Source organism: Chanodichthys erythropterus, chromosome 10 (genome assembly GCF_024489055.1).
Source record: "Chanodichthys erythropterus isolate Z2021 chromosome 10, ASM2448905v1, whole genome shotgun sequence".
NCBI lineage: Eukaryota > Metazoa > Chordata > Actinopteri > Cypriniformes > Xenocyprididae > Chanodichthys > Chanodichthys erythropterus.
The window spans coordinates 19612090-19676827 of NC_090230.1; the positions used below are offsets into that span (position 1 = coordinate 19612090).

At 41.1% G+C, this 64738-nt stretch overlaps 1 protein-coding gene across 3 annotated transcripts; it reads right to left on the minus strand.

Moving 5' to 3' along the window:
* Positions 1 to 15057: 15057 nt before the first annotated feature.
* bcor (BCL6 corepressor) lies at positions 15058 to 59621 on the minus strand. 3 transcript variants are annotated; one of them, XM_067396414.1, is made up of 14 exons: positions 58591 to 59621; positions 50650 to 50728; positions 46820 to 49843; positions 45524 to 45580; positions 44928 to 45135; positions 42768 to 43055; positions 41354 to 41743; positions 37111 to 37415; positions 33866 to 34144; positions 24930 to 25096; positions 23123 to 23268; positions 19710 to 19787; positions 18682 to 18832; positions 15058 to 16442 (listed from the first exon to the last, which is right to left on the minus strand). In XM_067396414.1, the coding sequence occupies exons 2-14, from the start codon at positions 50650 to 50652 to the stop codon at positions 16148 to 16150; spliced, it is 5391 nt and encodes a 1796-aa protein (XP_067252515.1). In that variant the 5' UTR covers positions 50653 to 50728; positions 58591 to 59621; the 3' UTR covers positions 15058 to 16147. The 3 variants fall into 3 exon arrangements, with proteins under 3 accessions (XP_067252515.1, XP_067252514.1, XP_067252516.1); XM_067396413.1 differs by lacking the exon at positions 50650 to 50728; XM_067396415.1 differs by lacking the exons at positions 45524 to 45580; positions 50650 to 50728.
* Positions 59622 to 64738: the final 5117 nt, after the last annotated feature.

Below are 64738 nucleotides of genomic sequence, written 5' to 3' on the forward strand. Positions count from 1 at the left end.
ATTTTAAGAACTAATTTCAATAACAGTATAAACCAGTCATATTTGTAATAGCATATAAACTCAATATAAATCTTAAAGAAACAGTTCATCCAAAAATGAATACGTATTTAATCACCATATGACCTATCTTCTGTAGAACACAAAAGATGTTTAGCAGAATGTCTGAGCTGCTCAAAAATGGCAAAATAAACATCATAAAGGTGTTTCATATAACTCATGCACTACATTCCAAGTCTTTTATAGTCATATTACAGCTTTGCATGAACAACAGTCCAAAATTTCAGATGCAGTTTCACTGAAAAACCTCTCCTCGCCCTTATGTCATGTGCGCTTCCGCATATTCATGACGTCAATGATGTCATCACGTATCTTGTGACTGATGTGTTTAAATACTGTTGCGATGACACCTGAGAGCCATTCCTTTACAATATATCAGCCCTGATGTGTTTCAAAAACTTACACAGTTATTGGAAGGTCTAATTGTGTTGAAAAAGGTGGAGGTCAGAGGTCGCCGACCTTTAGAGACACGTCTGACGTAGGCCGTCGTGTTTCAAAGCATCGGACCATAATGAGTTCTTCCTCCCTGTCAATCAAGAGTGTAACACTAGTACACGGCACGCATCATTACACACACACACACACACAGGCTGCTTGTGTGTTTCAGCGTGAGCGTGCAGGGGACGTTTTTCACGCAGTTATAAGGAGCGTCTCTCGTGTGCGGAATAATCGAATCGCGCTGTCATACGGAAAGAATTATTCCCCTCGTATCGCCGTGCGGGCAGTAATTGGATACAATTTAACATTTGCAGCTGCTTGCCTGTCTGTTCCCCTCACACACACACACACACACACTGTCGTGCGTGGAGCATCGCACAGGGAAAAGGAGAGGAATAATTTTTCAGCTCTCAGGAAGCACGCTCACCGTGACAAACGGATTAACGTGAGCGCTCCATGTTTGTGTGTGCGTGTGGCAGACAGATAGAGAGCTATATAAATTATTATTTCTATAAATGTTTAAAAATGTCACCAGAATTTAGCTAAAAAAGAAAAGCTCATTTTGGGGACATCCTCAAAAGGAAAAAAGGTTAATAAATAACTGAATTTAAATAAATTACTAACAAGTTTTAATATATATTTTTGTATTAGCCTAATAAAATAACATCTAGGCCTATGTATAATATATATTATATATATATATATATAACATGGAAATATCAGGGAATTTTAATATGAAAAAAAAATGTCTAAAGCATGGAAAATAATCTAGGTACTTTGATATACTTATCCCTTAAAAATACTAAAATATAGCCTAAAATACCAGGGTAGTACAATGGTAGCATGGTAATACTGTGATTTTTATTTATTTATTTTTGGACATTACCATTTAATTTCTGTGAAATTTCTTACATTTTCATTTCTTTGATGTAGATTGAAATAAATAACATGGTATGAATACGATACCAATCAGAAACATAATATACAAAAGTTAAAAAATACCACATTATTACCATGAATTTAAGACCATTTTTCATATTTTTGGACATAACCACGTTTGTGCTACTCCATGTGTCTCAAGTTGCTATAGATACACCAGTATCTGCAGTGTACGTGCTGTATTCTCTCTCACCTCAGGTTTGAAAACATTTGGCCGCCAAAGGCAGCGGCGAGTTACAGCGCTGAAGAAAGGAAAGAGAGAGAGAGCGTGAGCGAGCGTGAGGGGGAAATTGAAAGCAGCAGCTGGCGGTGGGAGTGAGATCAGCCCGGGCAGGAAGCATTAAATCTGAGTCTTTAGGGGTTCTGCAGTCTGTGTGCCGCTCGCGTATATGCGTGTGAGTGGGACGATAAAGGAGCCTCGTAAACCGGCGCTTTAACGACACGCTGCGCTCGTTAAACCCCACAGCAAACCAGAGCGACAAACTGCAATCAGCTCACGTGCGCGCTCTAGAATCAAAATAGAACACGTTCTAGAACTCTGTTATTAAATTCTACTTTAAATCCATCCACCTTGTTTTACCTGTTTTTAAACATGTACCATAGTATTACCATGTTTTGGGGCTGTGACTACAGTACCCTTTACAAACAGTGATATATGATGTACCATTTACATGGTAGCCCAAGACACAGATAGATGCCTCATTAGCGTCTATTTCTATGGATAGCTGTATGTAGGCCATATTTAAACGGTGAAAAACACTCGAGAGCAAGTTGGCCGCGCGTATGCAACCATAGTTGTACGCATGTATGCATATTTTATCTATATTTTCAATGGACTTAAGCAGATGAAAGACGAAGTCATTAGCGAACACTACATTAAAAAGTCACCACTGTTTAATAAAATGTAATATTGAGGTAATGCATATAAAAACGCAAACCAACACATTCTCACCTGTGAAAGGTTATCCCATTTTTTACGGGAATTTAAATCTCGGCTGTTTTTACAACCAGTGTCATCTCTTGGAAACCGCATTGAGTTTTATTGTGAGTGACGACAGCAGCTGATTCTGAAATGTTGACCGTTCCAAGATGGCGGACGAATCAGAGATTCATTTTTCTTTTTCTTTTTTTTAATGCAAAAAATATGCAAAGATTTGTATATGCATATACAACTCACAACAATTATAAAACAAATAACATACATAAAATATGTAAAGTAAAATAGGTCATGCCAGGGGTAAAATTACCACAATTTAAAGTAACAAAAAGCTTCATAGGGCAAGTCAGCGGTTCTGATGGAGCGGTTGAATGTGGCATCTATTATGTATACATATACTTCTAAGAATATTACATTTAAAAAACTACGTAGTACCATAATACTTTGGTATGCGTTATTGCCATGGTAAAACCTTGGTATTTACATTTATTACAGTATAAACACTGTCATTCAAAAGTTTGGGGTCAAAAGGATTTTTAATTTTTTTTTTAAAGAAGTCTCTTGTGCTCTTCAAGACTGCATTTATTCGATCAAAAAATACAGTAAAATCAGTAATACTGTTAAATATTATTGCTATTTAAAATAATTGTTTTTGTAGAGGATTACAAATAGAAAGTTCAAACGAACCACATTTATTTGAAACAAATATTTTTAATTATCTTTAATGTCACTTTTGAACAATTTAATGTCTATCCTTGTTTAATAAAAGTATTAATTTCTTCTTCTTTTTTTAACTGACCACATACTTTTGAACATGTGTTTATATATACACTGTATAAATACAAATAGGCCTCATATATTTTTTGACATTTACTATGGTAATGCTATGATATTCTTTAGCTTACCTTGGAGTACCATATTAAAATACCATGGGTTTACTATCTGACACTATAACTGTTAACTGTACCATAATAAAATTATTATTATTATATTTTTTTTTTGTAAAAGGTAGACTTTAGAAAAGGTTAGCTCTTAGGTCTCATTATTGTCACCAGAAGTTCGTTTAGGTCAGAAAGACACAAACGCAGTGAAGTAGACTCTTATTGTTTATGGGTTTTGAGAAAAGCACAGATTTTTAGAGGCGCAGGCGATGCATGCGTGTGTGTGCGTGTGTGCAATAACACAGAGAGGCCTCTAATGCCGTCACAGGGGAGTTTCCAGAGGGACCGGCCCCTCACAAAATTCATGTCAGTGCTCGAATTTACTGCCAAGCACGCGGTCCACCCCCTCCTCCTCCTCCTCCTCTTCATCCCCCCGAGCGCTTTTCTTCTTCTCTTTGCTCTCGCCGCTCAAGTAGCCTGTAACGCAAACATGCTGTGGGCAAGAGGCGTCAGAGATTTCGAAACGGTTGGGAAAAGCTCTGGTACCAGTTTTGTGCACACAATGTCAAGGCAATTAACAATTAATGGGCCTCGGTTATGAACCAGGTGTCACTGGATACAACACTGGCTTCCCTGTGAAATATTGTGATGACAGGTTATAATGACATGCCATTAACAAACACTTTTTCAATCTGAACCCATCAGTACTTGATATACATTCAAATATGAATATTTATGAATCAAAGTGTTGTGATGTTTCAGCCAATTTAAATAAACCAAAGTGGCTTCTGATTGGTCAGTAGTACATTCCAGCTGTGTAAAACTTTACATTTCATATTGTGTCTGAAATCATATACATTCAGAGCACAAAAACAGCATTTTTGCAGACCTTAGGGCCCTTTTACACTGAACACGATTTTCAAAGTCGTCAGATCACACTGCACGAATATCTGGGATAGCATTCAGTCGCTGCTGTGTGCACATTGATTGACATGCTAAATATCTCACAGACATCGGCGACACATCGGCGATTCTCTCGGATCGCGTCTTTGATAATTCACACCGCATGATTGTCACTTGCGTGAACAAGCACCGATTTGCCTCAGATTTCAGACATTTGTCAGCGATTTCGCAAAATCTGTCGGCAAGTGAAAATCGGGCCTTATAAACATTGAGACTGGCTTTCTTGCAAGAGTCAAACCACTAGGACAGCAATTGAACTGAAAGAGAAAACTGACTGTAAATACAGACATTTACAGTAATGACTGCTAGAGTTCCCTACATGGCCAGTGTTGGGGGTAATGCATTGCAAGTAACTCGAGTTACGTAATCAGATTACTTTTTTCAGAGTTACTTTTTCAAATAAGTTACGCAAGTTACTTTTTTTTCTAAGAATTGACAGACACCTCTTTGGTTTCCTCGCTTGTTAAGAGAAATCAGGAGCGCAGAGGTGTTTTGTGTGCTGTGTAAACATGATGGTTATTGTAATTCTAGGCTAAATGTGAACATTTACTCATCTTACTTGCTCAAAAACAAATTCAGTATTCCTAGAAATTAATAAAAATGAAATGCATACTCAGAATATTCCGCAAACATGCAATAATTAAATGTTAAATAACACAAATATACTTTATGTATTTAATCTCACTTTATGTCTCTAATGCTGACCTTTGATGATCCATTCAACCTCATGAATAAGCAAAAATTACTTTAAACATCACATTTTCATTTCGTTTTTTGTTGTTGTTATTTTCGTTTTCACTGCTGAATTAAGAATGTTTGTGTTATTAAATGTACTTTTTATTAGCAAGCCCAGCTCAGGTGAGAAAAAGTAACATAACACATTACTTTCCATAAAAAGTAACAAACTAACGCAATTAGTTACTTTATACTGTATTATAATGCATTTTTTGCCAACACTGTTCATGGCAATAACGAAAATGCTATGCACACATTAAAAAGAACTGCATCAGGTACATTTCAGAAGGAAACAACTCAAGCTTGTGTAGCTAGAAGCTATAATCCAAAGAACCTTTTCCACTATAAAGAACCTTTTGTGAAATGGAAAGATGATAATAAAGAACCTTTATTTTTAAGAGTGTAGGCATGATGTTCAGCCTATATTCACTATATAGCACAGCGTCTTGTACACTGTGTCATGTAGAATTAGACCATTCAGACCAAATCCATCCATTTTTTATATATACAGCACATTTGTGGCACATCTGCACAGTTGCTGCTTACAATGCATGGTTTGAATGCACACTTGGTAACCATCCCTCATTGAAAAACCTGAACTCCACATCGAGGCATACACACCGCAGGGAGAAACCTTGTGCTGTTGACTCTGCAGCCACAGAACGGCGTGTTTGCTCGCTGGGTAGGGGTGGAGTGATGAATGTGTATGCGCACAGGGCCCTAGTCAGGCTGCGCTACTCGGGCAAGACCAAGAAAAATAGTCTCCTGGGAGCACAGAGTGAGAGAGAGAAAAGCAGGAAAGCAGAAAAATGGTTTATGAATTGAGGGAATCTTTCTAACAGCTGGACCTTTAACATCGGCCACGTGTTTTGAAGCTCCGGATGCCCCGCAAACGCCCCAGGTTCTGTGTTTTTGAAGCTTCAAACGATAATGCATCAGGTCCGCCTATAATCCTACGTAAACCTCTGGAAAAGCACTGGAAATCTTTCCAGAAATGGCCCTCTAAGGTTGCTGATGCAGATAAAGAGTATAGAACAATGAACCTGGGCCTAAAAAGAGTTTAAATGTAAGAAAAAAGTGTTATTTCAAATGTCATTCAGGTTTTAAATCCCTTCTTTAGAGTAAGGGAACACCCCGCGGAGAGCTAAACACGATGGAGCTTTTTGGAACCCGGAGGCCCTGACAGGTCAAAGTGTCAGCCTGTGTTCAGCATTTAAACAAAGACAGCTTTTATTCATCTTTCCTCGTGGATAGCAGCCCTGAGGCTGTTGGGTTAAAGCTGGGATTAGGGTTATGGGCACGATAGTGTTCAGAATGTTTACAAGCACCGCAATGACTATTAAGCATGATAAACAGGCCCAGTGCTTTTAAAAATAAAGGTTCTTTGGAGCATTAGAACTGTAAAGGCTGAAAGAACCTAGATTGAAGAGGTTTTCAAAGACAGAGTAAATACAAAGTTCTCTGAGGAATCTCTGAAAAAGTTCTCCTATGACATCACGCAGTAAAACCCTTTAGAATCTCAGTTGCTGAATAAAATTTGAGAGTTAGAAGGTGGTGGTTGTTAGGATGTTCTGAATGGTTACTAGGGCACTGTTAGGTGGTTTCTAGCGTTTTCTGGGTTGTTTCTAGTGTCTTGCTAACCTGGTTGTTGGGGTGTTCTGGGTGGTTCCAAGGATGTTGCTATGTGGTTATGATGTTCTTAATGGTTTCTAGGGCATTGCTATGTTCTTAATGTGTTCTGGTTGGTTTCTATGGTGTTACCATGTGGTTGTTAGGGTGTTATGGGATGTTTCTAGGTGGTTGTTATGATATTCTGAATGGTTTCTAGGGCATTTCTGGGTGGTAGGATGTTACTAAGTGGTTGTTATGACATTCTGCATGGTTTATATGATATTGCTAGATATTTTGGTGCATTTTGGGATGCTTCTAGTGTGTTACAAGGTTGTTGTTTGGCTGGTCTAAATAGTTTCTAGGGCATTGGTAGGTGGTTTTGGGTGGTTTCTAGAATGTTACCAAGTGGTTGTTATGATGTTCTGAATGGTTTATAGGGCATTTCTATGTGGCTCCTAATGTTTTGGGGTGGTTTCTTTTGATTGGTGTATGAAAAGGTGTTCCTGATAGTTTCTAGGGCATTATTTCTAGAGTGGTTGTTAGGGTGTTTTGAGTGGCTTTCTAGGATGTTGGCTTAAGTCAAAAGTGCCCACCTCCTAATCTATGTGATATTCTGGTCTCTATAGTGTTCATGGAATTTTGTCACCTCTTGAAAATTGGTGAAAATTATGAACACTTAAAAAATTAACATGACACCACTCCTCAACAAGCCTCACAATTGACCCATTGCCGGGTTTGATTGACAAGCGATCTAACCAATCATAACGGCGAAGCCGCCATTTTCTACGACAAAGCAGTCAGGAGGTAGAAGATTAACCTCGGTGGACTTAAACTTAAAAAATGGTGTGTACTGACATCTCTCCGTGTTTGAAACAACATTCCTTCTCATGTTCACTCATGTTTATTTGATGCTATAAATGAACTAGTAGGAAGAGATGATCAGTTCACGAGCCGCTTGAGCTGAGGCGCTACAGCAATCTGTCATGACAACTAAAGAGCCACAAAATAGTTTTTATTGTTCTAATTTCTTAAAAAGTTACACAGTTTGAAAGCTGGGACTTTGTTTAATTTAATAAGTAACCTGCTCTGTCTTGTCTGTCGACGTGTTGTCAGTGTCCTCTTTGCTCCGCGATGTATTTTTCACTCTGTGTTGCGTGACAGTGCCATGGCTTGTCAGACAAAGCAAGAGTAACTAAGTGGGGCGGGTTTTTGCGAAGGGTCAATTAGTGGTATATTTTTTAATATGAATACTCAGGGTAATGGAAAAACAACAACCCAAAGTAAGAAAAGTAATAGTGATGCTGCCTTAGCAAACACCACTAAACAATACAGTTCTGAAGAGCATTTTCATGTTTGATGCAACTGCATGAGCTGTTGTAGCAGAGAAGCATGGTTTGAACACAACAACTTTGAGTTCAAAGTTCTCATTACACTCTAACGTGCCAATACAAGGCAAGCAAGGCCGGAGAGATGAGAGGTTGTTGTGATAGCAAGAGGACGACAGAATACACATCTGCTACCTCCCTCCCCCTTCCTGGCTTGTATTCATCTGAGAGCAGCTGAGATTGCACCAGTGGCTTCTTCAGGCGGCCCACATGACCGTGTTTATAGACGCGGTCTCAAGGTTGCTGCCCCTGACGCACATTCACACACATACTAATCGTAAACGCGCCTGTGCACACACAAACCACTCGGGGAGCGAGAATAAAACTGCATGGGCAAAAACAGAAACGAGATTTTCTTTGCCTCGTGGGATGAAAGTAAGGACGACACAAATCTTTTGAAACCGACGCAGTCCAGAAGGGTCGGGTAACATTCCAGTGGGGTAATTAGATGGCGTGTGCGCGCGCAGGAGCATGAAATTGGAGGGTGTGCTCAGATCTGTCGATAGCCAAATGTGCTTGGACGCCAGAAGACATGTGACTGGAATCAAAATCAAATACTTTTTAAAGCCTGGTCTTATAAACGATTCACAGGTTTACGTTATTTACAAATAAAATAAAAAAGTCTACACCTGAAAAATATATTCCTGGAAAATTAAGCCCAATGTATTGATGACATCATCCTGCACTACACAGGTTTTTATCCAATCAAGCACTCTCTTGAATGAGAATGTCCAAACTAGAACAAACTATCAAATATAATAAAATAATAATTCATGCTTCATGGCTGCGATGCAACTAATGTCTACTGTTTATTTAAAGGAAATAGTCATGAGCGTTCAGATATGCCCCGCCCAAACTTCCTGTTTCAACAGGAAGTACATTAACACAGGACATAAAACCGTGCTAGTCAAGCATTTCCATGCGGCCTCTATTTAAAAGGTCATATTAGCGCAGTGAATGTCTTTATCCATATGTGTATGGAAATTGTTGTGAGTGATCTATAATGACGTACAGGTGGATCTCGCAGAGTATGCTTGTGTGTTTATGGCTAGGCCTGATTTATAACTGCTGCTGGAGGCGTCGCAGCGTACAGAGAGTTTCCTGCAACCTGAGACTTGAATAGCGTGTGTTCTCTTTCTCTCTGTCCCTCTCTCTCGCGCGCGCTTTGGCCGTCTGCCCGCGTCCTTGTTCCAGCTCGCCACTGCTCACGCCTTCAAGCCACGGCCGCTGCCAGCGTCTGACTGCACAGACAGATGGCAAGATCACAGTAACCTACTGGAGAGCGCTACACGATCGAAAATTTCATTGACATGCAACTTGACCAGCCTGACAACATCAGATCAACCAATGGTGTGAGTTTAGGTCAGGACTATTGTTTATCAGATGTACTTGACAGTCAGTATTAAGTTTTTTTTATTATCATTTACACAATCCATCTTTAAATACACATAACATAGTTTTTGTTTCGACAAGTAATAGGATTCGTGATTCCTAAAAAGAACCGGTTCATAAGAGTCATTTGTGACCTCACTGGTCACGCAGCAAAGATAATGCAATAGTAAGGTGTATTGTCTATTTATTGTATTTCTCTTATCACATTCAATTCAGACTGAGAGCTAAAACAGTATTTTATTTGCTGTAGCACTGGGAAAAACGTAGGCGTTCAAGAGCCATTAACAGAACCGAATGTCATGAAAATCCTTCGTTTCCAGTGTATTTTCTCCAATTCAGATTCCCAGCCCTACTCACACTACAAAACAAATCCAAAAATGTCAACCGTATCTCATTCTTTGCGTATTCTCTTATCCTCATATGCGTATCCTTTGTGTATTCCCTAAAAATATCGTCATACACGCTCACCAGCCCCCACTTGCCGGCACGCACACACACTCGAGGGCAGCAATATCCTAGCAGAGATCGCGCTGAGCTATTAGAGCGCGCCGCCGAGGCCCCGAGAGACCGGCGCTCTCTGATTTCCTTTCGCAGCGCAGAATAATGCAATCCTTTCAGCCTGCCTCCCTCGCCCGCTCTCTCGCTCGCACACTCCCTCTCTCTCTCTCTCTGAGAGCTGCATGCGGCGCTCTGAAAGGCCCTTCGCAGAATTAATTAGTGTAGAGGTTACCTAATCCGCCAGAGAGCGTTTTTGCTGCCTGCCCTCAAACCAGAAATGTGCGTGTCCACGCCAAACCCCTCTCAGAGATGGGCACAGCATTGACCCTTGGAACACACACACACAGAACCTTCCGACAGCTGCAATAAAGTAGATGCCCAGTCTGCCCCTGAATTTAAACACACCCTTCCCAGCTCTCTGCTTGAGGGTGACACCGGTTACATTGCGCTGATTATGCCTACTTCTCTACGGTATAGCGTGCAAAAAAAAAGCAGTACAATTAATATTAATGGGTTGTACCCAGATGACTTCAGTTCAGAGTGACATACCCAGATGACCTCAGATTCTGAAGTGTGCATACCAGTGGACACTTTACTATCTTACGAAGCCATGGGAGAGGAGCCATCATATTTATAAATGGCAGGGAACATACTTCTCAACCAGGGGGCCAGGGCCCACTAGGGGGCCTCAGCTTCAAGATGACTTAAAATTATTTAAAATATGCAAAAGCATTAAAATAGGCTAAAACAACTAAAAATCTATACATCAAGACTTTATAAATCTTTCTAGTTTGTTGTGGAGGGGGTTTTAAAGTCAAAAAGGTTGAGATCCACTGCACTAGACACATGCAGTGTATACTTTATAAATGGCCAAGAAGCAAGTATATGTAGTATGGGTGACTTTGGACACTTAAACATTGAATTTGCAATTTTCAGTGGCAACGAGTGTTGAAAATGATGCAACAAATTTGCCAAGCTCATAACTGCAATTGAGAATATATTTGCAAATAAGAATATTCTTTAATCATGGACCAAACATGTCAGCTCAAAGCTAGGCTTCAGCAAAAGTAAAATGAAAACAAAAAAGTGCAATGTACTTCATTTTCTTCATAAATCCACTGGTGTAAAATTTTACAAGGAATAAAAAAATTACTTATGTATAGTTGCTGTATGAATTGTAAATTAAAGGGTTAGTTCACCCAAAAATGAAATTTCTGTCATTTATTACTCACCCTCATGTCGTTCCAAACCCGTAAGACCTTTGTTCATCTTCAGAACACAAATTAAGATATTTATTGATGAAACCCAAGAGGTTTTTTTTTTTTATCCCCCATAGAAAGCAATGTAATTAGCATCATTCAAAGTCCAGAAAAGTAGTAAATACATCTTTAAAATAGTCAACGTGACTACAGTGCTTCAACCGTAATATTGTCGCTTCATGACATGAACGTTTAACCACTGTAGTCACATGGAGTATTTTAATGATGTCTTTAATACCTTTCTGGACCTTGAATAACAGTAATTACGTTGCTTTCTATGGGGGATTTTACTTTATTTTGGAAGGTTTTACTGGTTTGGAGTGACATAAGGGTGAGTATGACAGAAATTTCATTTTTGGGTGAACTAACCCTTTAATGTTAGTATTTATTACAATGTTATTACATGGTTGCATCATTACGCAATTCAACCTACGCATTTCCACAAGACAACAGCGTAAATGACAGTCAGTTTTCTCTTTCATGTTCACTACTATCAGGGCAGATCAACATTTTGAAGAGAATCTGGCTGAACGAGTTAAGTTTAAGTTTAAAAAAAAAAGTCGATATTTTTAATATAATTTTATATTAACTAGCTGAGTTTTGTTGCAAATTCAGACTAAATATATAGAATAAAATGTATTAATCTAATATTTGCTATTAAACTCATAACATCAAACACAATATTTGTGAATTAAATCATTTTAGATCAGAAAATAAGAAATAAGCCAAATAAAGTAGGCTGTTGACAAGGTGTGTGAGGCGGACGCATCTGTCTCTCTCCGCGCGCTATGATAGTCGAGTTCCGTCAATGTCACAGCTCTGACTAATAGATAAAGAGCGGATTAACCGTCGTAACACGGAACCCGGGGAAGGGGGAGGGTGTAATTACCAAGCCTAATGTAATTTAATTGTTTTTTAATTAGATGGCCACATTTCTTCCCTGCAGTCCAGCTTCCACAGCGCTCAGCCGTATGTGGCTCTGTCCGCAGTCCTCAAATTATGTTACACGCAACATTTGAGCTACATTTGACACCCCAGAGAGCTAGAAATGGCCAATAAGTCACTGACATGTTCATCTGAGCCATTTCTATTTTCCTGTTTATTTACAAGCAAAACGTTTATCAGTTTTCTTGAGTCAATTATAAAGTCCTGCAGCCAGTTTGTGTGTGTGATGATCCTAATATTAGGTTTTGCTGTTTTTAATACGTAAATATTACTGTTTGTCACTGCCCCATTATGGTAAAATCACTGCACACTGCTTTGGCTAGTGTGTTATAGCCTACACAGATTTCCAGCTCTTAACCACAACAAATAAACAGGTCCAGTGTAAACATGTTGACCATGTTTTTAATCGCTTAATCAGATTGTGTAACAAAAAAATGTAAAAAAATATCGTGACCACTCAGAAAGTAAAAATAAAGTCCTCTGTGTGTAATTAACTAGAGTAATTAACACCTCTTCAGTTCAACGGATCCCATCCGAAAATAGACCAACCAGTACATTACTGTCCTCTGCCTCAAATACAACAATAATTCACTCAAACATGAGCGTTTTGTCATTGTTTTCTCACTCATGTCTTTGGAAAACAAAGACTTTCCATACAATGACAATTCACAGTCACCAGTCTTCTTCTAACGTTGATTTATAACCATATTAGTTTGTAAGAGAGAATATGCCGGAAATTCTGAAACATTTGTCAAGATTCTTTAAAAATATGTTGTGAATATAGAAGAAACAACATTCAGGGAGTGAATGAGAGTGTTTTCACTTTTGGCCAGCGAGGAGGCTAAAGGAATATTGTTCTAATAACCAAACCCAACATGATTGATTTTCATATATTCGTCGATAATTATGATGATATCCGCGGACCACAACACTTGTCATTTTAAACCAACAGAACTAACTGCGCACATCATATGACCATAAACATACATGAGTGGAGAGCCCAATTCCACCTAACATATACATACCTCAGCGCATATCTTTAATTTGGATTTCATCTTACATTATATTGTCCACTTTTTTCTTCACCCGCTGTCTACAAGCAGACTTGGTGACGTATTAAAGTGATAAGAGTAATTAAAGTGATACTGAAAGCTGACTGGCTTGGTTACCTCTGATAGTGATCGGTTAGCTTGTATACGCGGGAAAAGGCAAATAACCGCCCTTTGGCCATTGTCACTGTCCCAAATGCGGGTCTTGTGGACTTGCAATGGCCGCCGTGTCAGCGTGTCCGTACACCGTAAGGTGTCCCATATGTCATTTTAGGTTTCAGAAGGGTGCTCGTGAATCTCAGCGAATGTGGATTTGGAGGAAGATTGCGATGTGACGTAATTTAAATATCCATTTTGATTGGTCAGATTAGTACCGAGAAGACTTTCTGCTGTTATAAATGCTAAAAAAATGCTTTTTAATTGTTTATTAATAGACCATTTTAAATAGTTTTCTTAGTCTGTTTATTTGTTTGGACATTTGCATCACTTGACATTTTGGGGGTTAGTTCACCCAAAAATGAAAATAATGTAATTTATTACTCACCCTGTTGTCGTTCTACATCCGTAAGTCCTTCGTTCGGAATACAAATTAACCTCTCAAGAACCATAAAGCTACTAAAAACATATTTAAAACAGTTCATGTGAGTTGAGTGGTTCTACCTTAATGTTATAAAGTGATGAGAATACTTTTTGTGTGCCAAGAAAACAAAATAACGACTTTTCAACAATATCTAGTGATGGGCCGATTTCAAAACACTGCTTCTGAGCTTTACAAATATTTTGTTTCGAATTAGTGATTCGGATCTCCTATCAAACTGCTGAAATCACATGACTTTGGCGCTTCGGTTGACTGATTCAATTCGTAAAGCTTCATGAAGCAGTGTTTTGAAATCGGCCATCACTAGATATTGTTAAATTCTTTTTTTTTTCTTTTTTTTTTTTTTGGGTGCACAAAAAGTATTTTTGTCACTAAAAACATATTTAAAACAGTTCATGTGAGTTCAGTGGTTATACTGTAATATTAATTAAGGTTGAACCACTGAACTCACATGAACTGTTTTAAATATGTTTTTAGTACCTTTATGGACCTTGAGAGGTTCAGTGGCTTTGCTCTCAATAGAGGCCTCACTGAGCCATCAGATTTCATCAAAAGAGGTCTTAGGGTTGTAGAACGACATGAGGGTGAGTAATTAATGATAGAATTTTCATTTTTGGGTGAACAAACCCTTTAAGATAACAAAACATAAATAATGTGTTATTTAAATGTACTAAAAATGAATTCAAACTAGGTTTTATAGAAACAAATGATAAAAGTCATGAATTTTTCAAATACGTTTTTGCTGAAAAGGAAATGTGTATATATGAAGACTTCAGATCCTCTGCTTTTGGAAAACCATTCCTTTTACAAACAAGCAGGAGCTTCAAGTTTATAGTGGGTTAGTAGAAAGAAGTGTGACAAGTGCATTAAAGTTAAGGAACGTTAACCAAGCCCATAATGTCCGTATTGCCATCAGACCAACAAAAGCCTCCCTCACTCCTGCCTAAGGCCTCTAATTTCCGGCGACTCTTCATTTCCTGTTTTGTCCAACAGCACAGGATGTGGCCGTCTCTCTCCCAGTTGTACAGAGCTGATCTGATGGCAGAAAAGTCACTATGGAATGTAGGCCTTAATCCCTGATTATAGTGATAAACATGGAGGTTTAATAATCTGTTTGTGGATGAATTAATCAGAGCAGCCCTATAATCTCATGCTCAGTTCAGTCCAACAACATGAAATGGCATTCCCATTTTTACTTCTGTGATGTGACATATTTCAAAGTAAAACTAAATTAACTAAAGTTTTATTCATGATTTTCCCCCCTTTGAAATAACGTGCACTAATAAATCAGCCACAATAAGACCAGAAAGTAAATAAGGCCAACTTTTATGTCATATTAACTAAAAAAGCATAAGACCACAAGATGTACACAATCTTTTATTGCCATTTATTTAAAGGAACTTTTTTTTGGTAAAATATAAATACAAATGATAGCGTATATAATTACAAAGTCCGAACACTTCTCCAAAAAAAACAAAACAAAACAAAAAAACAATAATAACACACGTCAGAAACAAGTTACTGAAATAGTCAACCCATTATTTACAAGTTCAAGCATGACTTTGCCTAACAAAGCATCAGATTAGTATTTTACAATTACTTTAATATTTTACAAAGAAAAGCCACATTAAAATATCTTAATTTCTACTCATAAATAAGTGACTTAGTCAAAGCAACAGCTTGCGTACAGGGTACGAAACAGCTTTGTAGATTAGAGTTTAACACGGGAGACCAAAAAAATCCCACACTGGTTACTGGTCAACACTATAAAAACGTCTACTCCAGTCGAGGAAAATCGCTGACGAAGTGCGCTAATTAACTCTTGACGAACCGAAGGGGCTTCCGGCCTCTGTAAACCCTCTTAACGTTGACATCACGATTAAAACCCCAATCTAAGCAGATTAGGTATTTACAACATCGTAACTCCAATTATAAAATAAAGACCTGACTAAACAAGACAAAAAAGGCAGCGCATATATATATATATATATATTTATTTATATTTATATATATATTTATATCTATATATAATACACACAAATAAAATACAGTGACTGTATATATACTTATATTCCTATTTAGAAAACATCTCTTTTAAACGAAAGAGTTTCTCGTTGCGAGAATGGCTTCATATCTCAGTTAGCCAGAGATAGTGGTCCAAATCTCAAGTCCGTTCTCTTTCCATATCTGCAGAATGTACACTATGTACAGGTTTGCATCGTCACCAGGAAAATTAGTATGCGGGCAGAGCGCAAGAGATGTCGAGAAGTTCCAAAACCTTCCTGTAGCCAAACAGAAAGATCAGCTGCACGGGGACTGAATTTTGCCTTTGGCTACCAGTCCAGAAGTTCCTTGAAATGTCAAGAACTGCCTCAAAATATCCTTTTCCTTTGCTTCTAGTTCTCCATAGGTCTCTAAGGGTCTGTCTGAGAGTCAGTACGAGTGCATGTGCAGAGAGGCTCACGAGCGAGGTCTGGATGCTGGCTCCCAGCGGTCGTCCAGGCATTCGAGTGACGACCCCAGCAGCGCCACCAGCTCGGCGCTGATTTCCACCAGATCCAAGAGTTCCTTGCTGTCGGGCATGAATCCCTCGAGCTCTTCGGGACAGGAGAACAGCTGACTCAGGGACGCCTGCTTGTAGAATTCCGCCTCGGCTATCGTCACCACCTCAATGTGTGTGAACGTGGCGCGAAACGTTCTGGCAGACATCTTCAGGCGCTTGAGGACGTCTGAGAGCAGCAACCAATTTCTGGGCCTGAGAAAAGGAACGAGAGAAAGATTAATTAGCTGAAAAAGAGAGCAAGGTCTTCAACCACAATGGTGGCTAGGTTGCGCCACTTCAGAGAAAGGAAAAATCGTTTTTTCTTTTATGTTTTGGCCTTTTTATTCATTTATAGCTTACAAAAAAGAGATTATTTTCATGCTAACATTGTGGCGGCTAGTTTGTGCCACTTCAGAGAACAGAAAAAAAATCTAATTTTTAAAATTTTATTTTATGTTTTGGCCTTTTTTATTGACAGCATACTAAAAAGAAGTGATTAAATGATGTATAAATTAAGTGTAAACTTGCGGTGTCAAGTTGTTCATGCTAGCATTGTGTCGGCTATTTTTGCGCCACTTCAGTGAAAGAAAAAAAATAGGCTATAGATAAAATAAAAACCTATTAAAAACAAATGAAATCATGTGCAAAGTATGTTCAAACTTGCAATGTCAAAGTTCACACTGTAGCATCGTGGTTAGCGCTCTTTTCGTTCAGACAACGGAAAGAAATCAGGTTTTATTTTATATTTTATTTTATTTTATTATGTTTTGGCCTTTTCATTCAATGCATAATAAAAAAAGAAGAGATTAAATGATACACAAAATAGGTGCGAACTTGCAGTGTCATGGTTTTCATGCTAGCATTGTGACGCTAGTTTGCGCCACTTCAGAGAATGGGACAAAAAATTCAGGCTTTATTTTATTTTATTTTATGTTTTGGTCTTTTTTATTGAAAGCATACTAAAAAAAGAAGAGATTAAATTATGCACAAATTAAGTGTAAATTTGCAGTGTCAAGGTTTTTCATGCTAGCACTGTGTCGGCTAGTTAACGCTCTTTCCGTTCAGAGAACAAAAATAAATCCGATTTTATTTTATGTTTTGGCTTTTTTTGTATTCAAAGCATACTAAAAAGAAGAGATTAAATGATGCTCAAATTAAGTGTAAACTTGCAGTGTCAAGGTTTTTCATGCTAGCATCGTGGCGTTTTTTTGCGCCACTTTTGAGAGAAGGGGGGGGGGGGTCGGGGGTCAGGTTTTGTTTTATGTTTTGGTCTATTTTAATTCAAAGCATACTAAAAAGAAGAGATTAAATTATGCGCAAAGTAGGCACGAACTTGCAGTGTCCACGTGAGCGCCAAGGCTGAATGCTCAAAACACGTGCAAAGTTAGAAACGCCAAACGAAAGACAAAACAAAAAAAAGTATGCGCACATAAACCTTGTCAAGCGCTCGCCCCTGCACAGACACACATTCAGATAATTAGACAAAATTACACAAAGATTCTCAAGGCCTTTGCTCGCCCAGAAACACAATGGGCTACACACATACACACACAAAGACCATAGACCGAGCCTGTCAGACGCGCGCACACACATACGCAGCGGGGAAAGCAGTAACAGGCAGCGCTCAATCGATGGCACTTGAGGCGGTCTGTGGCTCTTGCGGAGCGCGGAACGCTGAATGGAGTGGGAGAGGGAAGAGAGAGGGAGAGAAGGAGAGAGGGGGGAGGAAATGTGAGGAGAGCAGAAAGCCATTAATACTGCATCAGCCAGCCGCGCCGAGCGAAAGAGAGCGAGAGGGAGAGCGAGCGAACGAGGGCGAATGAGAATGGGGGAGGGGAAGGCCAGAGACAAGCGCAGACTGAAGATTATACACAACAGTGAGCGCGGCAGCTGAGCCTGGGAGCGAGACAGCGAGCGGGCGAGCGAGGGAGGGGTGGCGAGAGAGCGGAGCGCGGTAACGGCAGAGCGAGAGCCTGTGTGGGAGGTAATTAGCTGTGTCTGTTTAGCAGCGTGTCACTAGACTGTCTCTCTCTCGTGCGCGCTTTTGCTGTCCTCGCTCTGTTTAAGTGCGACGGGCCTCACGTCTCCACTAACGCTAAACTAACGCTGTCACTGGCTGTCAGTCTCCGCGGTAGTGCGGTTTTAAGGGAAACGCCTGTCATCTACGTCAAAGCTAACTCAAGATCAACTATTACGCAAAATCAGATTTTGACAAAACATCTCTTTTTGATGAATTGCATTCAGTGATCAAATAATGCAGTGTTGCCCGACCATGTTCCTGGAATCTCTATGACAGAATTCCACATTTCAGGCTAGTACCGTGGCCGATTTGGATCAATTCTCACCTGATCAATGATGTTCACTTTCCCACAATCTCTACTAATAAAAGAACAGTTTTTTGCGCTAAATAAAAGTAGTTACGGACGAAAAAAAAAAAGTTTTAGCCTCTTACCCCTGTGAGAGAGACACCTGGATGTTGTAGCACGGCAACAGCGGTCGATCGGAGAACTCGAATTCGAAAACTTCTCTCTGTTCGTCCTCGTCTTCGCCGGGTCCAGGGGGGTTGGCCAGGATATCGTAACCAGACGAGTCGTCAGCAGGCTCTGTATGTAAGAGAGAAGGATATCATTTAGAAATTAAAGACAGGGTGTGAATTATGGAACGACGCACACTCAGCGAGTGTTTCCGAGAGCTACCAACGGATTACGCTCTCATGATATCCCTTTAAAATTCCCTTCCCTCTCCCTGTCGGATTCACGCCGAGACATGCTTTTGTGGCTCTGCTCTCACGTCGCTCTCTTCTATTTGCACTCTTCCATTAAGCGGCACTGCGGGAAGAGCTGTGTGTGAAGCCACTTCACTCGTTTGTGCGCGCTAGTGGCACAGCGTACGCCTCGGAGCGAAACAGGCGCCTCTACCTCTTTCTGTTGTGCTTTGGGTTTTTCCGAGGCGGCGCAAAGCTCCCAAAAATAGCCGCGCAGCTCCCTTCCACACCTCCCCTCTTCTCTCCCGGCTTTGTTATTCCAGGAATCCAAGGGAAAATGTGCAGTAGCAGTGGGTTTGTTTTTGGCCAGCTGGAGATGGGCCCGCTCACACACATGCACACACCGAGCGATCTGCTGATATATGGCAGCCAGGGGAACTCTCGCTACGCAGCTAGAATTCATTTAAAAAAAGAGCAATAAAAAACGCTGCCATCCATTTTTGCGCCCATGGTGCCGACCCCACCACCCAGCGGATGGGGATTTTTATATAAATTCTTTCAAGTGAACATCAGAGAGGGAGAAGCTATTTTTTCAATTTTAGATCAATGACTGTCTACAAACATTGATGATTCACACAGAGATTCACCTTCAGGTGTTTACCCGTCTCTCTCTGTCTGTCTGTCTGCATGATTCTTTTCTCTTTTCCATTGTTTCTTGCATCCGTTAGTGTGGGAGTGTGCAAATGTGCGTGTTCGAGTGTGAAAATGGTACTCACCGCACACTGCGCTGCCGTAAAACTCCCAGTACACACCGGGGTCATCGTCCACTCTGCCCTGCAGGTCGGCAAAGTAATCTAGAGTGAGGAAGAGAGAGAGATGAGACCATTAGTGATGTAAACAGGAAGCAGCTAGGGATGGACCAATACAGAAATCTTGGCAGATACACTGACAGCTGTATTTTTTTATTTGTTTTTCCTGCATAATAACGGAAAACTATTATGCTCGCTGATATGCCAAGTAGTATAGATTTATAATATTAGCATCGAAAAGAAAAAATCCAAAATTCAAGCTAATATTAGCATAAGTGGATACTTATGATTTAAAAAAAAATGAAAATATGAATTTAATAATAATAAAAATGGCATGCTTAGCCTACAAATGAAATACGAAATTAAAGAAAATAAATAAATATGATTACAATAAATTAAAATTAATTTAAAAAAAAATGCGAATACAACTGACAAATAAATAAATACTGTTTAAATATTGTAAAAGGAAAAGAAAATGCAGATAATTTAACCCTCTGGTGCTGTTCTCATGTGTCGGTCAACTTTTTATTATTTCAATCAAATAATTGTAGTATATTTTAGCTTGATCATGTTTTTTTATTTAATATTTTGTATTTTTAAGGGTTTTTATGGTACTAAATTATATTTTTGCAGTAGTTATAATCTGTTTATTCACTTTTTGAGCATGTACCTGAAAATTAAATTTTCAACTTAAACTCTCATAAATCTTGAAAGCTTTGGAGCACAGACTGAAGTTTGGTCTCTTTTCAAAGATGACAGCTGGGAGATTATTGCTGAAGTGAAAAACTTTTTTTTTTTTTTTTTTTTTAAAGTGAACTTGAATAAGTTATAAAATTTACATAATGAAAAATGCACAGAAATACCATTTTCAATTTTTATAAGAAATATACATTTTCTCTAAACACATTTTACTCTAAAACTGTAAGAAAATCAAAGCCATTAATCAAAACAAGCTTTGTTCTGAATTTGAGGCTGATATCTCAAAAAATGAACTTTCAGTAAGAATTTGTTTGGGCGCAGTACCACATGTTTCCACTAGATGAAATTTGCCGCCCATTTATTTCCAATGCGGACATTTTTGATAATACAAGTGTGCCTACTTTAAGGACCATTTAACCTTTTTGAATCATGTCCATGATTTATTTTATTTTATTTTTTTTATGTGTGGGTTCACATATCAAGTGCCAAAATCTTTCCCAAGTTTCATACTATTCAGATGAAGTTAAAGAAAGAAAAAAAAAAAGTAAATGTTTTGGTCAAAAATGACCAAACAGCACCAGAGCGTTAAAAGAAAGTAAAAAAAAAAAAATGCTGATACAATACAGATATGGTCAAATAAGTTTTATTTAATTAAATAAATGAAATTAAATATCATTACCTAAACAAACCACATTAAACGAGTACCAGTAGACAAAAGTACTACTATTCGTCAGATGCAATATGATTACCGATAATATTGTGCAAATGTTAATGGGACCACATTGACCTAGCGACAATATGACAGTTTTCTCCTATAGAATGCAGAGGCTCTGACGCTCTGCAAGTGTTATGTGGTTTCGCGCTCAGATGCCACTTGGCACGGCGAAGCACAGCCAGCGGTGATGGGAGCTGCGTTTGCCAGCGCAGCCATTAACAATTCCACCCAGAGAAAGAGAGAGAAAGAAAGGGAGAGAGAGAGAGAGAGAGAGAGAGAGAGGGCGGTTGATTAGAAGGCTCCCACAGAGGGAAAACAAATTTGGGGAGGGTCTTTAAATCAGTGCAGCAGACAGCAGAACGGGACAAGCCTGCTGATTTACACACACACACACACACACACACACACACACACACACACACACACACACACACACACACACACAGCAATATGCTGCCCTGCGCTTCCAGGCTGAGCTCTTTCCTGCCTCACGAACTCATGCATAATCAAACACACACGCAGCCAGTCAGTGTGAACCTCCACCATGTGACTGAGCTGCCCTTTAACTGGCAGCCCTGAAGCTAATCCACACACACACACACACACACACGTATTAAGACGGCTTTGGAGGTGAAAGAACTTGCGACTGCCGTCAAGAACAAATGGCGGCTGTGTACAAATTGTCTCGCGATGCCCTGTAGTTCAGCTTGAAACTTCCAGATCATTAATCAAGCCGTGCCTTGAAAAACCCGACTACTGTCACCGAAGGAGAGAGAGCGTCTCCTTCGGACCGTCACAGTGTGGCTCTGCTCGGGCGAGAGGGGTCAGTGTTAACACAAACACAGGAAAGGCCGTCTCAGTAAATGCCACGTCTCCTGCGATGCCATCTTCACATGCACCCGGAGCACAGCTTGTCTCTTTCCATGTGAACGTCTGACCTTGAGCATTAAAACTTTACCTCCGTGCACAACAGGCAGCGAACAGCACAATGACAAGGTCAACGCTCCGCTAACGATAAAAGGTGATGGTATAAACAACTCTTTGAAAGAATATTCTGAGTTATTTTTAACTTTAAAATGAAGAATTGTCAAAAACTGACAGATGTAGGTCAGGCAAACAGGTAGCAGCATGAGTGCTTAATGTTTTCCGTATGGCATTAAATCACAGTATCGAAAGTGTAACTGATGTATTTAAGCATGTAATGGAATTTCTACGTCACTAACGGCACCAAGCAGAATTGCGATTTCTTTGTTTCTTCGAGTGGCCTGACATAGGAACATTGTTGTAACCACTTGCAAGTTTTGGCGGGATGTGTCGGACCAATGGAAGGAGTGTTTGCGAAAATAATGACTGTTTTCAAACAAGTTTCAATTCTGTTTGGTCCAGCTAGTAGTGCAGAAATGACACATTGTAGCTTTAAAGATCTCTTAAACTTTTCTTTCTTTTCAAAAAAACAACAACAAAAAAAGCACATAAACAATGAAAAGTCCCATCAAGCTTCCAGGTGTTTTCTTGAAACGCAGTGCAAAAGCTCTTAATCTTTCAGGAACCACAAGTGGGAAAGATAAATCAAGCCGTTTAAAATCAAGGGGTCAAAATGAGGTCAAAAGCTTTTTTGTTTTAAAACCATAAAAACAATACTCCATATTTATCTTAGATGGCTGTATGGGTCTAGATTAGGCCCAGATTATGGTTCCAATAATTACATCCCAGCTTTTCCAAATATGAGACAAGCCCGTACACACTTCAAAAGACACACCACACAAGACCAAATAAAGACACGCACACGGACAAACACACACACATAATCTCCTTTCAGGGAAAGCTGATTTGCCGGTGCTAAAGGCTTCTCCTCCGCTCCAGCTGTTGCTTAGTAACCAGATAGCCAAGCGGATCTGAACCCTCCACTGCTACAGGAGGGAAATTCTGGGAATAGAGGTGGAAGAGAGGAACAGCGCGCTCTTACCAGACAAAAAACACTCCATTATGTCGCTGTGGGTCATCTTTAGCAAACTGCGGCCAGAGTAGGTAGCTAAAGTCGGATCGGCGCCATATGACAGCAACAGTCGGACCACGTCTAGATGATCGTTTTCCACAGCATCATGGAGAGGCCTGTTGGAAGAGAGACCAGATCTAAGTTTATTTAATCCATCAGAAAAAAAGACACTGACATTACTTATTTTATAGAGTTCGCCTCAACTTTCACAATGCAACAAAATGACCTTAACTTATGAGAAAGCTAGTGTAATTTTGACTAAAAATTATTTAAAAAAATTTTATTATACAAGTTCCACATCTTATTGTGAACAATTAATTATAAATAAATACATACTAATTATTATTATTAGAAGTTAATTGTGAACTGTAAAAACTGTAATATATATGGGTCATTGACGAATAAGGTTTTTAAAACTGTAAAAAAAACAATGGAGATATAAATAATTTTGAAGTTTTATTACGTTAAGAAAGAGATTATGTGGTTTTTATAATCAATTAACGCTGCTTTTGTCATTTTTTACAAGTTGGATAAAATTTGCCACCAAAAAAAGGTATTTGGTTTTACCGAATGACGATATTTTCAAACAATGCTAACAGGCTGATATCTAGCTATCTAGCAAAAGGACAATCAAACATTTTATATTTAGTAGTATTACGTTTTTAAAATATTACAACATTTTCCATGTTTTATAGCGGTTGTACCGAATGACCTGATGTTTCGGGCATGAGCAACTGAAAACATCAATTTTTCAAATAGTTAAGAGAGAGAGTTAGTTGCTTTGCTTCATGACAATGTGGTCCTTTGCAGGTGTCTGAATGATGTCACATCCTGTCACATGGTATTGACCACATGACTTGATCCAAAATGATCCCTTTATATTGGTTACTCCGAATGACATCAATGAAATTTATTTTTCCGGACATTCTTTCTCATAACAAAGCAATGACTTCTACACATAATTTTAATATCATTTTGCACTATGTTAATATATGATGTTATAAAATCATGCTAGAATAAAAAATATACACATATATAACATTTTAAGATATTTTATTTTCACAAATTAAATGGGTGTATTGGCCTTTGGATGGTTAAACCGAATGACCTTCTGACACTTCAAAATCTTTAAAATACCTTTATTTATAGCAAAATATAATTAAAACCTTTTGGATTCATTAAAAGAGATCTAGTTGTACTACCTTACACACTTCGGATGTCATATCTTTTTGGATAAAAAAAAAAAGACAATTTTTTTTTTTTTTTTTTAATCAAAACTTAATTTTCTAATTTCACTTTCTTTGGTAATTGTGAGATTTTTTTTTGCTTAAACAGTTCAATTACTTCACTTGTCTGTAATTACCTTAATTTTATCTGCTGGCATTGCCCAATAAAACAGTCATTAAAACCTGTCACTGTCATTCATCTTTCCGACAGGAATCGGAACGCTAAATGAAATTGGATTTTTAAGTGTATAGCGAAGACAGGGATCTCACACGCCTAATCTGCTCTTCTTGCGGTAATTATCCAAGCTAAGATTCTCGGCCTCTTCTGTTGTTGTAAAGCCATTATTACCAAACATATAATTACTGACATTGAGTGTGCGCGCGTCAGCACATGTGCACACGTGTAATTATCAGCGCCGCAGCGGCACGCACATGCTCTCAAACGCAGTGTGACGAAAGCACAGGAAGTCATGGAAACCGGTCCTGCATTTGTAGCTTTTTGTTTTGGCTCATTTATTTAGGTGATATCATGAGTGCATGCATGTGTTTACCTGGTGCCGTCCTGTGCGCTGCAGTTGATATCAGCCCCGTGCTCCAGTAAGTGCTGTACGATGGAGAGCCAGCCCCGGGAACAGGCCTCGTGAAGCGCGCAGTAACCCGCATTATCCCGATGATTCACGTCACACACTTTATTCTCCAGACAGTACAAAACCACCTCCTACAGCGAGTGAGAGAGCGGGAGACAGAAGACGAGCGGTTACTATGGTGCAGCGAGGAATGAAATTCATTAAACACCATTAAAGAGCGCAGAGAAAGAGAGAGAGACAGGCAGAGAGCAGACAGACAGTTCTGCCCAGAGCTGATTATTGATGTGTGAGGTATCAGGGGTTTTACAGACGAATCCTGCCCCAAGCCTGCTGTTCACTTTCTATACGAGACGCCTGAGACGGCACTATGTGTGTGTGCGCGAGTCTACAAGCAGCAGCAGTGTAGGAGCGACTTGAAAGGTGGGGGAAATGTGAGCGGTGCTTGCCCGTGCAAAACCGGCAGCCGGGATGTTTGTGTTGGCAACAATTCTTCCATATTTTCACACCTCTAAGATATTTTGGTACCTAAAAATGTCTGGGACTCACGGGGTCCCACCGGAGAGGCCTCTGCGCACCAACCCAAGCCAAAAGAACCCAACAACATGCTAAGGGTGTTGTTATGCAGTTGCTAAGGTGTTTTGAGTTTGGTTAGAATGTTAAAATGCAGTCTTTGGCATGTTGCCATGTGGTTGTTAGGGTGTTCTCGGCTGGCAAAATTCAGTAGAATTCTATGATTTGGGATTCAATTTTGTCGGAAGTTGGGTTGCTAAAAAAATATCATACCTTTAAAGAGATTTACGCAATTTATTTTGGCATTATAGCAGTAGATATCAATAAGATCGCCCCCTTAGCGCTTCCCGCCATTCGCATACACTGATTAAGAACATTGTCTGGAAGAGGCCAGAATTACAGAGAGCCCTCATGGAATTAATTGGAGAGTTCTTCTGCAAGCTCGGATTTAAAGGAACTCCCACATCCATCACCGCGAGCCTCATGCATGGCGGCAACAAAAACAAGCACGCGCGCACACACACACACACACACACACACAGATGGGCTGGAGAGGGGAGGGCCGGTGTCCGCTCGGCGCTCAAACGAATGAGGGCATTAGGATTCAGGAGGCGTAGCGCTCGCACTTCAACCCTGGCAGCTTCTCAGAGAGCGCATTCAACCCCTCCCCCGAAGGAGTCGCACAGTGGTACGACCTGCCCCACGCTGCTGCCAGCAGCTCTGCCTCGCGCTTCCCGCCGGCTCCGTATCCAGGATACGGCATGCCGTCGGCACGACTGAAAAAAACCCAAGCCGTTAGCAGGGGCGCCGAGCCGTTAACGAGCCCAAACGGGAAGCTCTCGCTCCAGCGCCGATGTTCGCTCCCGTCAGTCTGGAGAGGTGGACCAAAACACATGGAAGGTAAAACACACACACACACCAACCACGCTCAATTACTGAAAGCGAGCCGCGGTTCAAGGGAGAATTTCTCTATTTCCGTTTATGTTTCCATCGCCTCATTCCCTTTCCAGTGAGGTCTTTCTCTCTCTCCTGCCTCAGGGAGTTCCTCAGTGGGGATGTTTGCAGGCAGGAGAGCTGAGTGTTACATTAAACAGACAATAAAGCTGTGTTACAAAGCCTAGCGAGAAAAAGATTTGTCGTGATTTTCTCCTTAGAACTGCTCTTTGCTGTAGCATTTCCTCCCCCGCTGTCCCCTGCTAAAACGACTCCCAGCTAACAACTGCAATCAATGCATCATTCAAGACACTTAACCCTTTCACAACAGCAATCCCACAAAACAAGACGCAGGACAGCTCAAGACTGCAACCATTTTACCACAACCTCAAAGCCTAGTCAACCCAACCCACATCATAAAAAATAAAAGAGCAAGAACTACAGCTCGCTTTGGGAGAAAGAAAGACACTCAGGAAAGAGAAGGGGAAGCTTTATAAGGCAGACCTGAACTGAAACCAGTCTGGGTCACTGCTAGGCTCTAGTTGAATTCTGATACTGTCCACCCCCCCTCTGTGATTCAAGTTCAAACTCAAGTCTAGAATTTCAAGAGGTTCAAGAGAAACTCTGCTCATGAAGACGTCTGGAATTATAAGGCAATTTAGAGAGATTTCCAGAAATCCAGAAATTCCAGTGTTCTAGAATATGGAGGCAGTTGATTTATGAAATTCTCAAGTAGTTGAAGTTCTGGAACTCTAAAAGCAGTTTATAATAAAATTCTAAAAGTCCAATGTAGTTGGAAATGAGGTAGAATTCAATGTAGTATAAGGAATTCTCCAATTCAGAGCTTATTGAGGAAACTGTTCCAGAATGGGCATTTATAAAAGAATCTTAGAATTCTACGACAGCTAACTAAGAGTTCTAAAATTCTCAAGCAGTTCCTCGGAATTCTGAAATCTATTCATAAAGCGTGTCAGAACTCTAAAGCTGAGTATCCACCGAAATTACCTGGAACAATTTGTCTCAGGAACTTTTTCCCAGGAACTATTTTCCCCCAGACCTATTGCTAGCTGCGTTTCATAGCGTGGGACTGCACGCGACTTTCAAGTTCCCGCTAAATTTCATCCTCTGCATATAAGCTTAATAAAGCCTGAACCCCATCATCAGTCCAGTCGTATTTGTTAAACTCCATTGTTCATTCGAATAGCAAACAACTCTCACTGCATCAGACTTTAAAAAACAATGGTTGAAATAAAATGCTGCATGGAGTCAACCAATCAAAATGCCACGTGAACTCAACCAACCAGCATGTTCAGCGCTCAAGTCCCACCCCCAAAAGTTCCAGAACTTTTAAAAAGTACTACCTCACGAGCAGGTACTCTTTGAGGGGGAATATTTTTTTAGCCAGAAGTTCCTGGGGAAAGTTCCTGCGGTGGAAATGCAGCTTAAGACAGCTGATAAAAAGTTCTAGAGTTCAGAATCAGCTGAGTTCTAGAATTCTGAGGTAGTTCAAAAGGATCTAGAACTCAAACGCAGGTGATAAAACGTTGTAAAACTGAAGCAGCTGGTAAAGAATTTAAGTCCAATGTAGTTGATAAATAGCTCCAGAATTCCAACGAATGGACATTTAAAAAGTATTCTAAGAAAGCTAATGAAGTGTTCTAGAATTCTCAAGCAGTTCATAAAGAGTCACAGAATTGTAGGACAGCTGATAAATTCTGATTAAGTTTTGGAATTCTGAGACAGTTTATAAAGAGATCCAGTATTCTAAGATAGCTAATAAAGAGTATGAGAATTCTGAGATCTAAAGCTGAGACAGTTGATAAACTATTATAGAATTGAGGCAGTTGTGTGTGAATTTTTCGAGTCTAATGTGTAGCGGTTTCTTAATGATCCTCTGGCTACGCACAGTGCTGACGAATGTTCTAATTTTACATGCAACTCAGGAAAAAACAGCCTTCAGACTGAGCAGACGTCATGTTGCATTGGAAAGCGAGCGGCTAGGGAGAGAGACAGACAAAAAAAAAAGCGACAAGAAAGAGCAGGATATGCAGAGGGGGGGAGATGGAGCGTCGAAACTCCCTCAGCATGGTTTTAATTGAGAGAGCCGTGGCTGGAATGGGAGTTGTGATAACAGAGGGAAAAGGGTTGAGGTGGCCTCCACAAAAGAAGTACATCATTAACGGATCAGGAATTTCCCTGACAGCCGGCCAGGACGGTACTGAGCGTGCGGACGAGTGTGAATGTGTACGTGTACGTGCGCGAACATGTGATATCACCTTGCTCAGCCAGACCTTTGACTAAACAGCAGCTTGCAAACCAAAGTTTTTTTTTTACATGCCGGGTTAACCTGGGATAGATTATACCACAATAACAGGTCATAAAACTCTGAATATCTCTCAAAGATCTTTGTCAAATTCTGTGATTATCTTCCAAAAAAGCAATCGTACTATTAACCCAGCAGGCAGACTGATTTTTAAAAAAAAATAATAATAAATCCCTGTGTGCCCTTAGTACCGGAAGTTTCATAAAGTCAGCCAATCAGTTTAGCGCTCTCCAAATCAAGAAAATGCTTTCCAGTTTCGTGTGCAATATGCATCAGACAGTCAGTGAACAAACTTTGGGCGGTCCGGAGGCGTCTGTGGCCGAGGCTGCAAGATATAACTGCTGTCGCTCTGAGAGTTGAAGGTCTGTATCCTGCTATTTGCTCAGGCTTAGCAGACAGTGACAAAACAGGGTGCGACACACACACACACACGCCTCACTGACCCTATGTATACACACACACATTCTGCTGGTTACTAAACTGCAAACATTCTTCACACGTGAACACTGACACTTATAAAAGGGACAGTTCACCCAAAAATAAAAACTGTGTCATGGTTTACTGATCCTATCATTAAAATCTGTATGACTGACTTCTGTGGAACACAAAAGAAGTACATTTCTGTTTGTGTCTAGTCAATAAACAACATTGACAACCCTGTTGACTTTCATTGTATGGAAGTAAAAAAAAAAATTTATACAGTAAATAAATGATCAAAGAACTCTTTTTTTTTTTCTTAGGTGAGCTATCCCTTTAAATAAATTTTAGTGATTAAACAATTCCAATTACTCAATCAGAAAAATGGAACCTCGAACATTCCCTGTTTTTTTATTCTAAAATATGCAAACTGCAAATAATCTGAAAGGGAATTAAAATCAGATTAAGTTGCAGTGAATGCATGCGACAGGGTTATTTCAGGTCACAGGCTGTATTTTGCGGTCGACATCTAGATCAAAAGATCCTTAGTACGCGGCCTTGAACGGACTGCCTGACCAGCGGACACGCTCATGCAGTCAACTGTGGAAAACACGCAGGTTTTTCCACTCGCGCTTGGTTGATGCCTGCGATGCAAGCCAAAATGACTCAATCACACACACGCGCAGAGAACCGCTCGAAGGCGCCCAGGAGTTTCATCAAGCCAAGAACGGTTTGTTTTGAAGGTGCGTGCCCATGAGAAAATGGAAACGAGAGCGCGCGCAAAACTACGTGCCGTTTGCATGTTTACTGCTGTTGCGCTGGGACCAAGATGGAGTGCCACGTTTAAGTGTGTGAACTCTCGTTCTCTCGCGCTCTGAGACACACAGACACACACACATAGAAACGGAGCAGCTGCCGCGGTCTGTGTTGAAAGGTTCGGCCGCGCAGTCATGTCATATTTCCGAGCTCTGGCAGCGCCGCGGAGCTGCTCGTGGCTTACACACACACACACAGAGCGCGCTGGCAGCTCAGTGCGCAGCTCGCGGCTTATCTCTCTCACACACACACATAAACACACACACACACACACACACACAGAGCGAGAGAGCGGCTTCCTGTCTGAGGCTGGAGAGCGGGAGGGGAAAGGAGGGGGAACGGAACGAGGACTAGAAAAACAAGCCGCTGTCGACTGACAGAAAAAAAACACACGCGGACGGAAGGTCTGTCCTCACCTGCTAAGGGCCGACGTGAGGGTGTAGAGGGGGAGGAGAACGAGTGATATAGAGAGAGAGAGAGAGAGAGAGGGAGGGAAAAATGAGGAATACGGGGTGGGAAAGATTACATTTTATCTCGCTTCCTCTGACACACACACGCCGCACGGATCGGCGCCGAGTGCCCTCCGCTGCGCGCTCTGCCGCTCCCCCACCGTATCTGTGGCGCACGCACAGCCCCGCGAGAACAGCCGCCTTTAACCGATGTCACCAAGCGCATTTATAAAGCCATTAGAGCAGAATTAGACCCCGAGCGCCAGCGGGGAAAATCACAAAGCCCTGAGACTCAGCGGTAACGAGAGCCCACGCTCTCCACAAGCGTTCGAGAAAATCCACCGCTAGCGGAACACTGTAGCTAGCTGCAATGTGGGGGGAAAAGCTCATTAGGAAAAAAAAAAGCCATTTAGCTAGTAAAAATATATTTGGTTGTTATTAAAATACAGTTTAGCTATTCGTAAACAGTGTAGCTATACGTGAAAAAAGAGTTTAGATTTTAGTTCACAGTTTAGCTAGCAAAGCTAATCGTACACCAACAGTTTAGCTTTTTTTAAACAGTTTAGCTATTGGTAAATTGTTGAAGTCCACATGAAATGGAAGTTTTGATGGCCTTTTCAACAAGAATAAATGTAGGGCGGGACTTGCTATTGCTGTGATCTCATGTGAGTGACAGTTTGTCCCGCCCTCGCGCCAGTAAACACGTCACCAGAAAATATATGTGGTTGCAAGAGGGAGGGGGAAGTTATTTTATCTTATGAGTGCACATTACAAAACTAATGATGAAAAATAATGCTAAAATTGAAAAATTATTGCTATTTGTTAATATGTTATTAGTAAAACAACGTTTACTGCGTCTGAATAGCTTTTTTATTAACGGTTTAGCTATTCACAAAAACTGATGTATTTGGAAACAATATTCATATATTAGCTCACAATTCGTTTGTACATGGCTATTCGCACAAAAAACAGCTATTCGCACACACGGTTTAGCCATTTCTAAACAGTTTAGCTATTTGTAAATTGTTCAGTTTTGCTAAAAATGAAAAATAATTTAGCCATTCATAAACATTTAGCTATTCATGAACAGCTTAGCTGTTTGTAAACAAGAGTTAGCTATAGAATAGATAAATACTAGAAAATCATTTTGGATATTAGGTCACAATTAGTTTATCTATTTGTAAACAATGTTTAGCTATTCATCAACAGTTTAGCTTTTCATATTAGGGTTGGTTTTTCACAAAAATAATAATTTAGCTATTTGGAAATAGTTTAGCTATAAGCTACTAGCTGTAGTCAAAGAAAAATGTGTGTGTAAAAATCTAAAATTAGTCTTTAAATCAACTACAAAATACAAAATGGCAATCCTTTTCTGTAAGAACCAACAACCTTTTTTAGTGATCAGAAACGCAGAAAAAACTCCCCCTCTTTCTATGGGCCACTAATGGCCGGCGTTAGTTTGGGCGACGAGAGATCGGGAGGTGCGCGGAACGGGCGGCTAATGGCTTAAAACAGCGCGTGTTTAGCACCTCCAGCCGAATGATTAATTAACGTGGAGATTACGGAGAGCACTTGTCAGATCGCTGATTGGACCTTAATGGCAAAGAGCCATTCTGCCTGAGAGCAGAATTACCGACAGAGTCTAGCAACCGCAGCAGAATCAGACGGAGAGAGAGTGAGAGAGAGAGGGAGAGAGAGATGGATAGGGCTTTCACACACACACACACACACACACACACACAACGATAGGTTTCAATCAGCACACAAAGGCCAGTTTTGTCTGAGTCATAAAAGAGGGAGGCAACAACCAAACACAAGTGTAAATAAGCAGCACCGTAACGCAAGCTAGACGTCAGCACTGGCGGAATGTAATGAAAGAGTGTGTGTTGCAGTAAAACTCTTGGCGTGAGAGCTAAAGGGAGGTGAAGAAACGCAAACAAGCGAACAAGAGATGTAGGGGGAGGGGAACTGCAAATGTACGTACGTGTGTGTGTGTGTGTGTGTGTGTGTGTGTGTGTGTGTGTGTGTGTGTGTGTGTGTGTGTGTGTGTGTGTTAAAGTGTGCAGCCACTTCAAGCACAAAAAATGGAAGGAATGGAACACAACGGAACGTGGCATCCCTAGTTGTGAGAAAACAAACCACAGACACATGTGGATGCATATTATAGGCAGAACGAGAGGAAAGATGAAAGTAGCAAATGGGAAAAACAGGAAAAAGACTAAGCGTAAAACTAGCTTGATTCCGACACCACACAAGCGTGATCTATTCTGGAACAGCACCACTGTCTCAATGATAAAAATGCTCCGTAAAATGCAATAAGAAACTTTCCCTTTCAGTGGAATTCAAGGCACCGCTGCGGAGCGAGAGAGGAAGGGGGGAGGGCTGGGGAAGGAGAGAAATCATGCGCTCGCAGCAGTAATCGCTCATTTCCTGTTCTCCGTGCCAGTCCTTTCAGACGCACTGCCGGAACTAATCCAGCTCCCCATTAATCTGCACAAATTGGACACGGAACGCCGCGCCATTCCAGAACCCGCGGAACCACCGTATTCCAGAACTGTGGAATACGGTTGAATTCCGGAACAGCAGGGAATCTACTAAACAACGAGACCAATGCGTGTTCGGTTGAATTACTCATGCAGAGACATTAAACTTTACGATATTTAAAGACAAGAAATCTGAATTTTAATAAAAAATAAAAGTCGTAAGTTTTACTACCCATCATTTTTTTAGTGCATGTTATTTTAAAAAAAGTTTGTTTTCATAATCTTCAATCAAAAAATGCAGATGTATAAGACAATGCGAAAAAAAAACAAAAAAACGTGCAAATATTCATCGCAAGGATGCAATCAATGCAAAATTCAGTCAACATAATAATCCAATCAAATCCCAAAGGATGAATTCTACTATTTCCTATAAAAAAATTCAGTTTTATTTGTAAAAAAAACAAAAGTCATATTGCAAAATGTAAATGCATTTCAAATAGCGTTTCATGTTGTCTTTAAAAATACTGCAGTTACAAAAATATCAAACACTCTACTGACATTCATATTAAACTAAAAAAAGCTGACTACAAGATCAGAGACTGAGTGCAAAGGGTTAAGCTTTTCCAGTTCTACAGCAAGGACAAGACCGAGAAAGTGCGAGAAACAGCACGCCTGTGAAAGCACGGGAATGAATGCGAGTGAGAAAGGTTTGAGTGGGAGTGCAAAAGCCGAAAGGAGAAAGAGATGAGACAGCCCGTATGTGTGTGTGTGTGTGTGTGGAAGCGAGAGGCTGCGTCGCAAGAAGGGGAAAAAAAAACGTGTGTGTACGCCAAGCGATCGCTCTGTGCCTGTCAGGGGCTCTCGCATGTCAGACTCAGTCTCACGCAGAAATAATGAGATGCGAAGAGAGCAGGAGAGGGCAGCCGGAGAGAGAGACAGTCGCGCACACACGCGCAAATGCACGCTTACCTCATATCCCAGCCGCGCAGCTCGCTGCAGTAGAGTCTCGCCCGCGTTCTTGTTGACGATGAGTCGGCGTGCTTCGGGCGGCATGGGCCTGCTGACTGGCGGCTCCGCTGACACTGGAGGTGCGGGAGCGACCGGAGGTACCGGTACATCCGGAACGGCGCATGGAGGGGTAGGGGGTGCCGCGGGTTGGTAGGCAGGAGAAGGGGGACAAGGTTTGACCGGAGAAGACTCGTAATCGGAAAGAGATGCTGGCCGCTTCTGGGCGGAACGCTTCACCACCTGATGGGGGAATAAAAATGCATCACTTTAGCGTTTATGACAGATCGCAACACCATCACACACAGGCTTTGAAAGTCACAGTATGTGGCGCCACAAACAGGGTAAGGCAGACGCTCTCTACAAAGACAGAGCGGACAAAAGAGTGACAGAGCTACAATCGCTTGGTGCCAAGAGACAGGCGGGATGGAGCGCTAATTAATCACAGTGACAAGTTCATGGTCGTCGGCACTGCGGTATAATCAGCGAGAGACTAAAATTTGAAATTCCTTTAAAATATTTGTGTATTAAGGTGGGCGATATACCGGTAAACGCGATTAACCGGTAGAAATTTGTCAACTGGTAGAGATTTTGGACTAGTGTCTCTATCGCGGTTACCCTCATGTGACCTTGCTGTAATGCGCAGTCACGAAAGCTTATCGTTTAAGCATTGTGGTTTAAAAACAAGTGGTTTTAAACCATTGAAGCACAATTAGCAGTGAAAGACAACTCATTTCAGCTTTTTGCCGACTAACTGGGCTTGAATGGTTAAATACACATTTATGTATCAAAGTGACCACGTATTTGCAAGTAAACAGAGCCGTTTATGTCTTAAGTGAAGGTACAATTGAGAAAGACAAGGCATGAGAATAATGGATCGGTGCAGTTAGTCTTAAAGGGACAGCATCCAAATTTACCTGCTGTCATTATTAATGCTAATCAAACAAAACAAAAAAAAAGGAGAAAATCTCTGACTGCTTGCTTTTGTAACTTTAATAAGAATAAATATATATTAAATATGATTTTTTTAGACTATTATTTGTTTTTTTTAATGATATTGATGAAATTATGAATAATTTTGATATCAAACAAACCTTATTTAAAGCAAAAATAACTATATCGTGATATATCATGATTTTATATCACGATAACAATATATATATATATATATATATATATATATATATATATATATATATATATATATATATATATATATATATATATATATATATATAAGATTTTGGTCATATCACCCACCCCTACTGTGTAAACTGACAAATGTGAAGTAACTATTCCCACATAGTTGTGTGATTTTTTTTTTTTTTTCGCAGTAGTGGAAAACAGCCCAGCGGCAGTGCAGGAAACAGTGTTTCCCACCATAAACCAAGAACAAAAGTATGACTGTCAACAAAGGTTCCTCGCTCACACACCCTGCATGGTCAGCAAGGTTATTTTTGGCCTGCAGTTAAATGGGCCGAGACTATTTACACAACTACAAATGTCCCATAAACACGTTTTTAACAGAACAACATGTATCTTCCTCTTTGAACATTTCTGTTTTCGGCTCTAGGGCTGCGTGTTTGCTTGCGAGCTGGATGGAAAGCTGCAGACGCCGATCCGTCAGCAATTGTGTTCCCCCGGCAGGGAAAGTTAAACAGGAAACAACGGAAGACTTTGGCTCTCTCCCACTCCCTTTATCTCTCCCGCCTTCCGTGTGCGAGTTCTCTATCTGTGGAGCGCAGTAGGGCGGGCGGATGAGAGCCTTGTATGTGTGTATGTGTGTAGGCCGCAAGTTCATGCGAGCAGACTGAAGGTCGGGAAAAGGAGGGGTGATCGGGGCGGGAACTCCACCCACCCCAGAGGAGTTCCAGAGCGCAGCAGCTGTCAGAGTAAACACACACACACAGCAAGCACATACACAGCTCTGCCAGAGCCGTAACAGCGCAGAGAAAATGAGCGTCTCAAAATACGACCATTGACATTTACTTGGGTGTCTGAATGAGAACATACAGATTAGACAGACCAAGATTAACTCAACCCCTAATCCGACCCCTAAAAAACACATTTTAGGAATGAAACAAAAAAATATTAGAAATATAATATAAATGTTATTATGATAAATATTTACATAATAAATATTTATATAATAATATTACTATAAAAAGAACTATTTATTCATTCAATATTATAAATATAATAAGTTATATACATATATAATATAAATAAGTTATTATTAACTATTTAAAATTATAATATTAAGAATTAGAAGAATGTATAAGTATTATAAATGTACATTTTTATAATATATTATTAATATTTATAATAACAATAATAATTATTAATAATTATGCAAACACTTTTCCAATAGTACAAAGGATAAATATATATATATATATATATATATATTATATATATATATATATATATATATATATATATATATATATATATATATATATATATATATATATATATATATATATAATGAAACCACCAGACATTTAAACAGTAATTTTTCCCAATTGAGGACTTGCTGGATGTCTCCAGTGTCGTGACTTGGAAAATGTATTTATCTTCGCAAATGAAGTAAACCCGCACACACCGTATTGTGTAAACACCTACATAATATTTTCATACGAGTGCGTTTGTCTGCTGTAAACGATGTGAACTCAAGGTGCGTGTGAGTTTTTGTGTTCGGCTGCAGAACGCAGGTTCGAGTGTGTGCGCTACATCTGCGTGCGAGATCGCAACGGGGAGAACGCAGGCTGTGTTATTTAAAGAATGCACAGCGTGTTCACTGGGGAATCATTTTCCTTGACGGAGAGAGAAAGAGACCAGAATTCTGACCCGGCCTTCACTTCTCCCCTCCCCCTCGGTTGCGTCTCTCCAGTGGGAGTCTGCCTTTCAGCACAAGAGGAGGTCAAAGCAACCGCACTCTAAACACACACGCTATGACCCCCTCCCGCATCCGTTGTGCCGTCCCAGAGAGCTGCGATGCTTCCCTAATTGGGATGATTAACATTGTTGTGATTGGAGACACGTTTTTAAATGGTTCCTCGCTGAGCCTGGGGAGAACGCTTGGGTTGCGAGCCAAAGCAAAGAGCACGGTTGGTCTCGCACACACAGACAAAGGAAGGACATTCTTGTGCGGATAAACGAGCACCTCGACCTTCTGTCATTACATCGACATGTGCAGCAGCGCTTACCTTGTGTTGGTGGGCGGGGCTGAGTTCAGGACACTCCTCATTGGTCGACTGCAACAGCATCCTGCGCTCCTGTTGGCCGAGGTGCTTGGTCTTGCACTGCCGTTTGCCCTTTGGCTTTTCAGGGTCGCCGTGGCGGCGCAAACGAGATGGGAAGGTGCTGTCGGGGTCCGGAGAGGGCGAGGAGGATCCCACTGACTTCCGGTGCTCCTTGAATCGCTGCCGTTTGTCAGAAATGTGAGAAGGAATAGCAGAGGAGAACTTCCTTATGGAATCGTCGCAAAATCCATCAGAGAGAACAGGAATAGCTAGAGAGAAAGAGAGATTAAATGAGTTAATACTAATACTATGCCAATTTTGTGCAATTTTGTAAACATTTGGTAAAATGCATAAAAATGAGCTGAGAATGAAAAAACAATTGAAAAAAAAATCAGATTAAAGAAGAAAATATACAAAATATTTACTGAACATTCAAAGGGTGGGGAGATGGAAAATATAAATGTGTTTTAAATAAAGAATAAAATAAAACAATGCAGAATTTTGTGGCCTCAGATTCTAGGAATATATTAGCCAACTTTTCAGTGTAAGTTCTGAAATAAACCTCACAACACATACCAAAACAAACATTTCTTTACAAACTTGCGCTTTTCTAAAATCAGCCTCAACTTGCAAATATAACAAGAAACAACCCAAAAAAAGGGTAAGAACACAAATCTGGGATTTACGATTTCATCAAGGGCAAAACACACACAGATCAAACCGACGGAAGCTTCCTTAAGGTCTTGTTAGGTAAATCAGACTGACAGCAGGAGAATGAACGGCAGCAGGGATGGACAGAGAACGAAAGGATTTAGAAAAATTGATGCACCCTTTCCTTCGTCTGTTTTCTATTTTGCATCACGTGACCAGAGCCCGAGCAAAAGAGGCACGTTTAAGCGATAGCATCAACCGGCAGAGAAGGACGGAAGGGAAAAGAGAAGAAACATGAAAGGAAGAGCAAGATAAGAGAGGGAAATCAAATGAAAAGGGAAGCAACGGTGAACAGGAAAGGAGAAATGACGGACGGACGTAAAAGTGGAAGAATAGAGAGTGAGAGATGCAGCAGCGAGGGAAAGAGAAACGATGAAAGGGTGAGCACAAGGCCGAGAGAGGGAGAGAAACCGAGCACGCTCCACATCTGTTCCATTATTCATCATATTCCCCGTTCAGTCGCGCGCACACACACACACACACACACACACACACACACACACACACACAGCGCCAACGAGAGCCCCAACACGCAGAGGAAATCTCTCTCACGTATGCAAGCAAGAACGCCAAAGACAGAAGACCACGTAGCCAACAAAAACACACACTACCGAATAGTTAAACACCAAAATATATCAGCAAAGACAATTAACAGGATATTTCGCAACTTAAAAATGATCTGAATTGAGTGATAACCTGATTCTTGCTTTTGTTTGTGTTGTTTTTTAGTAAAGAGAGTAAAATAAAAGTTTTTTTTTCCCATTTGTATATGAAATGTGATCACAAATCAGTTAATTTTTTAAGTTTTTACTTTCACCTAGAAATAATAGGATTATTATTATTAAATAATAGGATTTTTAATTTTGTATTTTTACATTTTTTAAATATTGTCTAAAATAAGCATTAGAAATTGTGTATGAACATAAACCGTCTCTAACTGAAAAACATATCAGTTGAGTATTATTACCAATATTCACAGACATGCGCAAATTTACACAAGCAGTACATTTGTAAATCACATCCTCACCACAAAGTCAGATCCACTTCACATCAGCAGTCCCCTTAGAAATGCAATGATTTAGTTTGGTGGAGATGAAACTGGCGGAACTAATATATTGGGCCGAGACAAAAGCACCTTAGAGAACCTTCAACACGCAGACCACCAACTGTGCAACTGTTCGTATGTGTGTGCGTATGCGCACAAGAACCCATCCTCATGGGCAAACTGTTCCAGCCTGCGTAAAGTGCTCCTCTCCTTCAACAGGCTAATTAAAGTCCTACCCCGAGAACCCTTGAGACCGGATTCACCGCACCTACCCCACACACACACATACACGCACAGAAGTGTGCGTGCTCTGCAACCTAAGTGAATCACTCAATTAGCAAAAGGGGAGCAAAGACCTTAATGCCTTTAAAAATCAACAGAACAAAAGCAGCGTGCTAAAATCGCACACACACCCTGGGGCTTACAGCGGAGAGTTGTGCATCACTGGCATGCGTGTCTTGTCCCTCACACCTCGTCATAGACAACACAAATTAGCTTGCGTGTGCGCACGAATTCCCTCGGCTGAAGAGCGAGAGTATGTATGTGTGCGGTGGGAGACGGATTTTGACAGGGACATCTGGGGGATATTAGCCTCCCATTAGCACGCAACTGGGCACACACATACACACGCACGCACGCAGACAATAATGCATTAACTAGCAAACCATCTCTCAGCTTGAGTAAAACCAAGATACATATGTATCTCTCACACACACGCACAGAGTGAGGGATATAGCGAGATAAAGAGTCTCGTCTTGCTGCTCTCTAATCCTCCTGACAGAACGCCAGCACAATATCCAGCAGCCAAGATACTGACGGGCAGCCTCACACACACGCACGTTGTTATTTGCACAGTTGTGGAATCTCATGGCTCATTACTCTGCGGCATGCGTTTTCTTGGCGATGCTTTTATACCAACAAGGACGCAAGTGTCTGAGAGAGTGCGTGTGCAAGTGCGGCTTGTCAATCAACAAGAATCATTATTGCTATCCCAAAGCCGCAGACACAGGGCGACGTGCTCCGCTTTCCTCTAATCTGCCTCTCTCTACTGCCGCGCTCTCATCTTTCACCTCGGTTCTCCCCTCAGTGCTCCGTATCCTCTTTTCATCTCTTTCACTCCTCCTTTTCCACCCTTTCTCTCTGCTTTCTAACAGCCTTTCACTCCCTCAATCTTTGTGTCTCATTCATTCACACTGCTTGTGTCTCCCCGCTCAGTTCTCTCCTTCTGGGTCCTTCTCTGACCTGCATAACTAAATGAGACTTAGTTTTTGCCTAAAGCACCATTTACAGATGTGCCATTCGAAAGAAACAGGGTGTAGTATGTAGAACATAGTATGTAGTGTGAAAGGATGTAGTTTGTATAATCTAGTATAGAACCTTTTCATAGTTCCTAGAACTATTGGCTGAAGTACCCAGACTTTGTCGTGTTTGCACCGCTACTAGGAACGATTTTAGTTCTAGGAACTCCTTTTGGGGGAACTAAATTAGCTCCTACTTCACAGTAGGGTCTAAACCAGCACTATAGGAACTATCAGTGACGTAAGTGTACGGTGATTGGTCAAACGCGTGTCAAACACTGGCACCCCCTGTAAAGCCATGTAAACATATTCACTTCACGAACATGGAAAACAACGATTACGTCATTTACCTGTTGTCTGCAGGGTTGTGTTCTTTTCTCCGTAACGATTATATGTAATACTGAAAGTTGTCATGGGAGATTCCATCTCTTAGTTGCGTAAATAATGCATCTACATTCGATCTCTGTTATAACAAAACAAACAAACAACAAATGCAGCTCCGATCACGACATCCTCCATCCACCGGTTTTTAGTGTTTGTAAATGCCGCGCTTAAAGACGCCGCTGTTGGCCGCTTCAGAGTTCCTATTTCCGGTGCGAATGCAACCAGGAACATGGCCCGGGGAGAAATTAGTTCTCAGGGAACTATCCTAGTGGCTAGTTCCTATAACTATTCGGTGCGAAAGCCCCTTAAGTTTGACACCCCTAGTGTAGGCCATATTATTTAGAGTGTAGGGCATAGTATTTAGGGAATAGGTCATAGAGTGTGGTATACCAGGGATAGGATGTAGTTTGCAAGGTATAAATTGTAGTATGTATTGTTTAAGGCACAGTTTGTAGGAGGTAGGATGTTTTAATATGTGAGCCATCTGTAGGGTGTAGGGCATAGTTTGTAGGTTGCGGTGCATAGGGCATATGACCTGTATCAGCAACTGTAACAGTTTGTGACCAAACAGTTAAACGAGGAAACCGTTTAGTCATGCAAATAAAACAGGATAACAGATGACAAAACCAATTTACACTGCTGTCCCTTGCCATCTTATGTCCAAGGTCCTCTTGACACAATGTTTTTCATCAACAGGCTTCTTTGTTCTACCCAGAATACTCTCCGCTTACAACCATGCATTTAATTGAGACAGAATAGGAAGATGTACCTGTGTCAGATCCAGCGAATTCCAACTGTTCCTTAGTCCAACCTCTTTCCACTTCTGCTTTCCTCTTCACTCCCTTGTCTTCAAATCCATTTGCTTTGACCTTTCGATCCACAGCAGGGACACCGTGGGCGACTCTCGGGATCTCTGAGGGGCAAGGGTCAAGCTTTTCCCTCTTAGCAGTTTGGAGTTGTGGAAGAGAGGATTTGGATGTAGGAGGCAAACCCAGGTTGGGAGCTCCGAATTGTGGCCTGTCATGGTTGAGCTGCCCCTGTCTATCCCACAGTTCATGGAGATTATGGAGGTTGCGGGGCTTACTGAGCCGAAGACCCGTCAACTCGATACACACCTTCAGATTCTTCACCTCCTGCTCGGAGGGTTGAGGCCACACGTCTGTGGAGACAGATAGAGACAATCCGTTTATACCTTGTATAAACATCTGGATAGGATTATCCAATCTTAGGTGGTCAGCTGGGACGAATTGCTGTGTACACCTGGATTTAACATGCATCTTAAAATTCGGACAAGCGGAGGTTCTGATTTTGTGACTATATATTTTAGGTACCAAACTGTATCCAAATTTGTTCTTAAGTTATCAGATATTGCATCCCAAGTCTTGTAAATGTATGACCTTTTTCTTTTTCTTTTTGTTTTTTTTTTAACTGTACTAGTTTAAAAGCCCTTGTTCTGGCACAATAATTATGTGGTTATATGAATCAGTTGCGGTTGCATTTAGGAAGCATTAGGCTGTATGATACAAATGCTATATGCCATATATATCTCTAACCATAATGCATCTCCAGAATGCAATGCACCCTGTTTACATCTGAATTTAGCACTGTCCAATTGTGTTAATGCGCAAGGGTTTGCACACTTAGAGCAGGAATGTTTTCCAATTGTTAATAGAGATGTTTCCTCCTCAAACATAAACACCCACAAGTTTGATAGCTTTTAAATGAAAGTACAGAGCTGAACAGACACTCACATGCAGACACAGTTTCCCTGACAAAAACAAGCTTTCTAGGACACGTTTAAATGATACGAGTTTATACAAAGATTGTTTTGATGTCTGAAAACGCCCTTTAGACTGAGCACAAAGAAAGAGTATGGCAGTGAACGCCTGGCAGTTGTGTTTATCTGGACCATGTGATGGCAATAAACACAAATCAAGATGAATCGAAAAGGCCAGCGAAAGGATCAAAGCAAGAGCGAGCAGAGGAAATGGGAAAAGAACAGCTGAACCCTGGAGAGAGAGTGAGACGTGTCAGATAGCGAGACAGGAGGTTGCCAAAGACAGAGTGGACCATCCACTACTTCTTGCTGTTTGGAAAGGTGGCAAAAAGAACAGGATGAAAAGATGGAAAACGAGGACAGCCATTTGAAGGACACTAGAGAGACAGACAGCCGAGACGTGTACCTGAAATCAGTCTCGCTCTCTTCACCGCGATGCCATTATCGTCCTCTCCTCTCGTCCGTCTCTCTCCATCTCTTTCTTCTGTAGTGTGTGTGCAATCAGGGTGGCCTTGGCTCTGCTCCAAACCCAATGCACGTTTCCTGCTCGTCGCCGTGCCAACAGACCCCTCCTCCTCTCCTTTCACATCCCTCGCTCTCTTCTCCTCCACTCGACGGGACTGCGGGATGTCGGCTGGTGGGCCGCACCGCTGGAGCACAGGAACTCTGTTGTTTGCACATGTTGGTGTCGCACCTGCATAGCCACATAAACACAAATGCGTTAGTCACCAGCTTGAAAAGAAAGACCTTTTTCGAGTTCTAAAGAAGCGCGACAGGCCAGTAGAGCACAGATGGTGAGAGACAGAGGGGAGAAGACTACAGAAAAATAACCCTGTCCCCCCACCCTGGACAGTTGCATGTTTGTGCTAACTACACCACACCCATCCCACACGGGGAGCTAGACGGCAAACAGGGACGCGCTTGCTTGCTCTCTCTGCAAGCTTAAATTAGCCCGAAACATCCGTGCCAAGAGCGCAAGCGGCAACCCAGCTCAAGTCTCCTCTCCCTCCCCCTTCCTCTCTCCTCGCACTCTCCTCCCCCTCTCCTGCTTTCTCCCGTTCTGTGTGTGGCAGTGAAAAGCGCTCCTTGAGAATGTCTCCCGGCAGCTAAGAGCAGCAGCGCAGATCAAAGACAGGCGCTAGGGGCTCACGCTCCGTACCTCCCTCTTCTCGCTTTCACACACACACACACACACACACACTCCCACTGTATTATTGAGGCACATCAACGGCCTAAAAAACATGCACATACAAATTACGCAGCTAGCCGAAACCTTATAAGTCACACATAAACCAAATCTATCAAATTATGCAATAGTGCCTAATTGTACATCCAAAATGACTTCATTATCACGCTCTCGATACCAAACAGAGCAACCTTTATACTGGCCTGGGTAAGAATGCAGCCCACCCTGCCCCAGGCTCACACAGACACGCACAAAGCATGTGACTAACACCACATGCATCCCATAATTCATGGCAATGTGTGCACCATAGCAACTCTGCACCAAAACAGATCACCATGGTAACATTATTCGCGTCACCCAGAGAGAGTTAACGTGGCCATTCCGAGAGAGCGAGAGAGAGAGAGATGTTGAAGGACAGACTGGGCATAAAAAAAAATAAAATTTAAAAATAAAAAAATAAAAATCAAGAGAGGAATGGAGGACATGAAACATCCAGAAAGGACACGCAAAGTCAAACAATCAATATTGTTTCTTAAATCAATTACTTTATACTTATACTGTATCAATAGTTGGTATTCGACAGATGTGATCAAATTAAAGCTCCCATCAAAACTACTGTAGAAGGTTTTTTTGTAGCATTTTCACCCTTGGAGTTTCACAGGAACTGCCGGTCTGCTGAGCGCACTCTGTTTATGTAATCCAGAGCGCTGTTAATTGTCTGTGTGGCTGACACACATGCAAGTGTTCACGCAGGCACTCACACACTCTGACCCACATGCACAGGAAACGCCTTGCCTCTGTGAAAACCACCAGGGACAGCGAGGTCACATAGCAGCAAAGTGTTGATTTGGAAATCTGATGGCATTAGGCCATTACCAAAGCTCAAGTGGAAAAAACAAGAGCCAAAACAGCATAGAGAGAGAGAGGGACAAAAAGAGAGATGGAGAGTCAGAGCATGTGCATGTTTATTTGTGCGCTTCCTGTTTGAGGGTGGCGGTGGTGGAAGCCATGTTTACCACGTCGTTTCCGCTGGTTTAACGCTGTTGCAAGGAGCGCCACAGTGCAGGGACCGTCCCTAGTGACACAGGGAGGAAGTGTAAGGGGGTTGAGGGGGGGGTGAAGAACGAGAAAACGCCTGTAAAACTGGGATAGTTACGGAATATTTCAGGAGATAGGACAAAAGGACAGAGGATGAGTGAAATGCATGAAAAGGCAGCCAGCAAGCAAGACAAAAGTTAAGAGACAGTGTATACGACAGACATTACAAGAAAGATGGAAAGTGTGAGACAAAGATAGCCAGCAAAGAGAAAGAAAATAAAAGGGAGCGCTAGAAAGGAGACAGCGCGAGAAGGATTGCTTGTGTGTGTGTGCATGCCTTACCGTTGTGCTGCTCGGTGTGATCGGAGAGGGCCGAAAGGGCTGCGGAGGGCCTGGAGCTTGGCTGGCTCTGTTCCCAGTCTCCCGCTCCGCACTGGCTTTCTGCCAGCTCCCTCTCTCTCTCCCGCTCTCTCCCCAGTCCGGGCGCTGCAGACGACACACACCCCTCCTTCTCTTTCAGCTCCAGCTCCGAGAAACGCATCATCGCACGCTACACAGACACACACACAGCACAATCGTGAAACCAGATCCAGTGTTACGAGCACCAGCTGTAAAGCCTGTCTCTCATGTGCTCCAGTACAACAAAAATAGAGGGGAAAAAAACAGAATAAGACTTGCATAAAATAAATTTGCAGTGAGAGTAGAACAGGTGCTAAAGTGCATTAGAGTAAATGCAGAAAATGCATATCAATAACTTATAACAAAAGCTAAGTGATACAGGTACACTGATACACTCAAATTTGACCATGCAATTTTCAGGACCCCTAAAATAGGAGGAAAAGGAAGAAAAAAAATCTAACTTCACAACCGCCTGTGGGCGCAAAACTAAGTGTTACTCATTTCAACTGATTAGTAGTTTAAAAATAAAATGAACTGACCTCCCAAAACGCAGCTGGTTGACTTAAATTACTGTCCTCTTGTGATAATCCTTCCATCTAAGCAATCAGAATGGGGCTCAATATCTTTTTCAATGATTTGAATTGAATATTTACACAAATTTAACACATCTGCAAACAAACATTAACTTACCATTACACAAAAAATATGGGGGAAATCAGGACATATCTGAGAATGCTATGGCTTTGAAAGCTGATGTTTAAATCATACAAACTTCAAAAGGACATGTGGAAATACACAGAAAATGCGGGGGTTATTTAAAAAGACTATCCAAATTGTGTGGGCTATCTGAAATTAGGGCATTGTCTTCCATCAGCCTCTCCCTTACTCTCCCTCCGCTGCACGGCTATGTGTGTGTGCGCTAATGACTCTGCCAGTCGGCGAGCGCTCTGCTCGCTGCTGCTGGTAAGAACTCTAATCTTCCCCATCAGGAAAGAATGGGCCGGATTTCACTTAAGCTGGGAGGGCTGCCACCATGCACATGGCTATTGGGGGCCTAGGGGTGTGCATGTTTATGTGTGCGTGTGTAAAGAGGAAAGGAGTGCAAGATGGAAGCCTGTAGGAAAGGGTGTGTGATTATGTTTGGGTATGCCCCACACACACTCACACACTGGTCTCCAGAGCTCACCTGCAGGTTAACAGTTGCCTGCAGCATTATGTGCTAGCAAGGCCACGGCATGCACGCGCATGCACACGCACACACACAAACATTTGGCAGCTGAGCTTCCGCACGACTGGGCAAAGCAGCCACAGACGGCACTTTGTGTTAACCCTTTCAGATTCTGACTGAACCACACACTTGAGCGTGTGCGTTCTTGTACAAACACAAGTTCTCTCACGCTAACTGTAGAACTGCTGCCATTAAAGCCTGTTTGACAGATTCACAGCAGGGGCCCAAAAACTGCTAGAAAGAGAGAGCAGGAGAGGGAGAGTGGGTTACGGAGATCTGTAATTAGCAAGGCGTTCAATATAACCGAGTGTGGAAGTTAGATACAAGTGTTCGTTCAAAGCCGAAACTGAGGTCACTGAGCTATTTTTGTATAAGTGTAGCTGTAAATCTCAGGATGGCTGGGAAACTTTATCTAATTCAATGACAGCTAGTGGTCTTTGAAGAGTTGACCAGGGAACAGAAAATATGAGGTGTTCTCAAATTATAGCACTCTTACATGACCTGAATGATCCTCAAAAAGAAAATGTGACAATGACACGTGACATGCTCCATAATTGCACAAACTTCCCTATTCATCCTAACCAACATACAAAATTGTGTAACTGACCTGCAATGCTCGCTGTTCCCGGCTCAATTTGCTGGAGTCTGCATACAGCTCAGTGGTGACGCACTTGAAGCGGTCGCCAACATAGCCTGAGGAGTTGGCTATTCTCTTGGCCAAGCTGGATCTCTTGCTTTTAGACAATCCATGTCCTTCCTCCTCATCCTCATGAGATTCTGTATCTTCTGGTCCATCCTTGCCCAAGTCCACATATTGTCGATTAGCATGAAGCCGATCAACTTTGAATTCAGCACCATCACCTCGAGCCCTTTCGCCGGAGGTTCTGGCACAGCGTAGTGTCTGCTCTTCCAACATGTCAGGTAGTGGGCTATGCTCAGAGGAGCTTTCTTCAGTCTGGCTGTGCACAGGAGAGTCAGACTGCTCCTGTGGACGAGGTGGACTGCATACCTCTGCCCGTCGCTCTGAATCAGTTGGCCAGGATACAGCAGGCTGGCCGGAGCGCAAGATCTGCATGAGCTCTGGCTCTTTCCCCTCCGAATTACTGCCACTTTCATTTCCCATCCCTGTCCCACTGCCGACTGGCTTAGCTGGCTCTTTGCATTTGACATCGATGGCACTATGTTTGTCTGGCTCTGGACTGCCATCTGTGTCATCTTGGACCAGGTCGATGCAGACAATCTCCTCTTTATTCACTGTGTGAGGCTTGCTCTGAGATTTTGAGCCCAAAATTTCTTGCCTCTCTGACTCCCTCTCAGATTTGTATCCTGGGTCTGTGTCAGTAATGCTCTGGCGCTTGTACGGAGCCTCGTCGTGGTGCCAAGGCTTGTCCAGGGGTCTGGGCCTCAGTTCCAAACGCTCAGTAACTTTGTGGTCCAGGGGCAGGTGGGGAGACATTAGTGGATGGACCATCTCTTGTGAGTCATGGTAAGTCAGATATTCTCCATGACTGGGTGGGATTCCATATGGAATGCCAGGCTTGGGTGGCAAACGTGCTGAATACAGACTGTTAGGGCCCAGCAGAACTGGATGAGGGTACACTGGCCCTTTTCCTGACAACTGCAAGTGGGAAAGGGAAAGACTCTCAGGTACTGGGTATGAGAGATATCTGCTAGAATATGCTAAGCTCGGAGGAAGATAAGTTTCACCCTGAGGCATGTAGAGGTGGCTTGGAGCATGTCCATTCTCTAAATGTGATTGCTGGGGCTTGAAGCCAATGTCAGGAGATTCGTTTTTTTTAAGTGTCTTTGAGGGCTTTGTGGCTGTAGGGTGGCTGCCACCATGGTTATTAGTTGGGGTCTTTTCTGGTGGGGTGGGAACTGACTTTGGCCATTCACCATTAATCTTGGGAGAAGGTGAGACAGATGATGGCCGAGATGCTGCAGTCATGACAATAGGTGCAGAACTTGGGTTTGAGCCATTGTTTTGGTCATCAATTCTGGGACAAGACGAACTTCTTAACTGTGGCACCACATGTTCAAGATTCTTGTTCTTGATGATGCTGGAGCCTTTGTTTTGACTAGCCTCAGAGCTGATTGTCTGGGTAGGACTTGGCACTACCCAGGAAGAGGGTAAAGTGCTAATTATCTCAGGCCTTTCTGGAGTTTTAGAAGAAGTGCTAACAGCAGAGGATGACGGCGAAAGGGTTTCTTTTAAAAGCTCCCTGTTTGGGGGAAGTCCATAACGGGCAGTGGGGGAATAGCCAAGCTTGGCTAAGGCCTCTAGTTTTGAGGGGTACCCATTGGTAGGTCCTTCAAAGTCAATGATTTTGGCAGACAGGTCTAAAGGCTTGTCTGCTGGGTCTTTGGTAATAGGCCCCTGTTGAGGTGGTTTCTCAGAAGAGGTCTTAACAGGTGAGCTGCTGCCCTTTCTTTCATTCCCCATACCTCTGGACTCCATGGTTGCCTCTTTGGCTTTAGGCTTCTGGCTTGCTGGACGAATTGGAGAGCGAAGCTCTTGGGACATGCTGTTAATGTAGATAGGGTGAGCAACCGATGGTGATGATGATGAGGACGAGGAAGGACTCTTATACAGAGGCTTCTGGAACTCCATAGTGCTATCCACAAGAGGTGGAGGAGGGGGTGGAGGGGCTGCAGGTGGCTGAGGGGGGCGTGGTGTGGGGCGGGGCGGTTGCATTACATGGGAATGACATGAGTCTATGGAACTGGCGCTACTGCTAACACCAACGCTGCTACTGCTGCTAACGTTGCTGCTAGTGCTGCTTGTGTTTTTGCTGGATGAGGTCCGGACAGACTTGCTGTTGCTAGCACTGTTTCCACTGCTGTTGTGTTGCCTATCACTGGGTGACTGGTGGTGGGGCTGGGTCTGCTGATGTAATGTCTGTTGCCCAAATGCTGAGGGCTCATGGTGAATTCTTGGACCAATACTCTGTATTGTTTTGTCCTGGTGGTGCATCATAGGTGACAGTGCAGTAGGGGCAACAGTTGCAGTGGGGATCCTGAGAGGAGGAGCAAGGGGTGAAGATATAGGTGCAGGGGGATAGGGGGGCATGTAAAACAAGCGCTCTGTACCAGCTGCACTGCCTCCTGCTCCTGCACATAGAGACTGGTAGGCCAGATGCTGAGGAAGGTAAGGTGGCGGTTGTGACAGGATTGATGCTTTATACATGTTCAAAGCAGTGTATTTACTGGAGTCTAAGAAAGAGTACATTCCAGCTTCATGGTAAGGACTCATCCAGGGAACCCGCAGATAGCTGCTACCACCATTGAGACTCAGTTCTGGGGGCTTATCTCCTGGGACGACCCGTCTGTCCAACCCTAAAGCATCTGCACCAGTCCCAGGCACAATCAGTGGCTTCTGAATCCCAGGTGGGGAACTTTTATAAAGTCCAACATAACTGTTTGTGGTCTTTCTGCTGTCAAGAGACACATCTGGTTTGTAGAGCAAGTCAGGGATCCTGTCACCAACATAGCCCTTTTCTGTAGGCAGGGTCCGAATTCCCGGTGGATAAACCATCCCTCCATGAACGCGGAGGCTCTCCCGCATCAGGCTGGTCCGATCGATGCCAAGCGCACTGAGAGGGTTCATTCTGCAGGTTGTACTCGCATCCACCTGCGACAAAAGAGCAGAAAGTGGTAAGGGTGGGGGAGAGAGAGAGACAACAAACAAAGAGCAATAAGACTCCGACAACAGAGAGACAAGTGAACAAAAGGTTCAATCTAGATTAACAAACAGGTACGATCCATCCAATCTTTATCAAGAGATAACATTCACCTCTCACTAAATGAGAGGGCAGCATGTGGTTAGAGCCACAAAAATGAATCACAACATATGACAGACATCACGTGTGGTCACGTTATACATCAGACTCTTATTACAATGTAAGAAAGAAAAACATCTCACTCTCCAATCATGAACTGATTCATACAAATTAATCTCATTTTCCCCCCACCATTATAATACAATCTAAAAAGAAATTACAAGAATGCCACAATATATTGCACTAGTCAAGGTCACAACAGGAGAAGGCGGAAATCATTCTTAAATGTCAGTTGCAGTGAGGTAATAGTGTGGGGAAAGCAACAGCTTTGATGTATGTTTTCTGGGCAGTCTGGTAGATGGCACAGATCAGTCTTCCCATCATACCTGAGAGTGACCTGGGAGTTAAAATTATACCAGTCCTGGCTTGTACAATCTGACAGAATGCATCTGTCAACAATGGAGAATTCTAATGCATGAAAACAGGTGATTATGCACTTCACAAGAATGACAGATTTCAATGTGGGAAGGGGACAGTCTAAAATCTCTCACTATGAAAAAAGAAATAAGACGCAAAGATGTTTTAACACATGACTAACTGAAAGTGAATATCCATTGTTTACATTCATGTGCATGTATTAAATATATGAAATGTTTACCATGCTTTGAATGAGAACTTCTGTCTTCTCTGTTAGTTCTCAACAGATTCTCTGGTCTTCATTCCATAAGGATAATTTTCTGTTGAAGAAAAAAAAAAAAGATCTCATATATCATGCAGCTCTAAAGACTGAATATCTATTCATATACCATTTAAGTTCAGGGTAAACACAATGAACTGGAGTGAAAATGAACCTTGATCATTGGCATACTACTGCTAACGTGAGAGGAGAGAAGGAAAATGAGAAAGGACCTCTTCATGGTGAGGCCTTGGCCTGCTTCTCCACCTCCACATGCCTGCATCTCGACAAATGGTCACTGGGCCACGTGCCTTGTTATCTCAGAGCAAGTGCCCTGATAAGGAATCCCTCTGCGTTCTGTATTCGTACAGAGCAACGCAAAGGGGGGACTGGGGGAGTGTCATCATTGCTGCCCAGCCCCATGGCTTGGCAAGACATTACAGCGAAGCTTTGTTGAGAAGGCGAGCTGCGCCTCTGTTATTGATGGCTCTACAGACCCCAGATTTCAATAACGCAGACCCAGAGCTTATCTAGAGACATGGCCACAGTCGCTGCTATTGAAGGAGTGAGACAGTTTGCCCTCTGTCATCAATCAAACCAACCTACACACATACACAAACAGATGTGCATGCATCACTTCCATAGCAACCTGAGTCGCACAGCAGCTTCAATGCTTTTAAACAAAATTAATACAATTGCAAAAAGCAGTTGAATTTATGCAAAACAGTAAAGGATGCATTCCTGGTCACACTAAGCACATGCATGCAGTATAAACCTCTTGTATTACTCGTGAAGTTGAATTATTGTTCTATAACTATTGCAGCATTAAGCCGCCATTAAACTTAATAAACGTAAATTCTGCCCCGTTCCCGGAGCGTGTGCCTCCCTTCCCCCATCCTCCCCTGCTCTCAAAACCTAATCCGACCCTGCCGTGGGGAGCGCAGCAGAAACCCACTCGCCTTAGCCATTCAGTCACGTTCTCTGCGCTCTCATTTTCCGTCCCCTCTGTGACCCGCTCTTTCATTCCGCCAGCGGGGGCGAGGACATTATGCATTTGAGGGGCGCTTCGGTAAGAGGGGTACTCACCCCCCATGGAGGAAAGAAACCTCCGCTCTCAAAGACATCAATCACAAGCAAAAGCGCGCCGGGCGCTTTGTCTGCCATTTAATGCAGGTGAGCCAACACTGAATCAATCTACATGGCCTGTTTTTAACTTTGTTTCTAATCACCTTGGCTTATAAACTAAACAAAAGACTATACAAAGGTTAAACACTGCTACGTATTTTACGTTCTTTACCCCAGCCATTATAAAATACTTAAGAGCATTTAAACGATATTGGTTTGTGGTTCCTGTCAAAGCGCACAGCGCTGCTGAAGAAAAAAAATGCTGTAATTTTGTAGCGCGTGATGTTCAGCTCACTTCCAAGCTAATAGACCGTGTAGGTAATGCATGCGCTATATTATATATATATATATATATATATATATATATATATATATATATATATATATATATATATATATATATATATATATATATACAAATGTAAATACTAAATATAAAAGCCAAAAAGAACGAATTAGGGAACATTTTTGTTTTTGTCAGTTTAAAACGAGTCCAAGAAAGAAAGAAAGAAAATTCTCTTGCCATTTAGTAGCTATAATAATATTTGGTATAGTATATATTTGGAAATAAAACGAATTATTTTGAATGCCTGCCCAAAGATGGCACGGAGACCAGGCGTGAAAGCCATTGCGTCAGGTCGGTGTTGACAGAAAAGCACAAGATGATGTTATAAAGTGTGCGGAGCATGAAAGAGAGTGTTAAATGTTTAGCTCCTGAGGTGTGAGATTTTGCAGTAAGGGCTCAAGTGTAGAGAAAGGAAGGCCGCTGAGATCTGCACCTAGAAGCCCCAAAGGCCCCGCCATCAGCTCTCCAACTGTGGCAGATCGCCAAGTCTATCGTCCGCTGCGCAGACACACTCTACAGCTCTTAAAGTGGCAGTAAAATGTTTTATAATATCCGTAAGCAGGAGATAAAACAAAGCCGAATGAAGGGGAACTACAACAAGGGTATAAGGACAAAGGCTTTTCTCGACAAACGTAAAGTAGGCCTATACTAAAATTCATCACATGCGTCCTTGACTTATGAAAAGAAGGTATTCAACACAAGGCAGCCTTATGTCACTAAGATATTTTCATTAAAGCGCGACATTTCAAAAAGAACTGCTCTGCTGTGGAAGGTATGAGCTTATCTTTATTACCTTCAACCTAAAGCGTCCAATGTCTAACTTAAAATGAACGTGTCGTACTCCAAGTTGCAAGAACCGTTCACTTTACTGACTAAAATTATTCTAAAATTATCGCATTATATATAAGAAAAAGGCCAAATCCAAACGTAATATAAACCTTTTTCTTCTAAACTCTGAACAACAAAAATATTTTTCTTTTAAAATAACTCTAAACTCTGTACGAAAATGTACCGTTTCTGTTGACTTTTTCGCAGGTCATTGTTAGAAAATAAAAAAACACGAAATATATTTCCACCACAGCGTCATTTACATTACTTTTTTGAGAGAGAGAGAAAGAGAGAGAGAGAGAGATAGAAAATGTTTTGTTGATTTAATAGCATATTATTTTACTTATATCCTAACTGTCCAAAATACACACAAATGAATAATATTTTCACGCATTGCACATTGGGGAAAAAGACTTGACTAAAAATGACAAATTTTCACACACCTCATTCTATTTCACTCATAAGACTAAAAGTCCAGGTCTGGGATAAACACTTGTTTTAAAACAATAAAAAGTGTTAAAAGCATTAGAAAATTATACTCAAGAAAGTATTATCGTGACCTTCATATCTAAAAAAAAAAATAAAAAAATAAAAAAATCAGCCCCGGGAAATAAATGCCCGCGAAAATGTATCCGAGAAAAGATCTCAAAAACTGCTACAACAGAGAAATCTCTAGCACACATTTTAAGTCAAACCATAGGGTCAAATTCATAGGGTCCAGACATCATCAATTCGCATCCCACAACACAGAACAAAACTTTTTGTTTATTGTTAGAAGCGCTTGGGCATTGGCTGGCTCATTATGAAGAAAATGACGAGCAAAACATTCTAAGGGCAGGTCTCGGATATTTAAGACAGCGTGTACAAAAGTGATTATTTGCCTGCAGACATTCAGCTGCGAGAAGCGATACGAATTGCTGCGAGCCCCACGCGCTGGCAGCGCACACATTCCGCGTGCGGCCCCCGCAGCCATTCTTTCTCTCTTTCTTTCTCTCTCTCTCACCTCCCCGTCTGCCTCGTGCGCTGCTTTGAAATGGAGGGTTGCGTGCGTGCACTCTAGAGACAGACTACAGCGCTGGTTCTCGCTAACCCTCTCTCTGTCTTTTCCCTTCTTGCTTGCGCTTACAAATCGATACGAATTGGGTTCTCTGAGACTTTAGGGTTGGAACCCAAGAACCAGACTCAGTTTTTAAATTCGAATTACGTTCGAGTCCGTTAAAGGTCATTGAACGTGCATTCTTCCGGTGATGCTGACCGAACATACTTTTATAGTGTTTATTGCGCTAATATTCAGCGGTATATGGAACATTTAGTGCAACCAGTGTTGTAGGCTACGATTCACGACTGACTGACTCGAGTCTTTCCGCAACCTGTGCTCCGATTACCGCACGAATTACACCGGTTCTTATTAGTGAATCAAAAACATTTATGTTTCAGTCAGATTGGTTGCTGAATTAATCTGAATACGTTACAGTCATATTCCACTGGAACCAAGAACTGTTATGTTTGTCCATAACAGCCTAGCATGCATATTTACATACATAGGCCTATATAAAATTGTTGACTGGTTGTTCACATGATAACATGTAAATAAAAATTAACTGCAATTCTGTTCAGCCCAAATGTTTCAAAAGCCCTAGAAGAAACGTCCGTGAAGAGTTAAGGAGGCACAACTGGCAACTTCCTTACGATTCCCGTCCCTATATCTCCAGACACCCCAACTAAGCTTTAGCTCCTGCATAAGATAGTGAGCAAATACGGTATTAGATTATGCCTCGTCCCCGTTTTACCTACTCATTAATTAATAAAGTGACTGTGGCATTTTCAAAGCATGTCTTTGTCATTTATCTTGAATACAATGTTTTTTGTATCAAGAATTTCAGCTTTTAAGGTGTTAGAAATAAGAAACACAGAGCAAAGAAAAGAAAACAATGTATTCATGGGTAGGCGTCGCTCCGGGAGCGCGCAGCGATCCGTGCACGCCGGGGCTCCTGCTGCGGCACAAAAGCTGCCGAAGCGAAGAGAAGAGTTCTCCCGTTTCAGCGCGCGCCGTCCCTCGGGACCGCTCGGACCGAGAAGAAACTTCAATCAAACCGTGACGTCTCCAGCGGGAGCCAAACTCCGAAATCCGATCCGAGTGCATCCCTCCACCCTCACACGAACTAAGCGCTGGCGAATAAAACCAAACGTGTTGCCAAGACAAAAGCAAACTTTGGCAATATACGATTAAGTAAGGAAATCAACTCTGTGAGGATGTCTGCTCGCTGATACTGTGTGTTAAATAGCCATACAAAATATTATTTAAGGTTTAGCCCAAATGTTTTGCTAATTGTTTTACATAAGATGTGCAAAGTGGGTCCATTGACCGCTCCAGAGTTATTTCTGAAACGCAATCTAAAATTCTAGCTGAAGCAGAATGTTACAGAAGTTGTTGTTTTTTTTTTATTTTTTATTTATAGCTAACAACATGATATTATAAACCGCCGAAATAGATTATAATGAACTGGAAATTGTAAGTTTTTTTACCCAAAGTAGGCTGTCTTACGTTTCTGTTTAGGCTATATTTTCTAGGCCAAATAATAAACTTTGAGGGCAGAAAAAAACATTAAGGGTTCAAACCAAAGTTCATTATTTTACTTGAAGCACACATTTAAATAGATTAAAACATTCCTTGTTCATATCGCGTTGTTAACCACAAAATAGCTAACCAGCAAAAAAAAGAGAAAAACGTAAAATGTTAACCGCATTGTGCCCTATCATAATATCCCCTTAACCTCTAATGCAAGCAAACTCTGTCATGTGATGTGGCTCATTTTAGTGGTCTGATTTCTGCAAGATTCATGGCCAACATCATTCACTTAAAATATTCTGAACTGTGGCACCGGTTTAACTCAGGCCATGACTTGTCGGTCTAAATTCCACCCGCGGGTATGTATAGAGCATTACAATACGGGGCAGACATGTCACACTTTCTCTCTTGCAAATCTGACGCTGACATCGGAATATAGGCTGGTCTGTCTCCAGCAGACAGGCTCCGTGGGTGAGGAGACCATGCAGGCGTGAGCTCACACTGAGCTGACGGGCTATAAATAAACAAACCCCGAGAGCTGGGGGTCTCGGCAAGGCGAGCCGGGGAAGTGGACGAAATAAACGGTGGAAAACAACCGATACTATACGTGCCAGTTCGTATACAAACACTGTACATTATTTAATGTGATTTAAAAACAAATAAATGCGAATGTCTATGCATTGGATTAAATCTAGCCTAAAATTGGGGGTCATTTGAGACAAAAAACAAAGCACTATGCACAAGTTTCGATTAGGTTGTATTGAACAGATTAGGACAAATAATGAGCAGATTGTTGGGTTTTATACCACATTAAATATCATCAGTTCCACTCTATAAATTTCGCAATGTGTGATTTGCGACAAAGTAAAAAAGTCTTGTTCAATTGACCGTGTCAATATATGCTCACACACGAATAAAGGTTCCAATTAGAAGCAAAAAGGATTTTATGATTCCATGTGACGATTTGAACAACTTTTCACTGCCTAGTAAATATCTAGGCCTGTTTGACTAAAAGAACTCAAAAAGTAACAATCTACATTAATCTGAAGAACATATCAAGCATTGTTTTAATCTCCAAAGAAGCAATGGGACAAACTCAAAACATATACAGCAAAATGGTTCTTATTAGAAATCCGTAACAAGAGATCTTGAGGAACAGCATTTCAAGAGTATACAGCAATACCCGTCACATTGAAATGCACTTTTTAAAAATTTACAGTATGATTGAGTCACGCTGAAACACTGGATGCCAAAAATCTGTGGTAGCCGTTTAGGCAAGCCTATAAAATATGGATGGATCCAGGGCTTTCTTTCCACCAGGATTCATAGGAATACGCTCTGACATGTTTGATTAATAGCGTCCACGGCGCTTTAATTATGCAGAATAGCACGTCGCAACCATTTAGAAACTAGACTTCTGTGAAAAATTAACCCACGGGTTGGACAAAAAAAAAAACAAAAAAAAAAACAGGGCAGTAACTAGAGAGGCCTAAGTTTGCCTCAGCAAGAGTAACAACAATAGCCAGCAATGAAAGAGTCATTTTTTGACTAATTTGTGTAACTCTTTACAAATAGTAGCCTACTAATTAGTAATTTAATAGCCTTTACTAGTGGACTGCACTCATTAAGTCAACCTAGATGTTACGTGTCTTATTCATGGCGGCACAGTGATAATGGTTCATTGATCAGCCCTTTTGGGATTTAAACCTACAAACTTTCGGATACCATCACAGCTCTTTAACAACTTGGATTCAGTCCATGGGTTTTCCTTCAAAGAAAGCCTCAGGGCACAACAATATTGCACTTATTAGAAAATGACAGCTAGTGAATGAAATATTCAAAGTCGAGAAAAATATCGTGAATATGGATCTTAAAACGTTCAAACGGCCGCTCTAGTCGAGAACAAAACGATTAAAAAAAACTTCAAACCTCCATGACTGATTATACACAGAACTGTCAATGTCTTCTTCACATTTTAGGAATTGGCCAGTCATTTCCTCCTGTCCCGGACACAACCAGACAGTGAATAACTTTGAGCGCAAGAAGGTCGCGAAGTGTCTCGTCAACATTCGTTTCCATTAACAAAAGACAGACTTGCAGTGTCTCCACAAAGCGCTCATAAGAACATTTCGCTTTAATGTCTAGCACAAGACTCCATAGAGAGCCTTTAATTCATTTTATATGAATTCATAGGCTTCTTCTGTCCATAGTGTAGGCTATCCTTTCAGTCCCCTCACAAAGCTCACAGGGGGAAAAAAAAGAAAAAAAGAAATGGAGGTGACCTCCAAACGTATACTTGTTTGGAGGTCATATCAAGTTTTCGTTTTCCATAGATTTGCAAGGGACCGCTAGTAACAATTTCTTTAAAATTTCATAAGGTTGGTAACCATCAAATAAAAGGGCGAGGCTCGCGAAATCAATAGCGCTCGCGATGTATCCCGATCGGAAAAAGAAAGTCCACGCGCCATCGCGAGCGCGCACTACCTAGATTTCTTGCGCCTTATTACTCAATACGAGAAAATTAACACACGTGAATTTCACAGAAACCAACAGTTCCACAAATCTACGATTTGTTTTCGCTTTGAATAGACTGTGATGCAGAGTGAAAAAAGGTCCTAAAGATACTAAAAGGAAAGTCCCATAACGTGGGAAATGATTTGTTAGCTAACGAGAGTCTGACTGACAGAAACATCAAATTATTTAGATTTAGAGAATTAAAAGCAATTTCCATACAAACACTAGGCTAACAACAAACAAGAAATGTCAACAACATCGTCACGATCGCGACACCATGTCATCCCAGAGACAATGTGTTGAAAACTTGTCAACAATCACAAGTTTCAAGCAGAAATGTCAAATATGTCAAAACAGAAGACTATATGGGGATTTGTGGTTTAAATTAGTTCTAGGCATCAAGAACGAACCCTCGTTGGCGTTGCCAAAGGTCCGCGCGAAACTGATCTCACGCATCAGACTACACTGGACCATGTAACGGAACAAACATAAGCAGATAAGCCATGGAAAACATCAATAATAAAGCTTCAAATGTTCTTACCTGAATGTAGTGATGTGTGTTGTTCATTGGATCAGACGGAACGTGTGGGATTTCCTCTTTAAATGCAAGTTTTCACTATTTTAGTTTTTAAGATATGCACAGATTCCCGTTAAAACAAAGAGGATCAGATGCTCCTATTGAAAGCGGCATTACGCTGTAGCCTATATATAACTTAGGTCAATCTAGCAACCCTAGTTTTTGCTTTGTTTTCAAAGGAAGTCCTTCAGAAGTTCAAAGTATCTCCGGACTTGCCGAATATGAATATCCACTCCTGGAAAAACTGTTAACACGTATAGGGGATCCATATACATCCATGCAGAAGCAGTCGAACGTAATTCCTTTGATTTAGAAGAGGAGGATAGCTTCGACGCGAATCGCGTGAATGCACAGGTGGTGAAAAATCCCCCGGGCTCTGGCTGAACTGAACTCAGTCTGCTATATGACGCCTCGCAGCGCCATGTTGGGCTCGGGCGAGACAACGAGCGATCGAGAACCACGCCGCGAGAACGGCAGTAGTGTGTTTGCTCGTGTGTGCACGGACCGGTCCTCACGCGCACATTTACGGACCATTGGCCAACAAAACTGCCACACGAATTCCCCTCTCTCTTAAATCTAACGGACCGTCCGCAGAAAATTTTCCGTCTCTTTGTCCCGGTTCCGATACGCGATATCCCTGGCGCGCTGAACGCTCGCGCTACTGCTGCTTGTGTATGCGTGTCTTTCCGTAAGCGCGTGCAGCGGGGAATGAAAGCTGAGCGCAAGACGCCTGTCTCTCTCTCGCCCGCTCTCTCTCTCTCTCTCTCTCTTACCCAGAAGGCCAGTCGGGGGAACAACCGCAATTACCATAAACCCAGTAGGCTGCGCTGCCTCTGTACGACTCGATGCGCCCGTGTAGAATACAGCGAGAGGGGGTGTTTCGCACAGCGTACGGGCTCCGTAAACAAAATTAATCGGCAGTGCCGCTGAGAGGCTTCTGGAAAACCACAAAACGGTATTTTTGGCTTATATTATAAAGAGAGGAGGTGGTAGGTTGATTCATGGGGTGTTTTAAACCTTATAGATTGTAGGATAGGCTATATATAGATATGAATGAAACTTTTTTAATAAAACAAATTTGTATTTGTAGTTTTAATGAAAGATAGATTAAACAAATCAAGCATTAAAATCCCAATCCAACAAGAACGTTCTAAACATTTGGATACCCTTAAAAACTCGCCTCCCTTTTTCAGCATATATCACCTTAAAAAAACATAATAAAATAAAATGTTTGTAGTTTTGTATAACCAGAATAATTGTGGTTGACCTTTTGCTGTCCAAAAGTCAGAAAAAAAATTGATTTCAGTTTGATTTCAATTTGAACAGAACTGACCTGTTTATGGCCTATAAATATAAAGATAAAGCCAAAATTTTATTTTAAAAGATCATATCAAGTGACATATAGGCTAAAATGAGAAATAAATTGGTTAATTGGCAAACTTTCTTAAAATATGTTTGATAAAAGTTCTCACAAGAAAACATTCAACATCGTTTAAATGTTCTTCAAAATTAGATTTTTATTTTTATTTTAAAGTGAAGAAATTCTCAAGATGTTTAAGGATCGGGAAAATAGGCATAATTGCTCTGAAGGTTCAAATAATAAATGAACTGTTCATCTTACAGCAGTGAACCACACGACTTAATGAAATAATTACACATCAATGTTCTTAGCAAGTTCCCACAACCAAAGTTAAATGTTTGGAAATTTTACATTTTAGAACATTCAGAACATTTTTAGAACGTTCATTTGTTAGCTAGAATGACATATAGAGCTTTTCAATAAAACTGAAGTAGAATATTGGTAAATATACTAATGAGTGATGTTAGTGTCCGCTCTGCGCGAGAGGCTGTTTTTGTCGCGCCGAGGAGAGGAGCAGGATAATCGCGCGAGCTGCGTGTGTAACAGGATTGCTCGGGGCTTTGACGGAGGATGTATTGGCCACAGCCTGACGGGCAAACCCTTCCCCCACACGCAAGCATCATCCCCGGGGGAGGCGACCTGGAGGTCACAGCGCTGGGGAACGCGCTTAAAGAGCTCGGGAGCGTGCTCAGAGTCTTACATTGACAGGCGAACGATTCGTGTTTTAACAAAATTGGGGAATGTATTCTAATGTTAATAATGTAGATGTCCAGTATGAATTGTAAGGGTTACGAATCCCAAAACAGTCCTTCTGAGACTTATGTTGTGTGTGTGTGTGTGTGTGTGTGTGTGTGTGTGTGTGTGTGTGTGTGTGTGTGTGTGTGTGTGTGTGTGTGTGTGTGTGTGTGTGTGTGTGTCACAATAGTAGTCTAAATGTTACTCTAATAATAATATACAATAAAAATAATCATATATAAATGGATATCTTAAATTCTGTATCCAGAGAGAGCAGATGATACATAATCCATAATTGTACGGTCTGAAGTTCTATTCAGAATTATGAATATAAGTTATATTATATTCTGTCTGCTTTGGCCAAACTGCTATATGTCAAATAAAAGTATACAAGTGTTTTAGATAGCCATGTTGAGTTATTATTTTAGCAAACCTACAAAATAAAATAAGTTTACAATCTTATTGATCTGAAACTCTCAAGTCGTCTGAGATACTGCATTGGTGAAGAAATCCTGTCGTGTTAACCAGTAGCAAATGAGCCCCAAATTCAATCAAAACAGACACTATCTGACTAGTTTATAAGACTATAAAATGTACAATTCTGAAGAGATAGTAAAAGACAATGAGTTATCTACTGATAAGAAAGAGGCATTGCATCTTTGAGAGCAAAGCTCATATATGCTATGTAGACATGAATGTGCATGCATATCTGAATATCGGACATTATAATAATCTCCTAAAATAAATCCAGAAATAAACAGGCCATTAGGCCTCATTTAACACGGCTAAGGCCTTATAGCATATTAGAATTCTTCAGGTGACACAAACGCTCCCCATTCATTAGAATCTAAATAAATAAGAGGCGAGTGTGGTGGGCTTTTGTATTGTTGTTTAATCTGATCTCGTCAAGGCCGCCCCTACCTTCCCCCATGCAGCCTTCATTTATACATGGGGTCTCTCTCTCCCCCCGTCCCACCCTCTCCAGCTCTCCATTGTGTTCAATGCCCGAGGCGCTGTGCTTCGCGTTCTCTCGCAGAATAAAGAGACAGAGGAAGGGGAAGAGACGAGTGAGTGCCCATCAGCGCCGGTGTTAATGTCCGCTCATCGAGATATTGTCACTTGCAGGCGTGATCTGTCATTCAAACCCGTCAGACCAGCAGAGAACGGGCCGAGTCAGCGTCTGCACTCATGACAACTGCTGCTGAATTACATAATATTGTATCTATCTATCTATCTATCTATCTATCTATCTATCTATCTATCTATCTATCTATCTATCTATCTATCTATCTATCTATCTATCTATCTATCTATCTATCTATCTATCTATCTATCTGCTCATTCATTTACTGACATAATTAGGCAAAAGCAAATAAATAAAAAGACTTACATTATTCGAAGTACCTTAAATAAAAAAATAATATTGCATATCAAAATATTTCAGTGTTGGCAAACAGCTTGGTACAATGTTTTATTGATAGATAAATAAATAAATAAATAAATGTGTAATAATAATACTTACAATGACAATTAAATTGACTAGAAAAAAAACTTTAAACTTTAAAAAAAACTGTTAACAAGTTTTGGCATACTTAGTTTGGTACAATGTTTTATGAATGAATGAATGAATGGATAATAATAATAAATAATAATAGTAAAAATAATAATACTTAAAACAGCAATTAAAAACTAAAATATGATACGATATGAAATTACTAGAAAAAAAAAACTTCAAACTTTAAAAAAAAAAAAAAGTTTGAGCATAACTTAGCTTGGCCTACAATGTTGTATTATTATTCATATAAATAAATAAGTTAATACAGTTCTGCTTACTTTTAAAAAGAAAATAATAATGATAAAATTGTCATTTGTTTGTTGCTCTTTTTAATATCACATAATTAAGAAAATGCACATTTTGTTTAGCTCACACTGAGTAAACCTAAAAAATAAATTTTTTATTCAAAATATATTTATGACTTTTTAAAAAATAATAATTTATCTAATGATATCTTGCGCTTGTCTATAACAATAATTAATAATTTACAGGCTCAGATGGATGACACAGAACTGCAGGCAGACTTCTGCAACGTTGCCCTATAAGGGTCATTGTGTCGGCAGTGTCCCGTTGGGTGGGCCAATGGCTGGGTCAGTCTAATTGTCTGCTATTGAATTACCTAATGGAATGTGAAAATCAGAGGAGGCGTGTCACGGGGTCGCGCTCAGCAGTCAGAGCGGCGGCGCGCTCCAGTTCCGCTGCTCAGGGCGAGAACGGACCGCAAACAAGACTCTACGCGGGACGGAATATACTACATACAAACCCTCCGCGGGCAAGAAAGGGCAAACGGACTGATTTTGAAAGGATCATGTTAAATGGATTATGCTGTGGATGATTTTATGATGCTTGTTATTGATTTAGGCTAAATGGCAAATGATGATTGTATCATTTCGAACATGTAAAGGGGTGAATTCAGTTTGATTGGGAGACTTTTTGCCATTGAGATGACTGAAAAAAGTGTCACAAGATTTTTTTTGTTGTTTAAAATGTTACAAAATGGAGTTCAGTCACAATAACACCTGAAATAATTTTATTTAATTTATACATCAAAGTAGAATTTAGGACACCATGTTTTTACCATATCAGTACCTTATTTGAGTCCTCTCAGTTTTTACATTTAATTTCATTAGGCTACTAAACACATTAGCAACGTGTAATTCATTATAAGTAGAATCTGATGATTCAAGTTCGTGTTTAATGTTTATTTTAATATGCACTCAGCTTTTTACTTCATTTTCAACCCGGACTTTATTTTCAGTTTATTATTAAATAGTTATTTAAGTCACCTCTTTGGGTTATAAATTTATTTTGAAGCATCATGACTCATATTAGGCTTCTCGGTCGAGCATATGGTGACGGCCTGATCTGAAAGCACGTGTAAGTAATCTCACAGGCTCGGGCTGGTAAATGATCGCTGCTGCGCGGAGATAAACGCGGTCGATGCGAGCGGTCAGTGACGGAACACGAGCTCCTCCAAGTGGATAACGATGATATTACAAGACAAGCAGCAAGGTTGACTAGGACGATCGACGATAGGGGGCTTGAAGCTAAAAAAAGATCGTTTTCTGCGTATTCAAATAAAGAAAATATAACTCATAAAATGTATATATATTAAAAGTCATTAAAAGCATATTTAAATTTACAAGAAAAGTAAAGGTGAAGTCAGACATGCGAAATGCACAGGCCTAACCAGTGGCTCATGATGACTAAAACATACTGCTTGTCACGTGTCCTGCTAGGTTGAAGGTCATTAACAGACGATAGATAGATAGATAGATAGATAGATAGATAGATAGATAGATAGATAGATAGATAGATAGATAGATAGATAGATAGATAGATAGATAGATAGATAGATAGATAGATAGATAGATAGACAGATAGATAGATAGACAGATAGATAGATAGATAGATAGATAGAGAAGTGGCATTAGTCTCATCATGATACAAATAAAAAAAAACACCTAGATACCTTGTATCTCTCTAAAAGAATCTTTTGATGTTAATAATTTGACTAAACACTATTATAGAAATATAATCATAAAATTTACATTAGTGAACACGATTTAATTAAAGTTTTAAGAGTCACATGCTGCGTTCCAATTCGCCTACTTATACTACACCCTAAAAGTGTACTCTTTCTGTGAACAAAAAGTACTTACTTTTGAGTGTGTAGCAAAAGAGTAGACAAGCTTTGGGACATACTATCACGTCATACAATCGCGTCTTTTCTCTCTGTCGCATCCAGTCACCGTAAACTGGCCTGTCAATCACCTTACATCCTCCACATTTCATTTAGTTAATTTCCTACCGTGTTGGAGAGAAATGCAGCACGTTGATCTGCAGTCGCGGGTCTTTCATGTGGAGAACTCTCCTCTTATTAATGCAGAATGATGCATTTAAAAGTTAATGGCCATTCGGATCTTTATAAAAGTCCACATTGGTATTTGCAGATGAAAAAT

Bases quoted from the DNA above. Each gene is read 5' to 3' on its own strand.
- bcor (XM_067396413.1), bottom strand. From the start codon at position 58,617: ATGAACAACACACATCACTACATTCAG. The intron at 45,136-45,523 runs GTCAGTTCATTT...GTGTCTGTGTAG, and splicing joins AACCAGCTGCGTTTTGGGAG to CGTGCGATGATGCGTTTCTC. The intron at 16,443-18,681 runs GTAAGAGGCTAA...TCCTTTTCTCAG, and splicing joins CAGGTGTCTCTCTCACAGGG to GCCCAGAAATTGGTTGCTGC.